The sequence below is a fragment of the Quercus lobata genome, chromosome 4 (assembly GCF_001633185.2).
Source record: "Quercus lobata isolate SW786 chromosome 4, ValleyOak3.0 Primary Assembly, whole genome shotgun sequence".
In the NCBI taxonomy this organism is placed as follows: Eukaryota; Viridiplantae; Streptophyta; class Magnoliopsida; order Fagales; family Fagaceae; genus Quercus; species Quercus lobata.
Window position 1 is genome coordinate 23,977,146 of NC_044907.1, and position 72,089 is coordinate 24,049,234.

The window sequence follows — 72,089 nt, forward strand, 5'->3', positions numbered from 1 at the left end:
GCCCTATAGCGGCGTTTTCCTGCAAAATTTTTTTATAAGTCCCATAACAGGTTCAAGGGGCCCTATAGTGGCGTTTTTAAGCCCTATAGTGACGTTTTTGGGCCCTATAGCGGCGTTTTCCTGCAAAATTTTTTTATAACTCCCCATAACAGGTTCAAGGGGCCCTATAGTGGCGTTTTTTAAGCCCTATAGTGACGTTTTCGGGCCCTATAGCGGCGTTTTCGAAAAAAGTGGTATTTCCCTAATTATTTCCGAAACAGTGCTCTGTTACTAAATATTTCAAAAATTAATGCTAATGGGCCATTTTGGCCGTTTTACTGTTAGTTGCGTATAGTGACTTTAGTTTTTAGATTAGTTGTTTAATAATTAATGAGTTTTTTTTTTTGTATTTTTTATGTGTGTATTCAGGTATGGACAAATTATTTTGTTTAAAATTTTTTAAAAGGTTAAGTTGGTTGTTTTAGATAAAATTAGCTTTACTATTGGTAATTTTTGTTGTTGAATAATTTTTTTGGGTTTGTTTATTTTGCTTTAGATTTTAGATCTGGACTTTAAAAAGAGGAAAATGCTAGAATTACAAACTTTTTTTCACAAATTATTAATGTAGTAAGTAGTTATTAATAAGTAAAAATGCGATTTAAGTGATGAGCCTAAATGCAAACCAATAAAAGTTTACTACCACAATAATTTGTAAAAATATTATAGAAAATTTTGTGGTTAGAGTAGTATTCCTAAAGAATCAATGATAATATTAAGGGGGGGCAAAGTGTGATTTTATAGAACAAAATTACTAAAATTGGTGACTATGTATATATTAATTAAAAAGAAAACAAAAATTTGGGAGGGGGGCGATTAAGTCTCCCTTCGTCCCTGCTGTGGGCTCCACCAAAAAATGAAAAAATTGAGTAATAAAAATGAGATATACTGGTTTGAGTTATGAACCAAACAAAAATTTTCAGTTTTGAGTTTTTTGTTGAAATAGAGTTTTGAGATATGAGTAATGAGAATAAGCGATGAGTTTTGAGTATTGTTTTTGAGTTTTGAGATAGTCTCAAACCAAACACCCTCTTAGGAACTTGACAAATAGCAACAACGTAACACTACAACACCTAGGAAAACTACAAGTACGTAACCTTGTAACCCTATTAAAACTAAAAATTATAAATGGATGATTGGGTAAAGAAAACCAAATTACAGGTTAAGCTTGTTTGCAGCTTCCTTAAAATGATGACAGGGCTTTTGTACTTTTTTTTTTTTTTTTGGATAATCACAAGGCTTTTGTAAATAAATTCTTTCCCATTTATCTTTCTCTATCTCTGAATTCTCTGTTTCACTCACTACCTACCTATTGTTCAAGTTTGCATGATATTTAGATTGTATGAGGTCAAACGAAAACCAAACATTTTGCATAATGTTCTGAACGAGTGAGACCAAAACATTCCTAAGCTCTTTAAATGTTGGAAATGAAAGTAATTGACCATGGATTAAAAATCAAATGCAATGGCATCAAGAGAAGAAAGAGAAGAACATGAAGTTTCCTATAGGTGAATTAGAATAAAAAAAAAAAAAAACTTGTAATACACTTCCAATAATTGCCTCTTCTTATCCCCCCCCCCCCCCTCCCCCTCTTTTTTTAAATATTAGCTACTAGTTCGAGTCTGTCCATTTTGAATGTCATTCCAAAATTGGGCAAGCATTGATGGGGAAAAAAAAAAAAGAAGAAGCATTTCTCAGTTCATCCCCTCCACTGCTGGTGGTAACATTCCATTCTTGCCTGCTCTCTACTCACCTTTGTAATTGATCTCCTAAATCTGTAACACTAAACCATGAAAATTGGCAAACTAAATTCCATACCATAAAACATAAGGCTAGAAATATTGGTCAACTACCTAGCTCACCTTAATTTCATGTGCCACCGTATAATATGAATTACTCAGGAATTGGTCATGATACACTTCCTTCCTGCCATATAAACTAATACAGGAGTTTCCTATGTAGCGTTTTCTAAAATGTGCATCCATGAGTGAAAATTTGCTCCATCACAAAATGTACTTCCCCAACTCCGATGTTTGGTTGAAATAAGGCCAAAAGAGAACTAAATATTCAGCATGAGGCTTTTATGGATGGAGAAAATAATAGGTAATTATCGAGACAAGCCTTACAGTAGAAGAGTTCATAATCTAACTGACAAAGCCAAGGTATTTCGTCGCTTCTTCTTGCCTGATGATTACCTCATGTACTTCACACACTTTCATTTAATAAAATACTTCAAACTCTAAGACAAGAAACAAGAATATAATATTACTTTTTAAATTGATAACTAGCACGTACCTAGCCATTTAACTTTAAAACTTGAGAACTAACAAAAACATTGTGAATCTTTGAAGGCCCCTCTCTTTCTCCTCTATAGTAGTATTACTCAGAATTGTTGTATCCAATGTACAAGGCTCCTTCCATGCCAACTACACATTATTTGGACGGAGAGCATTTGCCATTGCACCAAGGTCTAACTTCTAGTATTACTAGTAGAATGGAGAAATAATAATTTAAACAAGAATAAAGGACTATATACAAATGTTACTAGCATCTTTGAAGTCATAACAGATCTTTCTAAAAAAACCCAACGATATGATGTTAAGATTGAATGAGGCCAAAGAGTAAGAAATATTTTGCATGGTGTCAAGACTGAATGAGAGCAAAATATTCTTAGGGCATTAATAGGTTGAAAACAATAATTTGACCTCTGGTTTAAAGAAAGCCAACAAATATTTAGCACGAGATTATTATAGATGGACAAAACAGTAAGAAATTAAAATCATCTCTTTGCCAAAGATAAATAAGAGTGCATGGAAATACCTAGGAATAAAAGAGAACATAAGAAACAAAAAATATACATATATAATTTATAACTTCGTTATATTAGTGGAAATTTCATATTTCTTTCAAAATTGGACAGCATTTTCTGCATCACTTACAAAAGCAAAATAAAATGAGATGCAGGAATGGTATTAAGTTTAGACAAAAGAAAATCCTCAAATAAAACAAAGTAAAATAGAAATATTAAATGGCAAGGCCATATGCCAATAATAAAAGATTCAGTAGCATTTGGTCTGGGTTCTTTAAAAAAAAGAAAAAAAAAATCCCCCACATCTAGAGAGTTTACGATTTCTTCTACACACCCGAAACAAAACCATATGAGCTATTTAATATTAGTATATACGTAGCAAAAATCAAGAAAATGAGTGAGACAAATATAAATATTAAACCGTAAATGAATTAGAAAAAAGGTAGGCGTTGAAATTTTATTTATTTATTTATTTATACAAAAATGATTGAAATTTGGTGATACAATAATTTGATTAGACTATCCAAAATTCTAATATTTTATTTTAAAATTATTTGTGGATTTTAATTGAACCTTATCAAGCAAGCAACCGCATCATGGCCTGCTACTTAGGCATATACACAACAACAAATCACCCTAAGAGCAATCACACCAGTTGTTGCACAATACAAAAAGTATAGTCAATTTTATATATTTTTCTTCAAAAACACTCCATAGTTCTTCTAAATCATTATAGATTTACATTTTTGGCTACAGTAACTGTGTAAATAGACACGGTTACTGTAGCTTTACATCATAATATTTTATTAATTTCACAAATTCACTCTTTTTTTTCTCTCACTTCTCTATCTACAAAACCAATTCAAACTTCTGTGCTCTCCCATCATTTTCTTCTTCCTATGATACACACAAGCAAAGAGAGAGAGAGAGAGAGAGAGAGGAGAGAGAGAGAGAGAGAGAGAGAGAGAGAGAGAAGAGAGAGAGAGAGAGAGAGAGAGAGAGAGAGAGAGAGAGAGAGAGAGAGAGCTATTGTGAACAAATATATATATATATATATATATATATATAAAGACTAATGCTAATACTCTTATTCCAATTTATAATTTTTTGGTAAATTCATCAATCTACATTGTTAGTAAATTTTTCTAACAAACTAGCTCTTAGTAGCCGTTACTGCCCTAAAAATTAAACAAACAAACAAACTTAACCAATTACTACAATTTAACAACTATTTTAATGATACACGTGACCAGCTCGTGCTCTTTAACATACAGCGTGCTCCTTCAACAAAACGGTGCGTTGTGTTTAACGAAGCATTGCGTTCGTAACGAACAGAACCAAAACGTGGCGTTTGATAATATTTTGTACGTGAAAGCTAGAGTGGCATGCATGTCATGCAGGAATTTGTGAATGAAGTCTTGGAGACCATTGAGGTTGATGGAATAAAGGATGCCTTGGTAGGCATTAATGGTCTATCAAGTGAGCAGCGCAAGAGGCTTACAATTAATAGCTGTGGAGCTTGTTGCCAACCCGACTATTATCTTCATGGTTGAACCAACAACAGGTTTGGATACAAGACCAGCTGCAATAACTGTTATGCGAGCTGTGAAGAATGTGGCTGGTACAGGAAGAACAATTGAGTCATTTGATGAGGTAAAAAAAAAATTTGTTAAGGTAAGTAAACTTGTAAAACCAGGAAGCTGTTACATTGTCCTAGGAATAGGATTTTTCTTAGTCTTAGAAATACATGCATTTGTACTGAGGAAATAAATAAAGGCATAGGAGTTTTTTAGATTTGACTGAAATGGAGAAAATAAAGGCCTACTTCCCATGTATGAAACCCTAGTGTTGGATAATAAGCAACAGTTTTCTTGTTATCAAATCTAGAAGAGTTACTTATCTCATGCCTTTTTGGCTAATGCAGCTAATCTACATATATAATAATAATATAATCTATATATATATAATTGCAGAAGCTGAGAGAAAATGAATACCTAGAATTAAGGAGATAATGACAAATAGGAAAAGTCCCTACTTAAAATTCAGACATGTGTAACTTTAAAAAGCGATACATTATATTGTTTTCAAAATATTAACACCGTTTGGCTGTACCTTTTTATATTAACAAAAAAAAAAAAAAAACCTGTTAAAAGAAAAAAAAAAACGCAGAAATTTTAAATATCTGCCTATCTCTCAGACTACTTAACATTTTCTCTTTCTTAAAAAAAAAAAAAAAAAAAAAAAAAAAAAAAAAAAAACCCTGCCAATATTGCGATACAGAGAAAGAGAAAGGGAAAAAGGGGAAAAACCTACTCTCTGCACATCAGTCTTCTTAACTTTTTTTCTCTCTAAAAAAAACCCTAGCCATACTACGATAGAGGCGATCTTTTCACATCAAACTCCGCTACGAGAAAAGAAAAAAAAAGAAAGACTTGCGCCACAGTGGAGATTCGATTGATCATCGCTATCCCCTTTTGAGTTTTCCAGGTACGTTCTTCTCTCTCTCCCTCTCCCTCTCCTTCTCTCTATGATTTTTTGTTGTTTTGATTCGGTTTTGAAACTTCTCTGTGATTTCGGGATAAGTTTCTCCTGTTTCCGTCAATTTATGGAATATTCTAGATCTGTTTAGCGATTAAAACCCTATCGATCTTCTCTTCAGACTCTGCGAACCAGTGGATATTCGCACGGCCGGCCACTGCCATACCCTGCCGGACTTAAAGCATCACAATCGGCATCCGTCAAAGCTAAATACGATCAAACGCCCCATAGGTTTTGAGATACGGAGTTAGAGATTGGCGCTATTTTGACGAAAGGTATGCATCATTTTTGTTTGTTCATTCTACCTTTTTTGAGTGCTTTGTTGTGAAAATTGGACGAAATATATGCATTAATTCTCTGTGTTCATTTTTCCCCTTTTGGTGCTTTGTTGTGAAGATTGATTGTTCAAATTTCTGCAGGAATTTTCCTGCATAATTTCGTTTAAGAACTATTGTTCGATAAATCTGTTTGCTGTGATTGATGTATGTGATATATTAATTCAAGTTTCAGATACTGTGGCTTGCCATATATATAATTTTATATGGGTACAAACTTGATTCGTAAAACCTAAGGTGTTTGGGTTATAATTGATTTTGTTTTGTGGATTTGGTGTGAGATTCAATTCTGATGTATATTTGTGTTGTTGGTTAGATTGAATTGTAAGAGTTTGAAATCTGAAAGTGTAATGTATTTTTGTTGTTGTAACTTTATGGTTGCTGGTAGGTGAATTTTCATTTATAAAAAAATGAATGTAATTACTATTAAATTGATAGAAATTGTTTGTAATTCATTTAGTAGATCATGTTTGGTTGGAGCACACCTCTTTTTCTTTGAGTTTCATACTGTAGAATACTTACAAAGATTGTATGTGCAGCAGCCAATGTGGCATGACCACAAAACTGAAGCTGCAAAGGGGGTATCAAACATTTGATTGAAATTAAAATTGTTTGTTCAATGTTGTTCAAGATTATATTTCCTAAGAACTGAATCTGTTTTCACCAAAATGTATAAATATTGTCTAAATTTGTTGGATTCTTTTTCATATGCAAAGTTTATGGTTCTTTGTTTTGATGTATTAATGTTTTTGCTTCCTAATTGTTTAATTGTACATTTGTTAGTAGAATAGTGACTATATTTATCTGTATGCTCATGGAATTAATTTGAAGCACTAAATACATACTAAAATTTAGAAGTTGGCAATTACAATTTACCTTAGGTTATTGGCTGTTTCTGTTATTTTGAATGGGTGTAAATATATACTAAGTTTACTTATTCATAAAAGTCACTGGTAATATGACATTGAACTATTATGTTTTATTTACAAAATATAATGTAAATTTTGCTTTAAGTTTTACTGTTTGATGTGCTTTAAATATTTATTTATATATATCCTTGGCTAATGGAAGCCAAATTCTTTACCATCATCATATTGGAAATAGGCAATAGCTTATTAAAAAGTAAAACAATCTTTCAAATTTTTTACAACTCAAACCATATTACAATGTTTGCATCCGCTTCTTTTATAGTCTCTCTTCATCTTTCTTTGCAATTAATTTTGGCTTATTTGTTTTTGTGAAATTTGACTATTCAGTGTAGCTCAATGATTACATTATGTTGGTTTTGAAGGATTTGAATTTCTATTTGTGATGATTATGTAATCATTAATTTCAGTTCTTATTTCACATCTTCATCGCTTTTTTTGGTTATTTGTTTGGTGTGTGTCTATCTTTCATCTTTCTCTTCTGTCAATTTAAAAAACCTTCTTACCCTTTCATTTTTTGTTGAAATTTAGATTCGCTGAGTTTTTCCTGTCAAGTACTAATAATTCATAAATATGCCAAATTTTCGAGGGCCTCATTTACATTGTTGCTTCTCAGTAATTTTGTATTTTCAATGACTTTTTTTCCCTCATGTGCTAATGTAGATCTATCATCTCTGCTCTGGCTTATAAGACAGTTGGTAGCTATTCAAGAAGAGCTACTTGATTAAATATAAAGGTCAGGCCAGCCTAATTTTCCTTTGTTTCTTTTTTTTTTTAAATTTGTATCTCTTTATCATTTGTTAATGTTTGATTAAAAAAAACTTTAAACAAAAACAGTTTAAAAAAAGATGGGTTTTAGTATTTTTCTTTGAATTCTTTGGTCTCAAAATATCATCATTACTTCTTTTTTTTTTTTTTAATAGCACTGGGAGTATCGCCATATTGAAAATAGATGTGTTTAGGAAAGGCCTAGGAGAAAATAGAACTATGACAAATTTAGAAAATACAGCTACTGATTGGATAATCAAGTTTCAAGAAAGAATAATATCATCAAAAAAATTTAGTGTAAAGTGTGTGCTCAATACTTGATATATTCTTTTTGTTAACATTTAGAGTAATGTTTGGGTGTGCTTTTGTTTTAAATGGTTAGCAGAGATTGATGGGGTAGATGGCAATGGCAAGGCCAACATTAGATTTTTTTTTGAATCGTTTTAACTTTTATTCAGTTTTAAAATCAATTTGACTTCTAAAGTAAATTTGTAAAGTCAATTCAACATTAGATATTTGGCTTTTAGTTTGACTATTATTGGTTTCTAAAGTCAATTTGTATTTTAAGAGTGTGATATGCTCCCAAGAATTTGTGAATTTGTGAATTTGACTATTATTGGTTGAATTATGGGTTACTTTGCAAAGCCAGCCATTTCAAAGTGAACAATTTGCAATCTTAATGGCTATTCTGGCATTTTGCAGAACAGGGGGTGTAGAAATAGGTATGTAACATTTAGTTTCCTTTATCTAATTCTTTATTGTTAGCTCACCAAAAACGTAAATATACTTTCAAACCATTAACATTGAAACATCTCAGACTTTTATTTTGTTGCTTTGTTGAGAAACTTTAATAGGCAGAACAGTCATAATTGATTTTTTTACTCCCTAAAGAAATATCTTCTAAGAGTGGGCCACAACTTTACTTGCAATGTTAAGGCTGATTAGTGTTTTAGTGTCTTAGCTATGTCCGAGTCGATTGAGATGGCTCTATTAGAATCATACACTAGCATAAGTGGTTTACAAGAGATTTGAGAGGCAGATGAACTCTCTGCAATGAACTATATGAAAACTTTGACATCAAGCCTCCTAAGGTGTTTCTTTCCCTCCTTTTATCTCTAATTTACAATAGAAAGGCATTTTCATACAAATTTATGTCACGGCCTTCATCATTTAGTACATATTCAAACTCCTCTGAGTAAATATTTAACGTTGAATTGATTATAATTAGTTTCTTTTTTTTATATAAATTTTGTAGATTTATTTTTAGTTTCAACTAAATTAATGACTTTTCTATGCAGATTTGCAATCTTCCTATCTCCTCTCACATTGTTTTGCCAATAGCAATCCACTATTAGTTTTTTTGCTCTCTTTGATTTTTTTTATTTTTATTTCTTTCAGTAAATTTGTAATTATTTTTGGCTAATCTGAAGTTTGTTTGGCTATGCATTTGATCTGAGCTTGATATGGTTTTTCATGTGATTAGGTTTCAATCAAATGAGAAACCAGTTAGTGAGATGTAATGACTTGTCTAACCATGCAAAGCCTCTTTTAACAACTTGGTGTAGGATTGCATCTAAAGGAAAAATCGAAAATGGTTGCTCTTGATGTTGTTAATAAGGAAGCTGTTGATCTGGCATGTTCTTTTAAAAATTATACTCTGTTATCATAGTTTACTTATTATTTAAAAGAAAAAAAAAGCTTTATAGTTAGATGATGTTGCTAATTGCTTTGAAGAATGGTCTATTGGAGAATAGAAGTACATACGTGATGTGATTTGAACAGAGTAACGTTTAAAATTTTTAGGGGATATTGGATACTATATGCTTAAATATACTAAATTATTTAGGTTTGAATGTATGTAGTAGAAGTATGAGAACTAAGTTTATGTTGGTTGTTAGAGCCATTTCTTGGGTTCTTCTTTTACAGATTTACGCATTTCTCTACCAGATACGATGGTTTGGTATTTTGCAAGAAGAGATACCGAATCATATTGAAAGGTTTAGGTTAGCCTGACTTTCCTTTTGTCTCTCTCTTTTTTTTGGGTTACGTTTTTTTCATTTGATGTCTTTGGGTTTGAATTAGTTTTTTCCTTGCACAATATAGTCAGAATTGTTCTTGAAGTATTTGGTTTCAATTAAATTTTTTTTCTTCAGTATATTGACCTGTAAAAGTATTGTTTGTCTTATTTTTCTTAAAGTTTGGAACTTCACTTTTTAATTCCTTTGTACCTTTTCCTTTGTCTTGGTATTTTAAAAGTTTATATGTTTTCATTATAGATAAAAGTCTATGTTACAAAAAAACTATAACGAAAGCAGTTGATGAAGAAGAAATTAGTAAGCATGTATTTATATATTTTTTTTGTGTCTTAGTAAATGGGTAACATTTGTTCAACGGGATTTGGATCTGAATTTAACTTGGTAGCTGTTCCTAATTGATAAACTCTCTTTTGAGTCCAGATTGTTTGATTAAAATTTCCGAAGGACCAAAAAAAATTTTTGTTACTGGCCAAAACTTGCAGATCATCCAATCCTATTTCTTAAGATATGTGGATCAGTTTTTGGGTATTTTACTATTCAGTGCAGCTCAATGATTACATTATGTTGGTTTTGAAGGATTTGAATTTCTATTTGTGATGATTATGTAATCATTAATTTCAGTTCTTATTTCACATCCTCAACGTTATGTTTTGTTATTTGAAATTGAATTAAAATCCGGACATCTATTCTCTTTCATTCAATGTTTTGGCCTCAAGTTATATTCTTTAATTATTTACACATAATATTTAACAATGCTTTTACTTGATTCTTATTTAGAATAGCATTTTGTTATTTCCTATTGGCTTTACTTTTATATATGGTTGTTAGAGCCATTTCTTGGGTTCTTCGTTTATCTCACTTTTCTTTTCTGATTGTCTTTACGTTTAGTAAGATGGATGGTTTAAGAACAGAATGTTTGAGGAGTAAAATTATTTTGTAATTTTTAGTAAGTAAAATTTTTTATTTTTAATGTTAATTACTGAGTTTTTAATGTAAATTTTATTGTTATTTCCTTATTGATATATGTCTTTAATTTACTAGAATGCTTATAAGTCTTTGTTTCTTTTAATTTTTGTACTGCTCAGACTATTACACTCAGTTTATTGGGAGGCTTTTTAAAATGTTGTTGTTAGCTTTATTTATTTTGTTTACCTATTTATTTTTATTGTGTGTCATTCATATTGTTTGACAAAGGAGCTGAGAAAATTATTTCTAAAACTGCAAAAGAACTTGCAGAGATGCAAGAAGAGGTAATTTCATATATAAATGTTAGTCCTATATATTTATTTTCTGAAAACTGAAGTTTTAATACTTTCTTACCAATGTTGCATGTATATTTATATATATATTGTTAATAGAATGATACTTTGTTTATACAGATGTTGAAATTAGAGGAGAATACTTTACCAAAAGAGATTCAAAAAATAATTGGCAATGAATATTTGTTCCAACTGCATCTTGATGAATATAATTTGAAGTATGGAAAAGAAAATTACACGGTCTCAAAAATTTTGGAGATGGAAGTTTTACATAAGCAAAAAGACTCAAGTAAAGTTGAAGAACATCAGGTGATTGAAACATACTTACTTCAACCTGCTTACTATATGATTCAAACATTAGTCTACACATAATCTACTTTACATATCTAACTGATACATAACAATGCAAATTATTGCAGGAAACAATGGAGGAAATTGGAAGAAAATCAAGGAAGGACAAGTACATAGCCAATCAAAAAATAGAAATAGGAGAAACATCTGTTCAAAGACCTGAAAGAATGCCGCTCCAAATGCTTCAAAAATGTCAAAAAAGTACTAAGCAAATTGCTACAAAGAAGAAAAAAAACTGAACTCTATTGTATATACTACCTTACTCTAGGAATCTTTATGTATTTCATAGTATTGTTAATTATTATTTTTTTGCCTTTAGAAGAGTAAACTGAATGTACTGACTAAAGCTGACAAATTAGAACAACGTTACTATAAAATGTAATTATATTTCACAATTTGGTATGTTAGACACTGTGATGGCCCAAAATGGTTGATTTCAAAGTGTATAAGCTGAATGAAGAATGTAGACAACAGGATTTGCTTTATTAAAATAAATAGATTTTCCCCTATTGTTCTGTTATTGTAAAGTAAAAAGTTATGTGTGTCAATATAGTGTATGTAATTGTACTATGGCTGTTTGGATCAGTTATATATCTGCTTGAATACATCAAAATTTCCCTTATAATGTCAATTGTGCTATTTTTCCTTCTAAATTGCTTAATAGAACACTATGGAGTTTTACCTAAGAAATATAAAAAATTAAATCATTTCTCTTTCCATTTCTTTTCCTCTCTTCCTTTTTATTTTAAAAGAAATATAAAGATATCTAATTCTTACAACTTTATTACTTCTAATGAAACCATTTTTATAGCTATACACAGTAGAGTTGTAATGACTAAGAGTCTTAACAATGTATAATATATATTTAAAGCAATTACCTATATTTTCTTCTACTTATGAGATTTTAAATGATCCCGCGCATCGCGCGGGTTAAACACTAGTAATAATAATAAATGCAACTGAGAGAAACTCAAATTAAAATTCTAAATTAGAGTTTCAATTTTATGCCATGTGTCTACATTTAGATGGGAATTACATCATAATTATCCTTTCAATTATTCAATTAGAATCTAAAATTGGAGTTCAATTTTGCTCCAAAGGGCTAAATGTATGTGAGCCATTCTCATTAAAACCACTTCTATGTATCAGATCAAGTGAGTTATTGTGCTAATTAAGTTTTTTTTCTTGATTTTGTTATCAAACGTGAAAACTAAATAGGCTATTTTTATACCCGATGAAATCATTGATTTCACAAGAGATAGGGGGAGGGACAGAGTCGCAAGGCATTGTGAAGGAGAGATTGAGGACCGCCACCATGTCTGACCATCTCCCACCTTCAACCGCCTCTTACCACCAATATATACTGCCTGCACCACTACCGGTACAGGCATCTTTAAACAATAAAAATTGGTATCATTTCAATTTCCTTCTCTAAATTGTATTTAGTTTTCAATTTCAATTCTCTTCTTCTTCTTCTTCTTATTTCAATTTCATTCTCTGAATTGTATTTAGATTTTTTTTTTTTTTTTTTATCATTTGTTTTTTAATTCCTTTTGATTTTGGTGTCATTTTTTTCTTCTTCAAATTTTCGTATCTACTGGTTTGGGTGTCAATGTTAAATTTATGGTTTGATAAATACTCCAAACTGGGTTGAGTATTGCACGCCAACTATTTATTTTGTATTGCCCTTTTCTTATTATAACTATGATTGTTGTTTGGAATGTAAAATTGTATGTTATTTTATTTTTCTATTTGTCTATAGGGCACAAAAACAAGGCACCCCATACATATAGCAGAACTCTTGCAAAGGTCTATTTTTACCCTCTTTCGTACATGCAGATTTTGTGTTTGGCAGCAAATTGCCAACTTAAAGCATCCATATTATTAAAATATAGGGAGGAACAACACTAATGTGAAACAACGAAACAAGTTGGCCGCTTTGGATTTCGTTCATTGTTTTCTTAAAAAATTATGAATAGGATTCTATATGAAGTGTTATTATTTACAGTTATTTAACTGTTCAGCTTAATTTTTGTATTTTACTTTATGCATTTAATTCCTAAACCACATTCCTCTCCAAAAAAAAAAAAAAAAAAAAAAAAAAAATTCTAAACCACATATTGTTAATTCAATTACATCAGTTGGATACATCTCATGGAATATCGGATCATTCTCCACTTATTTATTTGGGTGAATTGAAGTGTCCTCTACATGTTTGACTAAATGCTTGGTCATTAGGTCTTGCTTAAGATGTATTGATTTCATAGTGGTTATAGCCTCCTGTCTCACAATTGTTTTTCCAAATTAACTTTCTTAGTTGGTCATGTTACGGGCATAGTTCAATTAAGTCATATCATATGAAATATGAGGCTCTAGTCTCAATTATTTATCAAGTTCTCTAATGTTACTTCTTTTATGAATGTGTAGTAAGTGGTTAAATTTTAGGATTAAATAAAAAATGATAACTGTCATAAATAAATTTAAAAAAAAAAAAAAAAAAAAAAAAAAAAGCACCAATTGAAAATGTCAGCCTTTTACCGTAAAAAATAAAATAAAAGGGTGTAGTTGTTAAATTTTAAATTTAAGCACTTTTTAACTTTTGTTTCGGATTTGTAGTACATGGCTAAATTTTAGGATTAAAACACTACATTTTAAATTAAAAAAAAAAAAAAAAAAAAAAAAAAAAAAAAAAAACATCTACAACAACACCCAAACAAAAACAAACGTGGATCTTGGATGCTTTTCATTTAACAAAAATAAAAGAGAAAAAAAAAATACTAACACAAAAAAATGGCAACCTTTTATAGTAACAAAAATAAATAAAAAAGATTAAAATTTTGTACTTTGTTTTTTTATGGATGTGTAGTAAGTTGCTAAATGTTAGGATTAAAGATAAGTACTAATAACTAGCTCACGCGCGTGCTTAGAGGCTCTTCTATTTTTTTGGGGAAAAAGTTAATAATTTATATCTATTATAATTTGGGATTATTACATTTTTCAATCACAAAAAAATCTAGGGGTGTGATGATTATTATGCATTTGCAGGTGAAATAATTTTTCATCACACTCCTAGATTTTTTTGTGAATGAAAAATGTAATAATCTCAAATTATAATATATGCAAATTATTAACTTTTTCCCCAAAAATTAGAAGAGCCTCTGAGTACGTGCGTGAGTGCGTGCTCAGAGGCTAGTATATATATGCTGATAGTTGTTTCCCTTATGTTAACATTTTTTTTTTTTTTTAAATTTTTTATAATAGCGACTAAAAGGACCCAACATGGACATCCTAGAAAAATATTTCCGACCTTGCTGTCATAAAGATAGACTCGGTTTATATGTTGTGTTTTGGATTATAGGGCTTTCTTCTGATACTGATGAAGTTATTCTAAAGGATGCTTTTGGACAATGTAGTGAGATAATTGAAGGTATTGTAGTAGATTACTTAGGTTTTGTAACTTATACTTTTTGGTTTAGATAACCTTAGATTTACTTGAGGGTATTATGTTATCATATTTGGCAATTAAAATTATATGTGACCACATTAGTGGGAGATCAAAAGGGTATGGGTTTGAACAATTCACTTCTAAAACTATGTGACCACAACTCTAAAAGAAATGGAAGATCAGTTAAATTTACTGTGGCGTGATAAGAAATAGCTCTATTAAGCGCCTAATGGATGACCACATATGTATGTACTTTTTTTTTCCTTACAAAGAGCTCTGTTAAGCGCCTAATCTTAAATAAAAATAATGAGAATAACTAAACTTATGTTCAATCTCTTCAGGTGTGGGTGGCAGTGTCTGTTATGCACACAAGCGAGAAAATTAACAACTTGGATCTTGGGTACAATCATTTTCTCTTTGCATGCACTTAACTAATCAGATAGAACAGTTATGAAAATCACAATTTCCTCTTATTCCATTGTCTAATTTTTGTTGTTTGTGCGTTTAATTCCTGATTTTTTTTTTTTTTTTTTTTTTTGGGAATAATCCTTAATAGGTTGTTATTGTTGCACTAAAGTATGAAACAACCTAGGCACAATTTGACAACTTGGCCACCAGGTAATGCCTTAGGCCGTGTAATATCTAACATTATCATTTTTTTTTTTTCATTTGCACTTTCCTCTATAATAGTAAATTGAAAAATTAAATGAGTTTGCCCTTGTCTTCCTTGGCTCCCTCATCTTCTCAATTGGCAAAAGATAATGATTCTGCATTATTCACCTCAGTTTTAAATCTACACTTTTAAATTTAGCTTTCTATTAAGCACTATTCACCTCAATTTGGATGTTATACTTATTTCTCATTTTCTTCAATGTCCTTGCAGTGAAGTAATTATTGCTCCTTTTTTTTTCCTATAATCCAGGTGCTCCTAGAACTCTTTTTGGTCTAAATTTCTACACAAATCTACCAATCAGGTATTTCAAGACTTCATTTGCATATTCTTCCTTTTTGGTCTAAATTTTTATAACTATTACATGAACCATGTATGATATAGAAAATGCTTTGCCCGATTGTGGAGCTTGGGTGATTTAGATATTGTCAAAAAGGCAATTAAAAGGCTTGAGATGTTTGTTATGAGAACTAACAAACAATCCAAATACCATCTAGAGTCACAAAACTAACAAACCAAATAACACTGACCATAAAACATCTTTATGTTCTTTAAGTGTCAACTTAAGAATGGAAAATTCTGATGATAACTTGATAAGCCTAGGAAATTAAATTATGAGAATAAGCAAAAATAAAAAATAAAAATAAAATCACAATAGACTATTTAGGCAGCACACTAGGAAGGTCTAATTGCACTAGAATGAGGCCAGTAATAAACTTTTGAATTGTACTCCACCTTACTTTTGACAATTTAACCTTCCATTATTGTATTGATAATTGCAATTGGGATAACCAATTTTTTATCAGTAATATAATTTAATGTGAATTGTTGCATTGTAGATCCAAAAGGTATCCCAAATGCCTAAAAGTTGCTGCGGATGGGACAAAGAGAAAGCTCATGGCGTTTAGGAAAAAAGAAAACATTATTGGGAATTTTTAGTTTAAATTATTTGGTTTATGACATTGTCTATAACTATTTTTTGTGGTTTATTACATTGTCAAGAACTATTTTGTGTATTTTATGATAACTGAATATTGAAAAGGTAAACTGAAAAATCAACATATTCATATTAGTTTAATGGATTTGTCACATGACCTATGAGCAAGGTTTCAGTAAGTTCAAGTTCACTAATAAGCTTGTGTAATATTTGATAGAGAGTGCATCCTTTATTACTGGTCTTGGTATACTAAACTTTGGCTGAAACAAAAAGACTTAGTTTATGCAGCACAACAAAGGTTCACTATTATACACTTGAAAAAAATTGATGATTATTGAATTTTTTTTATGGGTGATTATTAAAGCTTAATTTTGCTCACCAAAGGCCTTAGATGTAGTCAACTAATTTTGATCATTTCACTTTCCTAACTTTTTGTATATTTTTTTACATACTGATTGTAAGTGAACTTGCTTAAATTGCATGACATATGTTCAAAATATTTTTCATTGCATACAAAAATTGATAGAAATTCAGTTGGATCTCAATTAGTTTAACCAACTAATAACCGCTTATTTTTTTTACCCTATCCCTTCAACCTTGACGTTTACGAAATTTAATTGTCTACATATTATTGGATGAAAATGGTCTTAGTCAATGGATTATGAAATTATAGAGAATGTTTAGATCCTTTAGAGCATCCACAACAATGGAGCTAAAAAATTAGCTTTTTAGCTCCACAAAAGTTATTTTATCTATTTTACCTACATACATGCTGCAGCAGTGGATCTATTTTAGCTTTTAACACAATAAATAATATAAACATCACAATAAAATAATATATCCATTACAATAAAATAATATATCTACTACAATAAAATAATATATCCTATACAATAAACAACAATTACAACCACCTTCAACTGCCACCGTTGCCGCTGCCACCGCTGCCACCGCCACCACTGCCACTAATTCATCCAAAATAAAAAAATAAAAAAATTCACTGACCCGACAACACCATTTTTCACCACAAAATAACACCATAAATGATGACACAAACCCAGAAAAATTAAGCCAAAACAACGAACACCCAAATGAAAAAATTCACTAATTCATCAAAAAAAAAAAAAAAGATGAAAAAATTCATTGACCTGAAGTGGATTGGTTGGGACGGCAAGGTCTGAGGCGGTCTGAGAGAGATGGCGGCTAGGACGGCTCAGTCTGAAGCGATCGACGGTTGGGATGGCGGTGGGTCGAGCTTTGGCTGAGACGGCGTTGGTCAACTTGAGAGATGGTGAGAGTGAACTTGAGAGTTTCAGAGAGGTGAGAGCTTGAGAGAAATTTCTCAGATTGGAGCTTGAGAGTGATGAGAGAGAGGATGGTGAGATGAAGAATAAAAGAATGAAAAAAAATAAGCAACCCAATATTATTTTAATCCAGAGTGTTGAATAAATTTTTTTTTTAGATGACTGCTACAGTGCACATCTATAGATAGATGTGTACTATAGTAGTTCAGCTAAAAATTATTGTTATGCCTCCATTTTTGCATGACCCTTTTTGGTATTTTGGTGGAGCTAAAATAGTATTATAGCTATTTAGCTCTACTACTACAAATGCTCTTAGGATGTCAACCGATTAATAGCTAAAAAAAGGTAAAATAATAATAATTAAATTTTATGTACGGATTTAATCTTTTGAAGGATTGAGAAGAATTATCAAAGAAACAAGATAATGAAATTACACTATTCTTTTCATTATGCCAATTATCTGTCATGGTCTTTGTTAAAGGTGATTTATGATGAGGTTCAAATTATCTTTCTGAATTTAAAGCTTCCAATTTTTCTAGGAGGTCCAAAAAACTATCATTTTTTTCTTTCTACTGTAATAGATCTTTCAATATTTTATAAAGATTCTAATTTTTTATTAATTATGTCTAAAAAACTATTATTGTGTCTATTAATCTGTCGGTTGGTTTTATCTTCTATTAATGTACTCCAATTATTTGTACTATTATTATAGTTATAATTATAATTATCTATATCATTATCAGAATAAGAATTTGTTTCATAATCTATATTACTATTTAACCAATCATTGTCTATGTCTCTTATGCTATAACCTTCATCATAATCTATATTATCATAGTCCATATTTCAAATTAGTGTGTGCCTAATCTACGTGTGAACAAACAAACAGATGATGAGCTGATAAACATATTTATTTTATTTCCAAGCAATTAATAATTACTGGCATATTTAAATAGTAATTAAATAATATTAATTAATTTTTTTATTTAAAATCTATTTTTTTTATATATTATATGATTCAATAAATTAGTATTACTAAAATATAAATTAGTTAATATAATATATATCAAATTATTAATTAGTAGGCTAAATTGCAAAGTACACCCCTAACGTTTGGGGGTGATTGGATTTTACACCCCAACGTTTCAGAACTTTGATTTGACACCTTAACGTTTGGTTCCGTTAGCAAATCACACCCCCGGTTAGATTTTGCTGTCAACTGCCAACTCATCTTGCTGATGTGTTTTTTTTTTTTTTTGCCAAATAAGCTCAAAACGACACAGTTGCAATGGAGATGATGTGATGACTTGGCACCTGCTAAACGCACCGTATTGCCCAAAGAAAAAACAAACAGAAACTCTAAAAATCCTAAATCTAAACACACGAACCATCTCTGAGCTCTCTAACCCACGAACCATCCCTTAGCTCAACAATCCATGAAACCCAACCCTCCCTTCCCAACCCTTATGAACCCAAACCACCAATCGGCTCTGACCGCATGACCCAACCCTCCCTTCCTAACCCTTAGGAACCCAAACCACCCATCGGCTCTGCAACTGGCTCCTTGCATCGTGAACCCAGACGGAGTAAGTTCATCGATGGCTCCAGGTCAGCTCCAAGGCGGTAGCAGCGGCGGCGACGGGTACAGCCAAAAATTCTCTATGGCTCTCTTTCTCTCTCTCTCTTTTTGGATTTTTGTTTCCATTGCTGGATTGGAAGTTTGGGTTTTTTTTTGTTGGGTTTGCTGGAGCTTTTGTTGTTTGGGTTTGTTGAGGTTTTTGTTCAATTTTTTTTGTTTGGGATTTCGTTGCTGGATGCACAGAATGTTTGGGGCTTTTGTTAATTTTTTTTGGGTGATGGATTTGTTGCTAGAACTCTCTATGTGTGTGTGATTTAAACTGATTTACTTTGCTATTGGAACTTTGAGTGTGTTTATGGGTTTTGTAGCACTTTGATACTGTTTTTTCCCATGTATTGGGATCCCATTATGTTTGATGGATCACTGAGAGAATAGGGGCTGAATTATACTATCTTATATGTATCTGTATTTGCAGTCAATTTTGAAGTCTATTTTCATTGCAAAAGAATGATAATTTTTTGTTCAAATGGACAGTAATTTCAAATGGGCAGTAATTTCTAATGCAGAAGCAAAAGCCAGTGCCTATCAAAATGCTGAAGATGAAATTTGAGGAGAAGTAATTTTCTTACTTGAGGTTAAGGAAAAAGAAAGAGCACTATGGGAAAAAGAAAGAGCAGAGAAGTGAATTGAAGTGAAGTGAATTGAATGTGGTGTTTAGGTATACATAATATTCTTGGAATTGAAGTGAATTGAAGCCTTGGAATTGGAATGAAAGGCACAATTTTGATTTTGTTGTATTATTATTATTAACTTCAGAAATTATAAGCAAGTTTTTCCCTTCTCATATTGATTTCATTGTATTTTAAGCAACTGTCACTCACGTTCATTGCATATTTTTGAAGTGTACAAATTAGAGCCTTAAAGTGCAGCTTAATCCTAACTAGTTCAGCATTATAAGCATCCCTTTTTCCTTACTGTTTTGATACACCTCTCACTTTAAGGTTCAAAAAGGAGCATACAGTTAACTGCTCCAAGTCTTTTTCAGCAACACAAGCATTGGTCTCCTGGTATTCTCCTCACAGGCAGCATTTTACACAAACATTTGACCTTCCAAACCCGTGAGCCTTAATGTTAACACTGATGCTAGTGAATCTTCCAACTTCATATCAAAACTCTTAACAGTATCCCTATTCTCAAAACTCTTTAACAGTATCAAAATTCTTATCAAACCACTAACCATTAATACTCCCTAAGGTAAAAGAAAGAACAGTACTGATCAGACCACTGTACATAAGATCTTCACCCCCTAGCCAGAACCAACATAAAAATAATCAAAAGTTCCAGAGTTCCATAAAAATAATCAAATGTTAATCATTCTTCAATAACAAACAATACAATCACAGTCATTACCTAACACATTGCCAAAACCTGATATATTCAATATATGACCAAAATACTAATAATTCTTCCATAACAGCTAGCAGTTGTTCTCATAAAGTTTCTGCAAATTATTGACCAACGCAAAATAGTATCACAAACTTCCTCTTGTCCTCATAAACTTCCTCTTGTCCTCTTTTGGTCTTCCAGGCTGTACTAGCATCTTCGGAGGTAGAATCTTATCACTGGCTTCCTTTGACCAAAACTCCTCACCATTGGTAGGCTGGATAAGATGTGAGTAAGTTCTAAGGTAAGTCTCAACCTTGTAGTAGTGAGCACATAATTTTCTGCCTTTTCTTTCTTGTAAGCAATTGCTGAAACCTCATGCTTACAAGGGATGCCTGTTAAATCCCATCTATAGCAAGCACATGTATGCTTATCCAGATCAACTACAAACTGCTTTCCCTTACAATGCACTTCAAACTTTGATCCACCAGACCATGTGGATGTGTAATCCCTAGTTGCTTCCTTGTTAACTTCTAATTTATCTTGAATCCTAGGACAAATTGGGCCAGACTTCTTCAACATTGTATCCCTATTTCTTGGGATCCTTTTCATAAGATACCTCCTAATCATCTCACACATAGTCAATATGGACTTATCTCTAGCATTGATTATCTTGGAATTAAATGACTCACAAAGGTTGTTCAATAACATGTCACACTTAGGCCAAGTACTAAAAGCATGTCTACTCCAATGTGCACAGTCAATACCCATCAAATGCCCATAAGCATTGACATCTACATTTCTCATCATCTCCATCTTTGCCTCAAACCCAGATCTAGTGGTCTCTCTTGCTGCTGCCCACATTAAATCCTTCAATAGTTTACCCTTGTGCTCCTTCTTGAAGTTGGCATATAAATGCCTAACACAGAACCTTGTATGTGCTTCAGGAGCAACTGTTGCAAGAGCAGGAAGTAAGCCCTACATTAAAAAAAAAAAAGGTTATTACGTAGATATTAAATAATTTGAACACTAAATTTAAATTTAAACAATGAATCCAACATTAAACTTACACAAAAAAGAAACACATACCTTCTGTTGGTCAGAAGTAAAGGTCTAGCCACGTTCCCTCACAGGACCAATATCAGCTAACAACAACTCTAGAAACCATTACCAATTGTCCTTGGTCTCACCCTCACAAACAGCAAATGCTATTGGGTACATCCCATCATTCCCATCAATCCCAACAGCTGCCAATAGTTGCCCCTTCAAAAACCCTCTTAAATGACAAGCGTCAAGACTAATAATTGGCCTACATTCCTCCAGAAATCCGATTCTACAAGCAGCTAGGCACACATACATTCTCTTGAAGTGCAGTGTGGGTGTGTGTAGATTAATTTTGGCTGTAGTGCCTGGATTAGAAACCCTTAACTCTTCACAATAATCTCTAGCTCTTTCAAACTGATAGGCAAACCTTCCTTTAAGCATTTCCAATGCAATCTGCCTAGCCCTAAAGGCTTTGTCTAGGGAAATGTCTACTTGAAACTGATTTTTTATACCTTCCTTTATTTCAACACTTTTGATGTTAGGTCTTCTTCTAAACACCTCTAACCATGCAACTGCAATCCACCTTGTAGAAACCATCCTACTATGAAAGGCCCTAGAACATGTATGTTTTTCCCGATAGGTTTTCACAAGCAAAGAGTTTTCTTCACGGTCCCATGAAGCATAAATATACCACTCACAATTCTCACATTTGTAACTCACCTTGCGAGACTCATTCTTAACAATTAACAATGGATATCCATGCTTGATTCTATAAGACTGCACAGCCTTCTTAAACTCCTTGTGGTCACTAAACAACATCCCTTTCTCAAAAACGGGGTCGGGCATATCCACCTCAACTCTAAATTCAATATACTTGGGATGCTCTTCATCATCCTCAGAGTTGACAGGTGTGCACAAAACATCAGAGTGCCCATAATCACTTTCCCTACTTTTTATATTATGCTCCTCATCACTAAAGCAAGTGGGTACCCAATTTGATGTGTTCTGCTTATTAGGGTTTATGTTCGATTGGTCATAGGCAGTGGTTTGGACAATGTGAATGGATGGAGCAATGTAAGTGGATGGGTTAATGGGGGAGGATGGTTTTTCATATCTATCAAATTCACTGTCACCTACCAAATCAGCATAGTCCTCATCAAAAAAATTGTCATCTACTCCAACTCCCTCATCAACTTCTTTATGAAACTCATGCTCATCATCACCTTAATTACCTTTATCCTCATCAACTACATGCTCCACATATATGTGTATCAACCTTTCAGGTGCAAATTCTAACCAGTCACGTAAAACCCTAACATCATCATCTTTTTTCAATGGAAATAGGCCATTATGAAGTTCCATATGAGGAATTCGGTAAAAAAATTCTGCTACATTCGTAATACCAAGATCTTTGGCATACTTAGGCATATCAAAAACAGCAAAAGTGTCAGGATCAACATCTGAGACCCTTGATTCAATTCCTCTAGCATATTCAACATATGTATCACTATGTGTAATGAATACCCCTCCATGATGTAGTGACATATTAAATGTTTGATCCATATTCAAAGCCCTGCACACACATATAAATGCATTACTAAAATATTACATTTAATTAATAAATTATTAAAATATAATTCACATACATGTGCGGACAAGAGCTATAAAGTAGAACACATGGACCACTCAGTTGGACCACAATCATTCCACTTAGTCAATTTACCAAGTAAATATATGCATTATTTTACACCATTCAATACACACAACTCATCATCACAGGTTGACCCACCAAAATTAAATATCAATAAAGTAAATAGTTTCATACAAAACACAACCAAATATATCATAAACCATTGACAAAATTCTGTGCATCCAGTTTCAAGTAATAAAGTAACCGGTTTCAAGTATCAATACAGTATATATCAATAAAGTATCCAGTTTCACTTTCAAGTAACCTAATCACTCTGTGCATCCAACAACGAAATCTCAAACAAAAAAAATGGAACAAAAACCTCAACAAACCCAAACAACAAAAGCCCCAGCAAACCCAACAAAAAAAAAAAACCCAAACTTCCAATCTAGCAATGGAAACAAAAATCCAAAAAGAGAGAGAGAGAAAGAGAGCCATAGAGAATTTTTGGTTGTACCCGTCGTCGCCGCTGCTACCGCCTTGGAGTTGACCTGGAGCCATCGATGAACTTACTCCGTCTGGGTTCACGATGCAAGGAGCCGGTTGCAGAGTCGATGGGTGGTCTGGGTTCATAAGGGTTAGGAAGGGAGGGTTGGGTTTATGCGGTCAGAGCTGATGGGTGGTCTGGGTTCATAAGGGTTAGGAAGGGAGAAGGGAGGGTTGGGTTCATGCGGTCAGAGCCGATTGGTGGTCTGGGTTCATAAGGGTTAGGAAGGGAGGGTTAGGTTTCATGGATTGCTGAGCTAAGGGATGGTTCGTGGGTTAGAGAGCTCAGAGATGGTTCGTGTGTTTAGATTTAGGATTTTTAGAGTTTCTGTTTGTTTTTTCTTTGGGCAATACGGTGCGTTTAGCAGGTGCCAAGTCATCACATCATCTCCATTGCAACTGTGTCGTTTTGAGCTTATTTGGCAAAAAAAAAAAAAAACACATCAGCAAGATGAGTTGGCAGTTGACAGCAAAATCTAACCGGGGGTGTGATTTGCTAACGGAACCAAACGTTAGGGTGTCAAATCAAAGTTCTGAAACGTTGGGGTGTAAAATCCAATCACCCCCAAACGTTAGGGGTGTACTTTGCAATTTAGCCTAACTAGTAGCTAACCCGTGCGATGCACGGGAAAGTTCTTAGAAATGTTAAATATTTTTTTAATCAAATTAAATGCATTTTTTGTTGGGTTGAGAGAAATTTAACTTAAATGGACATTTTCACTTTGGATTTTAAGGAATAACTCACACAAAAAGGAATATACAAATTTCATTAGGATTTGAGCTGGTCAACCAAGGTAGGTATGTATTTCCAATTAAAGCAATCCAACATATTTTTATCAAAGCACCCATCTACCAGCAGAGAATCAAACAATGAGGTAACAGAAATCCACACATCAGTAATCAAACCTAGTCTTCAAAAATACAATCAAGTCAGTTCACCCCATCATCACACCACATTTTTCATATAGCAAAAATATGCACCCATGAATATAAGTTATAAAATAGAAATACATGACTTAATGACACATTGAATAGCAAGATGCAGCTTAGTGACCATGGACCATCATCAAATAGTTTATGTCAATTCATTTATTCTATTATTCCAATACATGTACAATAGTTCTCTTGTAGGCCTTTTGTCAAATACCTAACAGATATAGCCAAGAAATAGAACTTGATTGATGTTCAGGTGCTGAAATAGAGGAACTTAAAAAAAAAAAAAAATAGAACAATGTAATATAGAAATTAAAAACTTATTGACATATTAGGATGAAAGATATATTAAAAAAAGAAGAAAGAAAGAAAGCAAAGAACAAAAAAAATTACATATATTTATTTTGATTGATGGTATAATGACTTAAAAATGAATGAAAATATGTAATTTAATTCAAAGTAAAATTGAATCGATCATTCCCCTAATTATGTCGTGCAAACCTAATCCCTAAATATTCCTGATTCTTCGTAATCACATTAACATCCACTCATTTTCTTCCAAGTGAAGGAACACATTACACAACTCTCTACAGTCTCCAATATGGAGTATAAATGGATTGTACCATTTACATTATTGGCATTTATATTAGTGCTAGTGAATTGTGACAAACCTTCGTTCGATGGAAAAAACCTTCCTTATGGTTTTCGACTTCCATATGTTCGGAATTCTTGTCCTAGCTGCAACACAAAGAAAAGTCGATGCTATATATTGATGAAGGAAGGCGAAGGAATATGCTGCAACGGGAATGTTAGTCAGAACATCCAGAATACCCAGTTTGACCGTATGAGTCTGTATGATCGTGCTAGGAAAACTTATAAGCATATCACTGACTCCAACCAAATGTGCAACAACCAATTATACATAATTCAAAATACAAAACCAAGCAAAATGCATCATAAAAAGGTGAAAAAATTATTACTCAGAAAGGCTATTTTGTGGATGGCCTACTCATATGTCTCATAAGTCCCTGCTTCATTGACTTCCACACTAAACTAACATTTTTTAAAATCATCGAATCAAATAAAGTGTTATATCTTCTAGAGTAACAGGGGAACCTTTCATTTCTACATGAGCAATAAATTTGAAGGAAGCTGTAATATCAGTCTATAATGGAAGTGGCACATTGCCTCATAATCATCATCTATTACATAGTGTGCATACCCACACTGTTTGTCTAATACCCATAGTATGTTGACTACTTGTTGTTGGATACATTATCAGAAAATTTTAAATTGGGGATCAAGCACTTCATACAGATTTACTTTTGAGTTTTTAGGAAAAAAAAAAGAAGAAGAAATAATTAGTAAAAATTATGATATGTGATATGGTCCACCTTTGGAAGGCAGAGAAGTACCACATTGGCTGTAAAGGCCATTGAATTGGACGCTAGAGTTGTAATTGTTAAAGATAGTGCTTGGGCTGGTGCTCATGTCAGTGGAATTTTCATTCCTTCTCTCTTTGTTTTGGGATTGGAGAATTTCAAAGCAAGTGTAAATTTGATGAACATAGATGCAAAATGAGCAGTACAAATAACATATGAATCCAACAGGAGCTACAATTAGAAATGAAGTCCTACTTGCTGTGGAAATCATTTATGATTCAAGACTTAGCTTGTTAGATAAACCCCTAAACCCTTTAATTTACAAAAGTAAAGCAAGCTAAAGAGTAAAAATTAAATTTAAAGCATAAGTTTGAGCAGTACATGCAATTTTTGGATTTTATATAGCAAATACTTCTGGTATAATACTTCAAAATCCAAATAGAGCCATGGTATTGCATATATAGTTTAGATTAAACTTAAATAAACCAATAATGATATAAAAAAGACTACCACAGATACACATAGTCTACTCCAACCCTGCCCCAAACAAAAAATCTACAGGGCATTCCCAGCACAATTAGAAACATAAAATAAACTTAAAAGCTCAAGTAACCAACACCCAATCGTGCATAAATTACAATAAGAATTCAGAGATTGACAGCCATACATGAACCTAGATAAGAATTCACAAAATTAAATCCAAAATAATCTGAATAGAAAATCAGAATTATAAAGAGAGCAATAAAAATTCAGAATTATAAACTAAAAAAATACCACTGACAATATACTAAAAAAAATACCATAACCTTATACTAAAAAAAATTCAGAAATTTAGAATAGAGGCAAACGAATACCATACCTTTGACCTTGATTTGAATGGAGGAAAAGACTGAAGAGAAAGGCAATAAAAAAGCATAAATTAAACAGGAATATTAGATCTAAATAAAAGTGAATGGAAGAACAAAAATTAAGAATGAAACCTATAAATTGAACAGCCGTGAAAAAAAGAAAAAGAAAATAGTTATAGAGTCCTAATTAAATTTGTATATTAGTTACCTTTGTGGACCAGTTTCGACGGGCTGGGTTGGGTGTGATGGTGTATCGCCGACTAGGCTGGGCTGGGTGTGATGGTGTATCGCCGACCAACATAATTGAGGTTGCATGTGGTGGTTTGTTGATGGGCATGCATTTTGGAGGAAGGAGAAGTGGTCTTTGCCGTGGGTCTGAGGAAGGAGATCTCTATTGGTTTGTGGGTATGGCCGTATGGTGGGTGTGGTGGGTTTTGATTGAGGAATCTGTGGGTATGGTGTCTTTGGATGCTTTGCTATGGGTCTGAGGAAGGAGATCTCCATTGGTTTGCCGTGGGTTTGAGCGTTGGGGGAGCTGGTAGAGGAGGAGCGTTGGGGGAGATGGCAGAAGGAGCTTAAGGTTTGCATTTTAGAGAAAGAGAAGGCAAGCCGTTTATCGGGTTTGTTTTTAGAAAATTTTTATTTTGCATTTATTTTTTATTTTTAGTTTTAGAAAAAGAAAATTTATTTTAATATTGTGCTGACGTGGAAATTTGTGGGAGTTTCAAAAGTTTTGGTTTTATATATATATATATATATATATTAATTAGTATAATAACTTATAATAATTAATAAAGTAAAAGCTTGCATTAAAAAATAATAATAATTTAAGTAGGTATACATTGGGTGTGGCCCGTGTGGGTGGTTAGGGAGTTTGTAGCTGTGTTGGTGGGGGCCTAAAATTGTTTTCTACTTTTTTTAGATTATAAAATATTATATACTCAACAACTGCATTGTGCCTGTGCAGTGCTAAGTTCTGTCATTTTATCAAGTGTCAAACTTTGTACAGTGTGCAGTGTCACTGTACAGTGGCATCAGTGCTGTGGAGTGTGAGCAGGTTGTGCAAGTGTGAGAGCAAACTCAGCGTGTTATCCTTGTCCTGTTAATCAAGTAGATTAAAATATATAACTTAAAATGAATGACTGATGAGGAAAAGATCAAGAATTAAGACTCAGCGTGTTGTCCTTGTCTTTTTTTTTTTTGTCTCAAAGTCAGAGAGGAAGGTTAGGGAGAAAGGAGATAAGAATAGCTAACATGGGGCCATTGGATTGGATCATTAGAGATTGCATGGGGATAATGTTTAACAATAATTTAATTTATTTTCAAAGAAAAGAATAATTTAATTTAAAAGGAAACATTCTGGGTTTTTCTAGTTCTACCATTCTCTATTTTACACGCTCTCTTTTTCAAGTTTCATCTCTCCCTGTGTCAAATCCCTAGCTCCTGCCTCTGTCTTCCTGTCGCCGTAGCCCTGCTTCTCTCAAATTACTGGGCCTAGACTTGCTTCTTTGTAAAGCCGCCTCTAATCTGCTTTGATCTTGTGCGATTTGATGGTCGATGTACTGATTGTGATGCATGCAGTGATGTTCGGAACTGGGAGGAGGAGTGGTGGTGGTGCCGTTTGGTGATTATTTCTTTTCTTTCTCTCTTTCTTTCAATCTTAGATCTGGGTCTCATCTTTCTATCTCTTTCATCTCAGATTCGAATCTCATCTTTCTCTCTCTTTCATCTCAGATCCGAATCTCATCTCTTCTTTCGGTCTTAGATTTGGGTTTGTAGTGATTTGGTGCTATTTGGTTTCAATCTCAGATTTGGATTTGTGGAATTTTTGGTGTTAATTGATTTCACTAGTTTTGGATTGTGGTTGTGACTTGTGAGCAGTGTTCTTTAGGTTTGGGTTTTATTTCTGCTGTGTTGTTCTTCAAACCTGAAATCACCCGACGACTCCGACCGCTCAACCATTGCTGAAATGAAGACACAACATAATGATGTTTGGGGCCTTCCTCTCATCCTAGAAAAGTTGCGAGATACAGAATGTTCTCTTCTCCGTGAAACAAGATTCTTCGACTCAAACACACTTCTTCATGTTGCAGCAAGCTTAGGCCATGATCAGATTGTAGAAGCGATCCTCTCGAAACAACAGTGCCAAGAACTTTTAACGGCAAAGAACTCCACTGGCGACCTTCCTCTTCATGTAGCTGTGAATGCTAGGCATCTGCCTATAGTTCAGCAGTTGCTCAAGTCGTCTTACCAGTGCCAAGAACTTTTAACGGCAAAGAACTCCAGTGGCGACCTTCCTCTTCATGTAGCTGTGAATGCTGAGGATCTGCCTATGGTTCAACTGTTGCTCATGTCGTCTGACCGGCGCCAAGAACTTTTAACGGCAAAGAACTCCAATGGCGACCTTCCTCTTCATCTAGCTGTGAATGCTAGGCATCAGTATATGGTTGAACAGTTGCTCAAGTCTTCTGACCAGTGCCAAGAACTTTTAACGGCAAAGAACTCCAATGGCGACCTTCCTCTTCATCTAGCTGTGAATGTTGGGCATCTGCATATAGTTCAACAGTTGGTCAAGTCGTCTTACCAGTGCCAAGAACTCTTAATGGCACAAAACTCCAATGTCGACGTGGCTTGTAAACTACTAAAGGAGAAAAATGAAGAGGGGATAACTCCTCTGGACCTGGCCTTGATTAAAAAAAAGACACTTTTGGAATACAAGTACCATCAGGTGGCCGAGTTTTTAATTGAGACAGGTCGCAAAGCTGAAAATGGGGAGCTTATGGAATTCGAGTCTGAATCTTGTAAGTCACCACCCGGATATAAGGCTTGTTTGGCTCTGTTATTTAAATAATAATTTTTAGTATTAAACGTCACGATATATATTTTTACAACACTTTTTTATTTATACGAATTTTATAACACTTAAATAACGATACTAAAATTTTTTTATCAGACGGCCAAGCACGCTGATATTTTTGGTTTTTAATTTGCAAAATGGACATAATTTCCTACTTCACTTAGCCAAACACTAATTTTTTTTTCAATTTCAATGTCTTTTATTAATTATATACTGGGTAAACTTTATGATCAGGTTATCTTATTTTGTTAGTTGAATGAATGGTATGTGCAATACAATGAAATTTCGATCTCTTGATAACAGGAAGAATTTTACCTTTCATACAATTTACATGTTGCTTGGTTTTAATGGTTCCAGATGATCTTGCAATCAGGGGGTCCACCATAAGCATCTCGAGTGTGCCCAAAATATATTTTTTATTTGAAAAAAAAATATATGCATAATTATTTTTAAACTTGTTTTATCTAAATATTGAATACCATTAATTGATAATCATAAAAATTTGAATTTAATAATAATAGGGAAATGTTATGTTTATAATATTTTTATAATAATTTTTTTAAAAATTTCAAATAATAAATTTTTACTAGTTTTGAATTAGACCACTACAGACTTCATTTCTTTTATCCATCAACAATAATTTGTCACCTAGAATCTGAAAAATTTCAACCAGATTTCAAAATTGATCTGAGTGACGCTGAAATGAAACCAGATTCCCAACATAAGGGGGATAAAGGAGGAAAGGGAATTGCTCTTAGTGACGCTAAAATGAGGAATGCTTCTTGGAACTCAATCAAACCTAAGCTGGAGAGATTTCCCCAGAAGTCAGAAGACAAAGTTACAAGTATGGATCCTGAATTGTATAAGGTTGTAAAGAGTAAGGATATTCATTTCATCAGAAATAAAGCTGAAGATACGGAACATCCTGCTCTCTCGGACAAAACCCCCGAATTAAATACAATCCTTCATCTTGCTGCTGCAAGCTCAGACAATAAACAATTTGTAGGAGAAATCCTAGAAATCGAACTATGCAGACAATTTGTCACGGAAAAGAACTCCAATGGCGACCTTCCTCTTCATGTAGCTGCAAGTGCTGGGAATATGCAAATGGTGGAACTCTTAGCTGCAAGTGTACCACAAATGGAGAAAAATATGGAGGAGAATACTCCTTTGCACCTAGCCTTGATAAAAAAATTCCAAGTGGGTGCTAATTTGGCTTTGAAAGCCGAGTACAATAAGGTGGCCAAGTTCTTGGTTGAGAATTGTCCAGAGGTGTCCTTTTATCCAAATAGGGAACGCAAGTCTCCTCTCTATTTGGCGGCAGAAGGAGGAGATGAAGAGCTCATGAGGCACATGATAACTACCAATTGCCTGCCATATGGCAAATCAATTGTTCACGCTGCCATTTATTATCTCATGACAACTACCAACCTGCCATATGGCAAATCAATTGCTCACGCTGCCATTTATGGTTCCTTTACTGCGAGAAAAAAAGGTAATTTTCAATTTCAGGGTATCTCAATTGTCAAATCACTTACTTCTGTTTTCCTTTCCCCTTCATTGTGTCTCCTACAAGTAAACATTGATCAGGTCATCTGGGTGTGAACATTTATGGTTCCTATACAAATGGGAAAATAGGTAATTATCAATTTTACGGTATGTCAATACACATACTTCCTTTTCTTTTACCCATCAATGTGTTTCAATACATATACAAGTAAACATTGATTAAGTACTATTTGCATGTGGTTCCTAGCTATACGCCCATACCATGAGGAAAATCTGTAATTTTCAATTTCAGGGTATCTTATTACACATTTTGTTAATGGATGTCCTTAGCGCATTAGTTAATGAGTTATTTTAAAAAATATATATTATTACTTTCATGGAAGTTATAAAAGATTGTGAAAAAAAAAACTAGTTGATTTTTTATTTTCCCATAGCAAGTTTCTAAAAATGTTTCTTAAATCAATGCCTTTAGTTTACATTAATTTTTTCCTTATTTTTTTAACCCACTATACACACCATTTGTGGTTCCTATACCATGAGGAAAATACGTAATTTTCAATTTCAAGATGTCTCACTACACGTCTTTTTTATTTTCCCTTCAATGTGTTTCAATACATATGGTCACATACAAGTGAACATTGACTAGATCATTTGTGTGGGTTTTTATTGGGCTTACCTTGTGCGATGCACCCTTGTGTGGGATCCCTAATCCTCCCTATCCCTGCTCTAATTGTGAAAGGGACATTAAATGCTTAAGCCTGAGGGTTTGAACCCAATTATGTTATATTGATTCCCCATCTCCTTAATTTATTTATTTATTTTTCCATATATATGATACTTTCACGCATACGTGTATATCTAACGATCTCCCTCTTACTTGTAAGTCATAAAAAATTATAGGACCATAACTTATTACACAAACTTTTCCATAACTCTATTATGTGGTTGGCTATAAGCGGTGGAAATTTTTTTTCCTACGTATAAAAGTGACAGAGAGCCAGTCATATGTTGTGGTATTAGAATTATTGTTGAGTCATTGCCTCTTAATGGGCCTTGAGACCCCCCCCCCCCCCTTTATGGGCCCTAAAAATCTCTTCCTCCAAACCATGAAGGAATGTTGTTTTAGTTAGTATATTCAATGTTACTAATTTTGTTTTGATCCAGCTAAAATAGTCAAAATATCTTGTATCAACATGCAATCTAGTACAGTAATACCACTCGTACCACTTCAAATCAAATTCTAGCCAATTTTGGAAAATTTTAGCCGATAACAGATTTTGACTCAAAAAAAAAAAAAAAAAAAAATCCTACCTCCTTCTTTTGGTTTCGGTCCACTGCCTCTCCTTTATTATTTGGAGTAAGTCTTAACGGTACTCCTGGAGTACAAAGAACGGTACTCCTTCCTCTCACATTCAGAGTAAAGTCCACTCATTAAATTTTGTTGGAGATATTACACAAAGTAATAATGGAAGAACAAGATTAATATAAAAGATAAACAGAAAATAGATAACTTGGAGGTACTATATCGTTTTCCTTAAACAATATTTGCCCCCTACATTTTTATTGCTAAAGGATTATTGCAAATTTATCTCTAGGATACAACCAAGATATTGGGTTCTACGGATAGCAATTCTAGAGAATGACCATAGGATTTTTTGTGTTTCTTGTGTTTCACCTTTTGAACATAAGCCTCTATTTATACCTATAAAGTTATGTTTCATGAAAAGGCATGTATGGAGAGTTAATTATTTTTCAAGTGAACATAAGTTTCTATTTATACCCATAAGATTATGTTTCATGAAAAGACACATATAGAAAGTTAGTTATTTTTTAATAAAACGGTTAACAAAAATTAAAACCTCTTCAACCTTTCTGAACAGTCACGAGAAAATTCTGCAGAAAATTTCATAGAGTTCAGATTTTCGAATTTTTATTTAGAAAATTCCAAAACTTGAATTTTCACTTTATGAAATCATATTCTTCAAACTCAAACATCATTATTACAACCTATCTTTATTTATACCTATATATACAACAAATTCATGGTAGAGTTTATCATAAATGTGAGATGAGAGAATACCATTTTTTCGTACTCCAAGAGTATTTAAAAATTTTCCTATTATTTGTTTGTCAACGTGTTGTATTGTACTCTTCCTTGAATGCTCTGTCCTCCACTTGTATTTTAACTTATAATTTTTTTTTTCTTTGTTTTGTTTTTGTGAGCCCCACGTAATTCTCCTTCCTTCGACGCTCTTTTGTTTTGTCCACTTGTGTTTTAAAATTAAAATTTTTTCTTTGCATTTTTTTGTTTTTGTGAGCCCCACGTAACCTACAATAAAAAGGAAAGCTTTCGGCCTCTTAAAACTTTTTCAATGTTTCATATTCAAAAAAAAAAAGAAAGAAAAAAAAACCCTCTTTCAATGTTTCACCATCACTTACTCACATTAAGATCTAGATTTGTCTTTTATTTAGTTATTATTATTAATCTTATTATATTCTACAAATAGTTGAACCGATACTTGTTATTATTATTGAACTGATATTTGGGCTTAAAGAAATATGTACTTATAACTTTAAAATCCTTAATGATTTATTTTATGAGTTATTTTTATATGAATACTATATATATATATATATATATATATAAATAATAGCTGCAACCTCGAAATAGAACGTTGAAATAGGCTAATAAAGAAACATTCTATTCCAATAAACAAACCAAAATGAGTTCGAAGTGTTATTCAAAACATTGAGTATATTTGAGAATGGTGAAAAAGAAAATCACCGATCCATTTTGGTAGGCCGTTTCACCCATTAAACTATTTATGAAAGAATAATGAGGGAGTTAAAAGAGAAGAAACAAAAATCCATTGACTAGTGTAGGAACTGGGGTTAAAGTTACAATATTGGGCAATGGGCACATGGGCTTTCAAGTTACCAGCCAACGGAATCTAAATCATACTGGAGACGGTTTTGATTTAGCTAAGGAAATAAAACATTTTAGTATCGATTAATGTGAGTGTACAGTTTTGGGATTATTGCTAAATTTTATATATATATATACACACACTACAGCCCCTGTTTCTTATTATTCATTATCTTGATCAGTTTTTTTTTTTTTTTCCTTGGATTAAGATTAATATGTTGACATTCTAAAAAATAAAAATAAAAAATTGAAGAAAAAACTTAAGTGACGACGAGGCCCGGTAGAAAGTGGGAATTGAATAAAAAATTAACCAATTTATCATGGAAAGATATATTCAGGGGGAGTACAATTGTCTCATCTTCCTAGCTCATTGTTGACTGATTATATCGTATTTCAATTGTTATTGTTTGTGTTCCAGATATGTTAGATACTGTTTTGGAAAGCCTGCCAAATGATATCCTCACAGTGAAAGACGATGAAGGGATGACTCCTCTTACCTATGCAGCATCAATAGGTTATCTTAGTGGTATTAAAAGCTTACTAAGAAAAACTACAATACCTTGTGTATATGGGGAACATTCGCGCTATTATCCCATTCATATAGCAACCAGGAAAGGTCATATTAAGGTAGTTAAAATGTTTCTTGATGAATATCCAGATATGATTGAGTTACTCACTGCCGAGGGTCAAAACATGTTGCACGTAGCTGCTATGTATGGGAAAGCCAAAGTGTTAGCTTATATGCTAAAAAGGCATGATCTTAAAGTTGAAATGCTTATCAATAATAAAGACCAAAATGGAAACACCCCTTTACATTTGGCCGCCATGAGATGGCATCCTATGGTTGTTAGCATGTTGACATGGGACAAAAGAGTTGATTTAAAGGCTTTGAATAATGAAGGTGAGAGAGCGCTTGACATTGCATTGAACTGCAGTGGGGAGAATCCCTCATTTCGAGAGGTATGTGAACATTGAAAGCCTGATACAATTGAAAATCCTGTCAATTGATTTAAACCCCCCTTTTGTAGTAGAAAGTTTTGTTCCAAACAATATATATATATATATCATAGTTATATATGATCTCACCACTAGAATTAATCCAAATGTACCTTTGTTATATATATATGGTAATAATTTTTTGTTTAATTAATATTTTGAAATTCTACAGTTAAATTACAATTTTAAATTTTTTCTTCTTTTTTCTATGATCATCTTAATATTTTGTGTGTAGTATGGATAGTCTATTCTACGATTCATGCTTGTGTGCAATGGAGACACTTTTTTTTTTTTTTTTTTTTTTTTTTTTTTAAATATAAATCATTTTTAGAGAAATTTCTCTAAAAAAGGTCATGACAAAATTAACAAGGTCATGACAAAATTTCTCTCATTTACCATGCAGCGATTGACATGGGAAGCCTTGAGATACGTCAGTGGCCCACGAGCTTCTCCTCGATGCGTTAGTGGGGAGAACCCGCAATGTTCAAAGTTTGGGATGACTCTAAGCACAGACAAATACAAGGACAGGACCGGGACTCTCTTATTGGTCGCAACCCTTGTGGCCACTGTAACTTTTGCTGCGGCTTTCACCATGCCAGGTGGCTACAAGGAGTCTGGAGGTATGGCAAAATTCCTAGAAAAGCCCATGTTCCTCGTATTTGTAATTAGCAACTCCATAGCTATGTATAGTGCCCTTACTGCTGTTGTTACTCTCATTTGGGCCCATTTAGATGATTTGAACCTTTTCATTGCTGCCTATCAGTTCAGTGTGCCATTTTTGGGACTAGCTATAACAATGGTCTCCTTAGCATTCATGGCAGGTAATTACCTAGTATTGAGAGACCACAATTGGCTTGCCTATCTAGTTTTGAGCATTGGCTCATTTTTCCTCTTCACTCTCTCGATCATATTTTTTCCACTTTGTTTACCAAATTCCTCACCCCATCCTATCATTCGTTACATCCTCCGCTACCCATTTCACCTTCTGATTAAGTTTACTGGGTGTGACACTGATGATAGGGAAGAAGAGTAGTCTCCTCTACATATGTTGTCTTGATACGGACCTTGCATTGGACATGCATGCAGAGATGGAGAACATTAATTTATGTTAAGTTGGTCGTTAGTTTAGTCTGTTAAAATTTGCAGAAACTCTTTAAATAAAAATGTTCAAATATCATGTCTAAGGAGGTTGGGTTTCCTCGAAAAGCCCAGTATTGTATTTATCTTGAAATTCTGTTGTTGCTCTTATATACAACTATGGTGTATTTAGTCTGCCATTGTCATACTGTTTGGCACATTGATATGACGTATGTTTTGGTTACAAATGTTAAGGACTCACTATATTAACAACTCTATAGATGTTGTACGTTATGGTTACTGTAAGGAAATTTAGAATCTTGGTTGAAACTACATCAATATTAATCAACTTGTTACATTAATCAGTTATATGTACTCAGAATGATTTTTAGGTTAATTCTCACGAAGCAACTGCCATATGAAAAATAATAAACAACCAAACAAATAATACAACATATGGTGATGCAGGAAAAACCAATGGAAAAACTATTCCAAAATAAAAACAATTGTGAGGGCTTAATCACCAACCCCAAAGCAAAACAAATCCACTATATAAAATTGAAGTTTATAAATAGAACAATCATTTTCTAATTTACTACCTCATATAGAATTGTGTGTGCGAACTCTATTGAACCCAGTCACAACTCCAGGTACCTACTTGAAGATTTTCTCAATAGCAGCAGTACTGGGATAAAGGCTTTCTGTGGCTTCTTTTGATATCACCAACAAGATGTGACTTGAAGAATATTTCTGCTGAACTCATGGGTCACTTGATGGAGGCTAAGATCTTCTCCAGGAAAAGTTTAGAGTTTTTGCCTCTACAATCTTCCTATTTTTTGTGCTCAATGAGCCTTTATATAGGCTCTTTATTAGGTTTATTAGAAAATCACAAGTACAACTGATATAATAGAAAATATTCGGAATCTGAAATCATCGATCGATTGTGGAGGAGTATAGAAGGTGTTGCTGTCTTTGCCTTGGACTTACAGAAAAAAAGCTCCATAACAAAATCAACAATAGGGAAGTTACAAAATTTAGCCTAATCTACCAATTTTACCAAAATAAAAAAAGCCCAACCCTTACAAATTTTTGAAACCAAACTATTTTGTGAATTTAAATTTTCAATCCTTCCATTAAATTCCCAAAAAACAAAAAAGAAAAAAAGAGAGAGAGAGATGCTAAACTGCGGTACAACCTGACGACAGATTGAGCATACTTGTCACGCCCCAAACCCAAAATGGTTCAAAGCATGCAAAACAAACCTTCAAGAGAAATTGTAAGAGACTTTTGTTTTCTTCTTTTTATATGATAAAATAAATAAACATATTGATCTCTCCACAATATAAGTCAAAACTCTATAACACATATACAAATAATATGAACTACAAATCATGTGCCTCCAAAATTTACACAAATATTCCAAACAACAAACGATTTAACATAAAACTCCATTATTCTAAAAAATATGTAACTCCAACATAATTCTTGGGCTAACAAGACTCAAGAGAGCCCAACTTCTAATAGAATTAACTACTACTTCCTTAAAAACAACCAAATCGAATCACCAACCAATAATAATGTTAGTCTCCCAATTCAACATAAAACATCAATCACCTCCAATAAGATAAGTTCCATTCCCAAGGTGTAGCTAATTTATCTGTAAAACTGTTGGAGAGTGGAATGAGCTAAAACCTAGTAAATAGCATAATTAATAGGGGTGGGGGAAATGCAAGTATAATAATAATAAGCATCTTACAAAACATGTTATACTTTGGAAATTTCAATTTGCTTTCTAACAAATCTATTTTAGTAATGGCATGACAAAAATGCTTGAAACAACATAACACAAAGCTTCTTCAAAATATCTCAATGTGAAACAACATAAGTATATATTTATCAAAATATCTCAATATGAAACTACATACTATGCCTACGGGTATATCGGTGGTTCCTTTGTCACTATTCACTTCAACTGTAGATCGAGGCCTTGAGCTAGTAGCTGAAGATTCAGCAAGCTCAGGTTGGTTAAACACGCTGAAATCCTCTTCAGGAATAGTAGAAACTGGATCTCAGGCGGTTTCTTCTCGCTCCTCCTCTGACGGAATAACCTCTTCCTCGGCTTGAAGAATTTCAGGTACGTTGATTTGAACTAGTTGAGGATCCTTATTCTTAATCATGTACTTGGGTGGCTGGAAACTGAAGGAGATAGGAGTGTACCCGAGGACAATGTGGACAGCTCATAACTGGTCGTCCTTGTGCAAGAAGATCCTAGACTTCAGAATTTTGTTCAGATCTTCTTGGTTCACTAAATTAAGGTTCGGGGCAGTGAATAGCTTGTCTACAGCAAAAGAAAAGAGAAGTCAAGAGTGAGTAAAAGGCTAGAAGATAAATAATAAATAAATGGACGATCAGAAAGTCCTTGTCCATGCCCTTGTTGGATTCAGGAAGGCAGGAGATCAGCCTGACCGAGGGAACCTTGGTTTTAAAGTAATATCCCATGCCCTTGAGGTTTTGGCAATTATACACCAAATTTACATTGTGATGGTCGTGATGGGTAAAATTAACTCCCATTTTATGGTTTAACATGTCTACACTACCTTGTATCCTAAATTGGGAGAGCACTGAGTTGGATAGAGCCTATAGAAAATTAAAAAATCCCTTGTGACTTTACCCATGGGGATTTGCATCCCGCCTTCTATAAAGGCAATCATAGTTATAACCACGGCATCCTTTGGTCTTTTGGTATGCCATTCCCCTAAGTGGCAGTGTTCTATTTCTACCCTAGTAGGAATGTTAAATATGACTTTAAAAGCTTGCATCTTCTTGGGTGTGTCAACTAATCTAAGAAATCTACCAATTTCACTAAGAAAGGTAATAAAGAAAAAAAGAAGAAGAAAGAACTCTAAGAGCTGCGTAAAAACTAGAAGACACTTACAAAGTTAGAGAGTGGGGCACCTCAGACCATTTTTTTGAAAGATTGAAGGTTGAGAAAAATGGGAAAAAGGGTCCCCCCCCCCCCCCACTACAACTCTTATATAGGGAGAAAAGATGAGCAAGAAAACTCTTGCTCAAAACCCCATAAAAGATCTCCACAATTGGATCTTCATCGCACTGTAGAACGTAGGAGACAGAATGTCGTACTAAGTAATAAATGGAGCGTTGCGAATGCCGAAGTGTCAGGGACGTGCGCAGAGCAAGCGAAAAGACACACCACGTGTGAACACTCCTAAAATGTGTGAGAATTGCTAAATGTAATCAAAACCCCATCTTCTCTGAAACGGGAATGAGTGGAGTTTTGAGGGGCTATTATGGGAGTAAATGATCCAAGCTCATTTTTGGGCCATGGGCTCTGTCTGAGGATGAATAAAGAGCCATATATGCGTGAACCAAAATCTAACACGTGGATAAGAGGTCTGAGGAGAAAGGGTGAATCGGTCCACTGACCGAGGATCCCAAGGAGTAAAGATAACTCGAGAATACTTTAAGTAACTACCCACACTGGAAAGTAAAGCTTCAGGGAAGACAATAGAGTCGTGGAAGCAATCAAATGAGGAAATATCTGAAAAGGTGACTACCACCTCCACATCTAATGCACTGCACCAACTGAACTGGCCTCATTTATGAGGAAAAAACACCTAAACAGTGACTTCATAGCTCATAGCCCTCTCTACCACCTTCAAAGGGGTCCTGATAGGACAAGCATCCAAATAGATTCCCTAAATCATACAGGTGGAGGGCTAAGATGCAACGAAGGGGACTATATAAGGAAAAGATCCCCACATAAATAGGGGATAGACATCTGATACAAAGAGAGAGAGAAAGAGAGAGTGTGTGTGGCAAATAATATAGAATCTCATTGTAAAAGCAACCACGTTGATCTTTAATGAACAACTCCTCCTTGGACTTGCCCGAGGAAGATTTTTATACTAAATTTGCGTCTCTTGCACTTATGTTAATATTGCTAGCCCAATTATTCTTAAGTCTGTACTTGCTTTGCATTGTATTTGGCTCATAAAACCCATTCTCTTACAAGTTTATTATTTTGGACTTGTTGTACTAAGTCATACTATTTTAAGTGGGCTTGGACCATGATTCTAGTCCTTACCATTATTATTATTATTATTATGGAAGCAACCAAATAAGTTTTAGTAAAATAATGCGAGAATTTTTAGTCTATCATCATGATGTTAGTGGTGGGCTCAAATGAGAACTAGTAAGAATTCGTCATATCAACAATTTGTAAAAATTTTGTAAAATAGTTTGTAATTGTAGCATTACTCTAATCTTCAAAAATAGAGAAATGCTATGTTTACGACATTTTCACAACAAATCATAAAAAGCAGGTTGTCATTGGTTGCTAATTGCTATTAATGAGCAAAAAAGTAATTTAAGTGATGAGTTCAAGTTAAAATTAGTAACAACTTACTACTTAGAATTTATTATAAACGTAGCACTTCTCTAAATAAATAAGGTTCCAACGTTTACCCATACCATAAAAGAAAAAGAAAAATTATTATATTGTTGTGACGTAAATCACGTTAAGTTTTCTTTTTCAAATTAACACTTTAATAGCTTAGAATTTTTCTTTCTTTCAATGTTTTCCTTTTAGATTATTTCATCTTAGAGTACTCCCTTTCTCAACCTTAATTTTTTTTTTTTTAGATCTTTCTCAACCTTAATTTACATAATATCACCTAATTTTTAAATCTCGACCTATTCTTAATTTCTTACATTTTCTATTTTTTTTAAGAGAAGTGCTCTAACTACAATATTTTTACACTATTTTCACAATAAATTATATTTGGTAAGTTATTATTAGTTTTAATTTAAATTCACAACTTGAATTATTTTTTGCCCACCTGTAACAGTCAATAACAACCTGTCACTTAGGATTTGTTGTGAAAATATTGTGAGCATAGTTTTTTTTTTTTTTTTTTAAATAAATAGAAGGTCGAATATTCTTATGTTCTCTGATCAAGAAATTTATTGTTGAAGTATGTTTTTGTTCATTCATTTTTCATTTTCATAAAACATTTTCTTTTTCAATATTTTCTTCATTTATATATCTTGAATTAAATATAGTTTCATAAATTCCAAATAATAAGTCTAGAGAAAATCAATGAAATTATGGAAACAGCTTCACACTTCTCGATAGATTCTCGATAGCTTCTTCGATCCACCGAGCCAATTTTCTGAGCTCTCTGTCTACTCGATAGCTTCGCGACAGATTCTCAATCCATCGAGGTTATTTTTGCTGTTGACAGATCCTAGATAGCACCTCAACAGATTCATTTCTATCGAGATTTAGTGTTCGACAAATCTTGATAGATACCTTAATCCATCGAGCTGTGTTTTATATTTATAGTTGAGGCACAATTTTAGATTCACTTTTCTCATTCTCTCTTGACAGATTTCACTACTCTCTCGCCCCAAACACTCAAATCTCTCTACCCACGTGATTTTTGGCCTAAATCAAGCCTCAATCACTTGGTAAGTGTTCTTAAACCCTCTTTTTACATGCATTCATGCATTTTTGACCTAGGTTTTGGGGTTTTTGAAAATTTTTGGAGTTTTTGAGATTTTTTGTGAAACTTTTGGGTTAGGTGTTGTTGTTTTAATGTTATATGCTCATGCATTGCATTCTCATTGCATTATAACAATGTTTCATGCATTTTAGATATGTGATTGATTTTTGTTGATTGTGTGCTGGAAGGTTTGGATTGGATTCTACCCATGATGCATTTACATTTTGCATGTCACATATTCATGCATTTTTCATGCATATGTCTTTTCCTTTCATTCCTATTTCTAGTTTGTGATGTGTTCTGTTCTCTCTCTCTCTTGGATAGACTATGCTATGGCACCTAAAGCGCGTAAATCCACTTTGGCTCAAAATCCTCTTCTAGGTTCCGGGTCTTCTTCCTCTGATCTCATCCCTCCCCTCTAAGTTTGGTTCCATGATGAGAAGGCTCGAAAGGACTTCTCAGAGAACTTCCACAAATGTGGCGTTTATCCGGAATGCCAAGTTATCCTGTTGGATTCTCCTTGTTGTTATTCGGACCTGGGGTTGGGAATCTCTTCTTGAGAGACCCTTGAGATGTCCCACTGTTTTTATACAGAAGTTTTACTCTAATATACATGGTATCGATTCCTCTGTACCTCAGTTTGCTACTACATTCCGAAGTACACATATCGTAGTTACCCCATATCTTATATCTGAGGTACTACACATTTTGAGGGTAGCGCATCCTAACTACCCCAGCTGTTAGCATCTTCGGACTATGTCCAAAGACAAGCTTCTCTCTCACTTCTGTGAGACTCCTTCCACATGGGGTGGTAAGCTAAACACCCTATGCTCGAGCTTTTGCCAAAGGCCCGAGGTTCCTTAACATGGTGATGACTTTTACTCTTACTTCGTTGTCTCACTATAACTCCATTACTGAGCCTCATGCTTGCTTGCTTTTGTCTCTTTTTGAGGACCTCTTTATTGACTTCCCTTTTCACTTCATCACATCTATTCTAAATGTGTAGATACAGCTACACGTGATAAGCTCATCTTTCCTTTGACTATCACACGGATCCTCTGACACTTCTCCATCCCCATTCCTGGCTCTCCTTACTTCACCATCATGGGTGCCATCAGCGTCGGTTCTGTTCGGCGAAGCGAGGCCCAGCTTCAACCGAAGCAGCCACGGACGGAGACGATTGATCCTGCTACTTCTATTGTTCCTTTCTCTTCTTCGGTAGTTGGTGTGACCCTGGAGGCCATCATGGCATAGCCTTAGCAGATGGAGGCTGACTTTGGTGGTTGTCTTGACTATCTCACCGATGAGATGTGTCAGATAAACACCTGAGTCGGTCACATCGCCCGTCGATATGCTTGCTTTGGTGGTTTCACTCCTTCTCCATCTCATTCTCTAGAGGCTTCAGCGGATGATGATGATGCTGGTGATGCTAGCTCTTCTAGTGATGACGAGTTGACGACCTCTCAGTGACTTGTCCTTTGTCATTCGTGACAAAAAAGGAGAGTAGTTTTGGGTTGAGAGTAGTCTTGTATGTAGGGGAGAGTTAGTATATGACTCTTTTTTGACAGGGGAAGTGTTTATACTTTTTGAGGAATGTAGTGAGATTCTTATGTACTTTTCTTTTCTTTATACATTAGCCTCTTCTATACCGGTCTTGTGACCATTATTTATGACATACATTGTATTCTATTTTTCATATATATGATGATGTATGTTTTTCTTCACCTGTCTCTACATGTGTTGTTTCTTTTCTCTCTATATACACATGTGTCTTTATGTATGCAATTTTTATTTCTGTTTCACACATGATGCCTTGATGAGTTTTGTTTAAGTGCTTCGGAAAGATAGGTTGTGAAAGTCTACCATGCCATGAACTCTCTTCTTGCAAAGTTTTTCAAGAGTTTATGTTAGGGTTAGATTTATTTTGTAATTCAACAAGTGGTTATGAGTTTAGTAATTTAAGACTTCTCTCATGATTATTTGTCTTATTGTGGTTTTGTCACAGATTGCTAAAGGGAGAGATTGTTAGGGACATATTTATGTAATTGGTTAATCCTTTGACAAAACACACTTTACTTGTAATTGGATAGATCTAGAATGTGTTTAGTACTTCAAAAAACAAGTGTTGAAGTTAAGTATTGAAGCCATGCACGTCTGACCAAGAAACAAGTGAAGTGTGGTCATTAAAGCTCGACAGAAGTTTTAATAGGATCCTTTCTATCGAGAATTACAGTTGAGGCTCGACAGAAACTCGACACAAGCTGTATCTATCAAGAATTACGAAATCAAGTTTTCCAAATCTGATTACACGCATATCCATGAGTATTTGTGTAGGGTTTCTTTTCTCACAACCATAGACATATATAAGAATTATTTTAAGAGCTGTCACAAGGATGTAAGGTGATGTAAAAGAATATACATGCATATTGTGACCGAAGACAGAAATTGCTCTAGTTCATCATTCTCTCTGCAGAAGCTACTGCGTCTTTATGCCAAGGGTTTTGTGATCAAGGAGTTTCCTAATCTTCATTGTTGATGAACTGAAGAACTTTGCAACCAACATTTTCCTCAAGTTGGTGTGTTAGTCACGTACTGGGATTTGTGCATCATTAGTTAGTCACGTACTGGGATTCGTGTATTGAATAGAGAGATTGCCGCTATAATACAAGTCTAATTGGGTATTGGGGTAAGGGTTCAACTGTAGATTGGTATTAGATACTAGGATTCCTTATACTTGTAACCACTTGTGATTGATAATAGTAGATTCTCGGGAGTGGTGACCTTAAATTCACCCGGTGGGGTTTTGCCTCGGTGGTTTTCCTCATTTGTAAACAAATCAACTGTGTCAAATTTATTTTCCTCTACATTTAGTTATTTGGTGATTTGTTTGTGCTACCACGCCATTGCATGTAATTGAATTGCACGTAATTTGACTAATTAATTAACTTGGGTAATTAATTAATTTGCAAAGGGGTTAATTCATTTTAACCAACAAACTTTTTTACAAAGCCCATCTATTTCTAATCCCTTACTGCCATCCCCATTCTTTTGAACCAAAGCTCGGAGGGTTTTCCTTTTCGCTTGAATTTTTTGAGGATAGTAGCTAACATTTATTCATCTAGTTAAACCAGCTTCGCATTCTTTTAGACCTTCAACTAGCACAATAGTTGATTGTATACTTGAGAAAATTTTCCATATATCCTTGATAACTTCCTTGCATTTTTCATTCTTAGTCAATAAGCTTTTGTCACGCTCCAAACCCAAAGGGTCCAAAGCATGAGAAATACAATCCAAAGGTACCTGTATATTTTTCTTTTTTGACAAATCAATCCAAATAGTCCATACCAAGTACCAACATCAAGAATATTCATAATAATTTCATTAAATATACTCCCAAAATAAGTCAAAGCTCTATATGCACGATAATTACAAGGATCATTAGCCACAAACAAATGAAGGTCTAAATAAATATAATTACACATCATCAGCTTATCCCATCAATGGGAATAAAGTCATCACCACTACTATTAGATACAAAAGTATGAGTCAAGCTTTCTCTAAGTTGTACAACATCTAAAGATCACCATTATAAAAGTCTAGCCTCAATCAGTAGTTAGTCTAACTACTGCTGGCCACAAAAACTTTCAAAATGATTGTTGCCTACTTTGAAAAAGTTTGTGAAAGGATGGGATGAGATAGAGCCCAGTAAGTAGCATAATTAATGGGGGTGGAGGAAATGTAAGTCTCATAATAATGAGCATTTCAGAAAACCTGCTACAATTTGGGAATTTTCATTTAATTTATGCAAAATCAACTTCATTAACAATATGAAAAGAATGATAGAAATGATGTAACACCAAACTTCCCAAAATAACTATGAAACTACATATTAGTCAATGTGAACCATAAAATACCCAATACCATTTTAAAACTAGAAACCTCACCTAAGGCCACATGACAAGGTCGTCACACAAATGGGGTCATCACACAAATGGGTCGTTACATAGACGGGGTCATCACATAGACGTCATCACAAAGACGGGGCAATTACCAATATCACGGAACAATGGCAAAACCACATCAAAACCTCACAAGTTAATGTATTTAAAATACACAGTTCACTCCCAAGTAGTTTCATAAAATATTGCAATAATCAAATATCCACAATATTCTCAAAGTCGTCAAAACCATTTCTTGTCATAAATATTTTGCGTAAATTTCCCAAAATCTATTCCCATGAATTTTATAAAAGATGCTTATCTTCTCCATGCTAACAAATCATGCATTTCCCCATATGCATTACCAAATATGATGCCCTTTTCACAAATAATCACATACATTAAAGTTACAGCATAAAACTTCCTAGGAAAATATAGTTTCCATAAACAATTTTCCAAAATGTGCTTAACCCAAAAACAATTCTTTATGCAACATGTTTATTTTCCAAAAATCCCATTAAAAATCTACTTCCCTCACAGCCCACAAAAGCCTAATTCTCCAAACTCCAAAGGAGATTAGCTAGAATCTAAACAATATCAAGCAAACCTATCACAAAAAGCATAAAGCTTGGAATTGTATCTAGCTACAAATTAGGAATTGCCAAATAACCAATTAATTAGGCAAGCCTAGTATTTAAACTCACAAGTAATGTATTCCACTTCCAAAATTTCTCAACAATTTAATTCACAACGCATAGACTCCAATTTACACTCATAAATCATTCAAGGTATTATCTCTAACATCAAAACCTCGACACCTCATAAGTACTTGCCACAAGATTTATACCACATCAACAAGAGACCCATGATACTAAAAATCATAATATCCTCCGAGACAAAAAATTTGAATCTTTAACTAACTCCAAATAATCAATAAAAATTACATTCACCATCTATTTCACATTAAAAAGTCAAAACCCCAAAATCTTCACCACTTAGATAGTCGCCATTGTAAAAACAATAAATCCACTCATCAAATAAATCTACTAAGACAAAACCCATACATATAAGCACATGAATATCAGTTCCAAAACTCATAAATCATATGAGTATCATTATCAAAACTTAGATAAAGAAAGCCTCTAGCAAAAGCATATAAACCCCCCAAAAATATTAGAAATTTTTATCTCATATAATAGAGATGAGTGAGCCTTAGTTTTTTTCTATAGAGTTTTCCAGTAAACCTTGTTGGAAAAATGGTGGAGGTGGCTATGAGATGAGCACCGATAAGAAGGTGAAAAGAGAGAGGTAGAGGGTAGTGTATGTTGTGTTTGTGTGAAAGGAAAAAGAAAAAAGAAGGACCTTTAGTTGGCTGGCCAAGAGAATGAGGGAGTGAAATGTGCAGTAGGTAGTGAGTGGTGTAGGTGGGGCATGTGTGAGCCTTAAAAAATCTGACCCCCCCCCCCCCCCCCCCCTTTTTTTTTGAAAGAGGTGAGACGTTACAACTTTGAAGTGGAATCTTATTTTCCTATATATAGGTGGATTTTGTTTGGTCTATCAAGAAAATGGCACAATGGTCAGAAGTCAACAAAAACTTTAGAGTTTCGGTAATGCTCTATTCAGTCCACTGTAGCTAACTCTATCTAATCTTAGCTGGATTCTTCCCCTCCCCGATCATTGGTTGCACCAAGTAAAATATTGCCCTTTAAACCCCATGTCTTGGCACCCACAGATATTTATAGCCTCCCTAAAGCCCTCCATTTGTTGCTAGGATCTTTCGGGACCTCCTGTTTTCTCTATTGTCGATAAAATTTCATTGAAGTCTCTCAAACATATCCGTGGCATTTATTATTGGGATATGAGATTCTAAAGCAAATTCCACGATCCTCTCCTCAAGCATGTTTCTGGATTTCCATAGAAATATATTAATCAAAGGGATATTTCCCCTCAGAAAATAGGTAGTTTTTTCTACATCATTGCCCTATAGAAATATATAAAGACATTACCTAATCTAAAAACTTAAACCTATAGATATAGCTCTAATAATGTTATATTAATTTCTCATTTTACTTTTTCTTTTTATAATCTTTTAATAAGTTATGAAGATAGTAAGTTGTAATTGGAACATATATTCACATTGATTCAAAATAACCTATTTTTACAATTAATGTACTAGAAACAATATACAATTTCAACAAATATAAGGAAAGTAGTGCAAAAAAAATTTATGTCACTATACTTTTATGGTATAAATATTTTCATGAACATAAATTACAAAATCTTCACAACGAAATGTTGCAAGGAAAATAGTGTTACTTCCTCCTCTCACATGATGGACCTCATTATAAATTTGATTAGTGAAACTTATTATTATATGAGAGAAGGAAATACCACATAGATAGATCAATGTAATCATTAAGCACTAAATGAAAGCAAAGAAACCGGGAAAGTGGGTTTTATGGCTATGAAATTAGATATGAGTAAGGCCTATGATAGGGTGGAGTTGGTTTTTCTTAAGAAAATTATGGACAGGATGGGCTTTCATAAAAAATGGAGAGGATGGGTTTATGAGTGTATTTAGTTTTGTCTCCTTTTCTATATTGGTAAATGGGGAACCAAGGGGTCATATTTTTCCATCAAAGGGTTTGAGACAAGGGGACCCTTTATCCCCATATTTATCTCTTTTATGCTCTGAGGGGTTAAATGGGTTGATTCAAAATGCTATAAATGATGGGAAGACTCAAGGATTTTCTCCTTCTAGGGGAGGTCCAAAAATTTCTCACTTATGTTTTGCAGATTATAGCCTTCTATTTGTCCGGCAAGAGCAAAGGAGGTAGTAACTATCCAAACCATTTTGAAGGTGTATGAAAAAGCATTAGGTCAACAAATAAATGCAGATAAGACTACTTTATTCTTTCAAAAATCTGTTGGAGAGGAAACAAACTTTTGGCCATATATGGCAAACTTAGTTTGAATGAAAAGAAAAAAACAAAACAAAAAAACAACAAAACAAAACAAAAAAACGAAGAAAAAGAAAAGAAAAGATAGAATCAGCGTGACATATTACAACATTAAAAATAATAATAAATAAATGGCAAAGGTAGCTAATTCCATTCATATGAAATTTTGGTTACAATTAAAAACTCAAATAATCTACAAAATAATTATCAAATGAATTATAAAAAACTTTCTAGTCCTTGTTTTACTATGTAACTAAGGTTGATTTTTTTTTTTTTTTTTTTTTTAAGGTTGAATTTATTCAACCATCTAATTGGCTTTATGCCATGCCAAATTTGCTTGTAATTCAGCATTTAGTAACCCTGTATTTAGGTGGGTTTGATGTAAGGGTAGTGAGTGAGATAGAGTGAAGATTGCTCAAGAGTGTGCAAGAAAACAGAGACTCGCGGTTGGGACTCGCGGGTGACTCGCGACTGCAAGCCGCCGACGCAGCACACGTGCCAAACATGCTGGAAGATGAACAGTTATGCTAGCTGGAGCACTACAGGACAAAACAGGACAACTGGCCATACGGTTAACTCGCGACTGGATCTCGCGACTTAGTCAAGCCGCGAGGTCAAGCCGCGAGCCACCCCTGTTTTGTAAAAACCTGACGTTTCACATTCCTCTCCCACTCCAGTATAAATACCCCTATTACCCACGATTGAAAGAGAGCTTCCAGAGAGAATTTTGAGAGAGAAACCCTAAAGAAAAACCAGATTGTTTCACCCACAATCTATACCTTAGAGTCTCTTTAAATTCCTCAACTCTCTTCCTCTCCATTGTCAAATCCTTGAGAGGCATTATACCAAACCTGATTCTCACCATCATCATCACTGTGAGACAGCTGTTTGGATTTCTGGGAAACAGTTAGGAAGGAACCAATCTTCATTGGTTGATACTACGGTCTAGTAGTGGAATCCGGGAAGCTAGAAAAGAAAAAGGTTCAGCGCAACTTCGTTGGAGCAAGAAGTTTGGAAGGCTTAGGTGCACTGAGTAGATTAGGCTTGGAGGTCTATTGCTGTCCATGTATCCCAACTGTATTTTCTAGTGGATTGTTTACTGTTTGGAGGGCGGCGGAGAGGTTTTACGCCGAGGGCTTCGGTTTCCTCTTCGATAACACATCGCGTGTTGTCTTTGTATTTGCATCTTCCTTCCTCTCTATCTTTGCCTTTTTACTATCTGCTGTGGATTTTATTTTGTGTTGGCTTAGATAGATTTTAACCAATTTTATATTATAGCATATGTTAAGTTTCCGCACGCTAGTTGTTTGACATATTGCTTAAATTGGCTAAATTGTAATTTGGAGGTCTAAACGTTCAAGGGTGTTTTTACACGTTTTTGAACTTTCATTTTTAATATAAGAAAAACTAAGATTGATTCTTAAGACCTATATATGACTTAAAAATATAGTCTATTGTTCAAAATCTGCCAAGAGTGATAAGAAAAAGCATAATTTCCCGACTAGAGTAGCCAAGTTTTGCTAAGGCATTAAAAAGGTTAAATTTCAATGATGAATAATGTTAGAGTCTTCAAATGAAACTCTTTATCAAATACCTACAACCATTGATAGTGGAAAATGGTGGTTAAAATACTATTTTCTTAAGCCTCAACAGTGTAGCAGCTAGTCACTTGGTTCTCGTCCACCATTTCCTTTCTTATCCTACTGAGTGAAGATGACTTATTGCCTATGTAAAAACAATATAAAAAAATAATTAGAAAAGCCATCTTCAAGCCTCGAGAGATTATCCCAAGCTAAATCATCATAAGACAAAGCAACATTCATGAACATAAATTACAAAATCTTCACAACCAAATGTTGCAGGGAAAATAGTGTTACTTCCTTTTCTCACATAAATGATGGACCTCATTATAAATTTGATTAGTGAAACTTATTATTATATGAGAGTAGGAAATATCATATAGATAGATCAATGTAATCTCTAAGTACTAAATGAAAACAAAGAAAACTGGGAAAGTGGGTTTTATGGCTATGAAATTAGATATGATTAAGGTCTATGATAGGGTGGAGTGGGTTTTTCTTATGAAAATTATGGAGAGAGGTGCACAGCAGTGGAAAAATCCCTCGTCGTCAAAACTGGTTGCCACCTGAACTAGGTGAGTTTAAAGCAAACTTCGATGGTGCGATGTTCAGTGAGAATGATGAAACTGGGGTTGGTGTTGTGATTAGAGACGCCATGGGGCAGATTATAGCAGCTTTGGCAGAAAATATTCAAAAACCATTTAGTGTAGAGTGCTTGGAGATGGTTGCAGCTAGATGGGCAGTGCTCTTTGCAACGGAAATTGGCCTTCAACAATGCCACTTTGAAGGTGACTCAGAAACTGGAATAAAGGTCTTCAAAATGGTGACATGTTTTCTAAAGACACTTTAATTTTTGTAACCTTCCTTAGGAGTTTTTCGTCTCTCGTATTATTAGGCAAGACAATACGGTTGCTCATGCTTTAACCCAAAGAGCAAGGCTTTCTTTTCTTTTGATAGTTTGAATGGAATATGTTCCATTTGATGGAGACGTATTTGTTTCAGCAGATTATTCAGTTTCTTAATTAATATCCGTGGACTTGGTCTTGTTTCTCAAAAAAAAAAAAAAATTAATTAATTACTCATGGTGCAGCGTAATTAACAATCAACTGCAAATTCAATAAGCATTGTTCAAGAGTGCACCGCTAGAGAGCTTAATTAATAGCGATTGATTGGATGATGGAAGGGTACATGCCTCTTTTTCAAAATACACAAACAATGATGACTTCCAAGGTCATTAACACAAGATTTTTGCTCGTACAATTGTTATTGCCCTCTATGCATTTGCAGTAGTCAATATCTGTGGTGGTAATAAAAACCCATCTTAAGTAACTTAGACGTATAATCAAAAGCAACATGCATATTATTGACACAAAAGGAAAATGAAACGTAAACCCATATATGGCAGTAATTAATAAAGCTCATCTTTAGGTAATTTAGACGTATAATCAAAAGCAATGGCATGAATATTATTGATATGGAAGGAAAATGAAAGGTATTTCCAAAAATAATGTAAAAACACAAAGACAAGGGCTAACTATAAACTATATTGGTTGAAGTTTCTTATAATTGTTAATATATAAAATACAAATTAACTCAATATATGCCTAATGTGGAACTCAATATGCATCTACCTAGAACGCACTCAATCAACATGTAACCCAATCAAATCTTTGGTGGGTGAAATAAAACAATACCTTGGCAACCTTCTTTGAGATATGGGTTCCTATGGTAACCATCCATGCATGCACAAGCAAAAGCAAAGTACGTACCCATACATGTTTTCGGGATCCTCACATGTACTATACCTCTGCATGCGTAATTCTTTGTGTTTACAACATATTTACATGTGTCACGTATGGTTCCTTTGAGAAGGGTGTGATACCACCACCTATGAGGCCCGAGGAGTGGTAAACAGATATATCTACGGTTTAAATCATTTCATTCTCAAGCAACTTCCCACCTTATTTTTCTTTGAAAATAGTGTTGCAAAGGTGTCCCATGCTACCCTTGGTGTGTTTGCACACCTGCCTGATGTACTCCAACATCTCTTCCTCAACACTTGTCTTAATTGCAAACATAGCATTCCCAGTTTTAATCTTCCACTTCCAAAATGCTTCAACATTCTTAGGAGGTGTGGTTTCGCCACCAACCACAATCTCCCACGTATCTTGTCCTTGCAAGTATAACTCCATGCAAGTCGACCACGTGTTGTGATTCTGGTTGTTGAGCCTCCTAATGCTACCAATAACTTGGAGGTCCACCATCACGGTTTGGCAAAATCTCTCACACAAATAAGTAAGGTTATTCCTAGATCACAAGCTTCACAATTCCAGATTGTATACGAGCAAAATGAGCACCTCCAAATATACTCATAGACAGCACAAACACAGTCTTTGATCTCCTTGTTCTGATACCTGCAGATTGTTGAACTAATTGAAGCTCTGATACTAAATTCCTGAACAAAAAGAGCACAACATGAAACAGAACAAACAACCTTTTATTTCAAAATAATGATAACACGCTTGTACATAGACACAATCTACATTCACTTAGACACACACGCCAACTTATAGACTTAATGGACACCACTCCACCATACACACTTCACTTTTGTAAGACACATGGACACTCTTAACAAAGGCTTGGTGATTATGCTAATATACACATGTGGGAACTCCTTGGCTTCTATTTATACTTGCTGGAGGTCATTCAAGTAATCGACATTATTGAAGCTCCTAGCTGGCTTAATTTATTTTCTATCAGTTTCTACAAGTTGTCAATTTCTGTACTTCTCCCCTTTTCTTATTTCTTTCTCAAGGCAGCTTCCAGAACTCTAGTCAAATTGTGGCTGAAATTTAATTGTCTAGGGGAGGTTCTAGAGGAAGTACGAGAAGTGTTTTGAAGATATTTCTGGAGTGAGCAAGACAGAGAAAACCCTACTATATTCTTCATGGAAAACCTAAAAAGAAGTGTTCTTATGGAAAACTTAGCCAATGATCTACCTATTGGGACTGTATTCTTCAAATGCAGAATACTCACGGTTAAATTGGATCCAATAACTTCTTATCCTATCCTACAACTTCAGGATGGGAGGGCTATTAAAGCCAACGCATAAATCTAAATTAACTTATTTAGCTTGACCATATTTGTTGAATGGCATTCAAAAGTAATTGCATGTGTTGGTAAATCATGTATGGAAAACCAACCTTTTTTTTTTAGTTACAATATACTCTCAATCCTATAGGTCGAACCATTTTCTTTTAGACCTCCAAACACTTCTACCTATTGGGACTGTATTCTTCAAATGCAGAATACTCACGGTTAAATTGAATCCAATAACTTCTTATCCTATCCTACAACTTCAAGATGGGAGGGCTATTAAAGCCAACACATAAATCTAAATTAACTTATTTAGCTTGATCATGTTTGTTGAATGGCATTCAAAAGTAATTGCATGTGTTGGTAAATCATTTATGGAAAACTTTTTTTTTTTTTTTAGTTACAATATACTATCAATCTTATAGGTTGAACCATTTTCTCTTAGACCTCCAAACACTTAGTCCATGAGAATTGCCAATTAAGCTACAAAGCTTTTGGCTATATATGGCAAACTTAGTTTGATTGAAAAAGAAAAGAAAAAAGAGAGAGAAAAAAATGAAGAAAAAGAAAGAAAATATAGAATCAGCAGGACATATTACAACATTAAAAAGAATAATAAATAAATGGCAAAGGTAGCTAATCCCATTCATATGGAATTTTGGTTACAATTAAAAACTCAAATAATCTACAAAATAATTATCAAATGAATTATAAAAAACTTTCTATCATTGTTTTACTATGTAACTAAGGTTGATTATATATATATATATATATATAAAAGAAAAACTAAGATTGACTCTTAAAACCTATAAATAACTTAAAGATATAATCTATTGTTCAAAATCTGCCAAGAGTGATAAGAAAAGGCATAATTTCCTGACTGGAGTAGCCGAGTTTTGCTAAGGCATTAAAAAGGTTAAATTTCAATAATGAATAATGTTAGTGTCTTCAAATGAAACTCTTTATCAAATACTTACAACCATTGACAAGGAAAAATGGTGGTTAAAATACTATTTTCTTAAGCCTCAATAGTGCGGCAGCTAGTCACTTGGTTCTCGTCCACCATTTCCTTTCTTATCCTGCTGAATGAAGATGACTTATTGCCTATGTAAAAACAATATAAAAATAATAATTAGAAAAGCCATCTTCAAGCCTCTAGATGATTATCCCAAGCTAAATCGTCATAAGACAAAGCTACATTGGAATTGAAACTCAATCTTCCTCTGGTTCATTCTCTACATATCTGAAACAATAAATAGCACAAATTAGGAAAAACATTTCATGTCTTCTTCAATTTATATATTGTCTCTATTTGTTTTTGAAGAAAAGGGGGAAAATCTCATTACATAAATGAAATCTATTTCTCATGACATTGATGGTAACAAAGAATTATTAAAGGAAAACTTAGATACATGAAAAACAATATATGTCTAATAATTGTATTGTATCTAAATAATAGAGTTGTACAATATGTGGTTAATACAAAATGGAACAAGGATTTAAATGGGTAAGATGCAGTCAGTTAAATACTTTCAAAGTAGTCAAATATAGAACATATAAAAAGAAAACAAAATGCATATGCTCTGTAATTTTATTTTTTTCAAAGTAATCATATAATGGTTTGTAATTGACCTTGAAATCAAGTCAAAAGATTGCAATGGAAAACTTGTAGGAAGGGGCAGATGGGCAAAAATCAAAGACCAGATTTCCAAAAGATAACTTGCCACATCTATGATAGTAAGTATATTAGTATAATGACAGTAGGCTTTATGAATTCTTTTTTCCCAATTACCAAGGTAACTTAGCAAAGGATAAACATGAAGAACAAAAAGAATCTTAAGAGATTACTAACTTAGGATTCCATGCTAGAAAGTTGCAAAGAAAATGCACATCAAATCATGTAAATTCAAGGGAAAAGGAACATCTAGTTCGTACTTACAATAAACTGAACTTATAGTTCTTGGTAGTGTAAATTTTGCCCATGTGGTAATTTATAAGCCTCTCTCTCTTTCTCACGTTAGACACACAATTGCCCCTAATATGGAGTTTTCAAGACCTTATAATGCTAAAATGTGAGATAAGGCAGGATCAATATTATCTTAATAAGACCTTAAAAAATAAAATTTGTGTTAGTAAGTATTGCATTGAAAGAGATCTCATATAAATATCTCAAATAAGAGGATTAAACAACTCCACTTTAAATTTGTAATCTAATTTCATATAGGCCAGCTATTTAATACCAAGATAAGGTCATCAATTTCCTAAAAAAAAGAAAAAAGAAAAAAGAAAAGAAAAGGTCATCAAAACTGCTGAATGTTTAAAAATAACTTTGTCTAATTGGGCCTTATAGAGTTAAAACATTGAAAATAATGAATAAATAATTGTTGCAAAGAAGAGCCCAATTTATTGCTTCTCTCGATCACACGCACGAAGTTGGGCTGAGTCATGCTTGACCCGGTCTGTTACTAAATAATACTGCCTGAGCTCCATTCATTCTTAAATACGACAAAGCACATCCGGCCCAATTGGATCCCAAACCTCTTTCAATTTAAGCAAAAACAAACGAGCCCACATCAAATTAGAGGTCGAATTGGGCTTTTTGTTATGAATAATGCTAAATAAAATCAAACTTGGGCCAACGAAGTTCATAGTTGTATCCCGTTGGTTACAGAAGCTTTGGGCTTTTGGGAATTACAACTAGCTGAAGAGGAGCAGCTCTAGCTAGTCATGGTGGAAGGTGATACCAAGGTATGCTTTGATTTTTTCATACTCTTACTATACAACGTACAACTCGAAATTCTCCAATTGAAGTTGAAGTAGAGCTTACTGGCTTTTTGAAGCGAAATGGAGCGCTCAACAATTATTATGCATTTATACTCAATTTGGCAATGAAACACGCAGTTTTAGTATTGCCCGATTAGCCAAACCAACTAGATTTGTGTTACTCATGTATGCGCGACAATTTTGCAATAATCTTTTTTTTTTTTTTTTAATATGAAAGGAATTAAAATTTTATAAAGCCTAATTTAGGAGGGGGGAAACAGTAAAAGGAATTTATTTGCAATGACAGTTTATTTTAAAGTTTAAACTAATGCTCTGAGACAAACGTTCAGAATTGACTATTAAATACTTCAAATTGTACTTGGTTTTTATTGTCTAATCCAGGGAAGGAAATGCCCAATTCCAAAACTATTGCAGTCGAGTCCAAACTTCATTAAACCCAACTCAAGCTAAGCCCAGAATAAAAATATACTATCAGCCCATTCTAAACTCAAAAATAAATTCATAAAATAGAACCCAAGCCCAAACCCAAAGTCGAATTTAAAAACCAATGACAAAGCCCATTCAAAACTTTCCATATCTATTTCTATTATCTATTTATTATACTGTATTTTATTTATTTATTGAGCTAAGAGCTAAGAGCTGTAGGAACAGTAATTTTGGTTTATCGAACCAAAACAGTTCAGAAAAACTAATTAATCTAAACTCATAATTTGTTCATAAAATTAATCTGAAACATGGAACTTTTTAAGCATTCAAATATTATTCTTTGAACTATGGTCTTCCTACTGAGTTATATGAGTACATATTTGTATTGCTGTGACTCAATTTTTAAATGAGCTTAATTTTATATAGATTTTCATTTTCTTTTTATCTCCTGTAAAATATATAACAATTGGTGTCAATGGAATTTTATGTTTATGTACAGATATGATCTGATAATCTTTAAGATTCACAGGGTTATTGTTATTGGTTGGACACTGGACTTCTTACTAAAGAGTTGTGTATTTGCTCATTAACAAATCAATTCTGCAAATTATATGACGATTATAGGATTTTTACCATGCATTGGCCTTACCTTCACATTCAACAATGCCAAGCACAGTTTTGCCTTACAGACTTGCAGGGCTGTATTCTTTTTATTGCTGTGAGTTTACAATGGTAAACGCATTGCGCTTTTGTTATTAATAAAACTTTTATTACTTATTAAAAAATATATATATATATCCAGAAAATGTCCAAAAGTCATTATTAATTTTTATTTTGAACAATGGATAGCTATCCGAATTTCTAGATCCACTCCAACATGCCATAGATAAATTTTCAAATGGCTGAATTGATAAATTGGTCTAGAAAGTATAGGTATTTATATAGCTTAATAAAAGGCATGTTACAAGTAATTACGCGTGCATCATCATGAAATCATAAACTCATAGAAACTGTGAAGTTTCTTTGAGTTTTACCATCAAGCTATAGCAATTCCTATATTTAATAACATGCTGTTCGTAGTTGCTGAATTTTTGCCCAATAAAATTTCTCTTGCACCCCCCCCCCCCCCTCTTAAACAAAATGTTTGACCCACTTAAACAAAAAGAAAAATCTTATAAAAATTTTACAAATAAAAAATCCCAGAAAAACAAATTAGAAACCTAACAACAAAGTCACCAATAAAAAAAGCTAAATAAAATCGAGTACATTCAGCCAATTTATCAAAACCATCAGCCTAGCCCTTAAAAAATTTATAACAAAACCTATATGATCTCAAATCATTCCATCAAATCCCCTCACCACCCCCCCCCTCCCCCAAAAAAAAAAAACCCCAACCTAGAGAGAGACTCTAGTACTAAGACATGAGGCAAAGTGAGTGAATACTGAGATCAAAATGCAACAGCACTGAATGACGCGTCAGTACCAGATCTGCTTCTGAGATAGACCAAAACTGCACCATCAAGTTATTTCCCTCTCTCTACCTCATCTTAGCTAAGGCAAAGGTAGAGCATCCTCTCTCTCTCTCTCTCTCTCTCTCTCTTCTTTCTCCTCAAACCCACCCCTCTCCTCTCTCTCATTCGACTCCACCTCTGTTTTTCTCTCCACCAACAAGAGGATCACGGCCAAAGGATCATGACTAACTGGAAAAAAAATACTTTCTCTCCTTAAAAGGATCAACGCCTCTCTCTCATCCTCCTCCTTTGTTCTTCTCAAAAACCCCAACCACTACCACATGCTACGCCTTTCCCATCCCACACCCACCTCTTCGCCACCTAGGACCACCGATTCTACCACCCATCTTTTTATGGCTTCGATTTTTTTTAGGTTTCTTACCATATCCCTCTGTATTTGATATTATTTTGGTTTGTTTTGTGTGATATATTTGGATGATTTAATTTTGGTTTTTTGTTGCTATGATAATTAAATTTCCTGTTTGTAATTTTCATAAAATTACCATTTTGGCTAGCTTGAGTTCTTGCTGTGATATATTTGTAATTTTTTTTAAAAATATTTCCTAGGCTCTTAGCTAGCTTGAGTTTGTGCAAGTAGGTTCTGTTTTAAGGTTGTGTTGGGTTTGGTAATTAAGATGTTCTCGTGCATAAATTTTTGTCGTATAGGTATTTAGCCATCTTGTTATACTTATTGTAATCAATTGGAGTGTTAAGAACCTTAGGAATGGTAATTTTCAGGTATATACTGTATCAAGAAAAAAGGGAATTCCCTTTTCATCCATTTGGCAAAAATTGCACCCAAAGGACAAAATTCCTTCATTGGTGACATGTAGTAAAAGTATGGACCATGGGTGAAATTGTCTTCTTGTGATTTAAAGCTGCATTTCACGGGGGACTAATGGTTGCTATCCTCTTTGTTCACAGATAGAATAAATATTTATTACTCTAATAGATCAATGACTCATGTTACATATATGATTACATGTTGGATGTTAATATGGTAGAAAATTGGTTCTTTAAATTGCACATACAACAAGTAATTATTGTATCCTTGTTAAAACTTGTCATATTGACATTATTATAGCATAATTAGTTACTTTTCACCTAACTTTTGTTAATGACTATTGTAATATGTGACCATTATTTGTGAGCATTGTAATGATGATGTTTACTCCATGGTGTTAAATTATTGCAGGCAATCTTGGTCCTTCCAATTCTTTGCCCCTGCTTACATGGGCAACAAGGTTAAAAATTGCTCAAGGAACTAGTACGGGTTTAATGTACATCCATGAGTTCAACCCCTGAAAATATGTTCATGGCAACAAGGTTATAGACATAGCATTGCTGACTAAGGTGTATGTAAAGAAGCAAGTTGTTGCAGCATTTCATATTGTGCTAAATTGCATTGAATTTGATCCAGAGATGTGACCTAGGATAAGAAAATTGTTAGAGAGTCTTGATTGTATAAAATCATAGAGAAGAAAGTAAAGAACTTTGTAGAATTTTGGTTCTTCTTGTTGATTTTTTATGTTGAAGGTGTTTGGTTTATTAGCAGTCCATGGTCAGAGGGGGATTTGGATGTATATTTTCCTGAAAATATTTTTGTGAGCCAATGTGTTGATATATGGAGAATGTACAGGGAGTTAGTTCCAAACACTACTTCTAGTAGGGTTGCAATGAATGTGTATCAACCTAACCAATGTGTGTAATTAATGTTTCAGGATATTTGATCCCTTCCTTGATCTTACTGATATTTTTAGTGTCAATATTCATCAAGCTAACGAGTTTACTTTCGTTTATATACAGAAAACATTTATCGATGTTGTCACCAATCACCATAGCTCTGTTGAGTTTGATTTCCTGAAGATTATTTTTCTTATAAAAGAGTATTTTCAACAAATCTATTACTAAATTTAAACTTCCTAAATTTAAATTTCCATCCACATCACTATATTGCATTCATTAGTTTCATTTCCTATACACTATATTGCATTCATCCTAAACACTATATAGCATTCATTAGTTTCATTTCTTGAAGAGTATTTTTCTTATAAAAGAGAGCCAGATAAAAGGAAAATTTCAACAAATCTATTGCTAAACTTAAGCTTCTTGAATTTAAATTTCCATCCACATCACTATATTGCATTCATCTAAAGCTACCTTTATTTAAATATGCAAATACATAGATACAAAAATATAGAAATGAACTTTTCCATTGCATATGAAAATATCCATCCGTTGCAATTATAATTGGTACCTAACTAGAAGCTTACTCAAACATGCACATATAGGACCTAAGATTTTTAAGTAGCTTCATTTGTTACAAAATATGTTTAAAAAGATTCTATAAGCTCAAATGTGCTGTCCAAGAAATTTGTCCAAATTTTCAGATATGCTCCTTAAAAATCTGTCAAAGTTAGGTGTGTTGTTCAAAAAATACTATCCAAGTTCTGTCTACTAGCTATTATAACTATGCAATATGTTGTCCAACAATTGTGCAAAAAATAAGGAAAGCAGCCAATATAGTCTTTTTCAAAGGTAATCAATATCAGGATCTACTGAAACTTGCAAAATATGTCACCAAATATGAATCAGTAAATGGAAAAAAAAAAAAATATATATATATATATATATGTTTAAGTTACATGAAAATTCATAACAACTACGCACACCTAACTCAAGCCATATAACCCAACGTGATCTTATCCAATCAAAAATCTACAATCAAAAGATTCCTACATATGACATGTAAATAAATCAATATTTCATTTTCTATGCTAATGAAAGTAACTGGCTAGTAGGATATTAGACAAAATTTATAAGTAATAGTAGTTGATGGTGAACTAAGAATTGAGCCAACCCCAAGCTCGTCCATAAGAGTCGTCCAGGTCAAGAAAACAAGAATGAGCATTCTTTATAGAATGGTTGTCCATGCACTTGAGGGTCGTCCATCAAAGAAAACGCTTGGACAACCCCCAAACATTTGGGGAAATTCCAAGTGAGTTTTTCTAAAAGAGTTAATGAATTGGACCACGCGTTTCTATTCCAAGGCATGAGTAAAAATCGAGGTTCATTGCTACAACTTCTTACTAAGTACTTAACTTCCAATAACGGTTATGGAAGATAAGATCGAATGGTCTAACTTCCATAGTGGTTGTGGAAGTTAACCTTGAACCTTTTGACCTCCTCAAAAATAAGGGAAGTTACTAGACAAGTGACCACTTCAAGTGTACACTATATAAACACTCATTTACATCAAATGAAGGTAAGTTTTCTAAAAATTCCTAAAATGTTGGAACTCCAGAATTCAAGAGAGAAACTAACTTAAGCATTGGAGGATTCTTAGCCTGTCCTTTTCAGTCACCTTTGATCGTGTGTATTCCTTTTCAATTTTTCCAAGCAATTACTTAACCATTGAAACTTGAAACCTTCAGTCTACTGATTTTTCTTTGCATCATCAGTTAGCGCCGTATGTGGGGAATAGATTTTGTGTTTTTCAATTTATCTTTCTTCAACAAAAGACTGCATGGTTCGAACAAGATTAAGGGCCACTAGCCCAGGCCACCAAGAGAGTAAGGATGTGTCTAGTAATCCCCACCATGATTGTCAGTCAGCACCTATCACGCAATCGCTATCCGTCCAACACATACAGTCCATGGTAGCCACCATGGTGGAGTTAACCCGTCAAAACCAAGAGTTGACTAGGGAGATTAGCCTAAGGAGGCAACACCATGAAAGATATGCAGAAGGGCAGGCCTAAAGTTAAGCAAATAGAGGAGAAAATGCTGAGCCCGAGAACCAGTCAAGGGGTACCACTTCACGGAGGGTGCCACACTTGGAGAAGGAGATGGATCAGATGAGGAAGGATATGGACAAGATGAGGGAGAACATGCGAAGGGCAAATCTCGTAGATGACTTAGTTCATTGAACAGACTCTCCTTTCACGACTTCCATCAATAGTCACCCCTTGCCTCCCAAGTTTAAAATGCCTTCCTTGGATTCATATGATGGAACGTGTAACCTGTGTGATCATATTGCAACCTTCAAGACTACAGTGTAACTTCAAGGGGTTCTAGATGAGATTATGTGTAGGGTCTTCCCCACAACCCTTAAAGGACCAGCACGAGTATGGTTTAGCAAGATACCTCCAAATACTATAAGTTCTTTTGAAGAATTGAGTAAATTGTTTGTCAACAACTTTATTGGAGGGCAAAAGTATAAGTGTTCCTCATCCAGCCTGTTAACCATAAAGCAAGGGGAAAATGAAAGCTTGCAATCCTTCATTACTCATTTCAACAGGGAAGCCCTAACGGTAGATGAGATGGACGACAAGTTGTTATTGGCAGCCTTCCATAATGGAGTAAACTTTGATATGTTCATCCATAAGCTTTAAGAGCAAGAGCCTCAGAGCAAGAGCCTCAAACCATGGCTGAACTCATCCATTCGGGCCAAAACTTCATAAATGCAGAAGTTCCAATTATAGCTAAGAAGAGGAAGAGAGTTGAGCGAATAGAGGTAGATCTCCTGTGCTATCTTGAGCAGGGTCCTTGTCCAAAGAAGGCACAGACAGGAGAAAAGAAAGATAGAGATAACAAGAAGGCAAGTTCCATGACACAAAGTCAACAATACATGCCCTTGAACATGCCGCTTGAACAAGTGCTTATATAAATCAAGGGTGATCCTTCCTTGAAATGGCTAGAAAAGATGAAGGGAGATCCCAACAAGCGCAATAGGAACAAGTATTGCCGCTTCCACAGAGATCATGGACATGACATGGATGAGTGTTTTAATTTAAAGCAGCAGATAAAGAATCTTATCAGGCAAGGAAAATTGAGAAATTTTCTTGGACAAGATCACAAGGATGAGAAGTTGAAGGGAAAACTAGAAGAGTCGTCATGATCCCCGCTTGGAGAAATAAGAGTTATCATAGGAGGCACCTCAATAGGACAATCTTCCAAGTTAAGGAAGACATACTTGAAGGTAGTGCAAAACGTCCAACTTTCTAGAAGATCCCCAAGGACGGCCTTTACATTCATGGACAAAGATGCTGAAAGGATTCACCACCCGCATGTCGATGCGATTGTCATCACTTTGCTTATTGTTGATTATACGACCAGAAGAGTGTTGGTGGACAATGGAAGTTCAGTGGACATCTTATATTACCCTGCTTTCCAACAAATGAGACTTGGATGAGATCAACTTTGTCCAGTAAATTCACCCTTGGTAGGATTTGGAGGGATGAAAGTGTAGCCTGTGGGTGCCATTACGTTACTTGGGTGCCATTACATTACTTGTGGTGGTGGGAACATATCCACAGCAAATAACCAAGGAAGTGAATTTCCTTGTAGTAGATTATTCATCCTCTTATAACACCATCATTGGAAGACCAACTTTAAACAGTTGGAAGGCAGTAACATCTACCTACCACCTATCAGTCAAATTCCCTACAGAGTATGGAATAGGGCAAGTGCAAGGAGATCAGTTAACAGCAAAAAAGTGTTATTTGGCCATGTTGGCTATGGACGAGCACATTCAGACAATGAGCATTGAGGAGAGGAGAGTTGTTACAAAGCCCACCAAAATGCTGGAAGACATTCCTTTGGATGAGAATAACCTTGAGAAGTATACAAGGGTTGGAGCAAGCATGGAAAAGAAGATGAAGCAAGACCTTGTCTAGAAGAGTATTGATGTGTTTGCATGGAGTCATGAAGACATGCGAGGTATCGACCCTAGTGTCATCACCCATCGTCTCCAAGCCCGTGCGTTAGAAGAAAAGAGTATTTGCTCCTGAACGAGGTAATGCCATTAAAGAAGAAGTTCAAAAGTTAACTACAACAAAATTTATTTGGGAAGTTTATTACTTAGACTGGTTGGTTAATGTGGTGATGGTCAAGAAGGCTAATGGAAAATGGAGGATGTCCATGGAATTCACCGATCTGAACAAGGCTTTCCCCAAGGATAGCTATCTGTTACCGCATATTAATCAGTTGGTGGACTCAACTGTAGGTCATAAGCTGCTAAGTTTTATGGATGCCTTCTCAAGTTACAATCAAATAAGGATGGATGAGGTGGATCAAGGGAAGAAATCCTTTGTTACCAGTCAAGGCCTGTTTTACTATAAGGTGATGCCTTTTAGTTTGAAGAACTCGGGGGCAACTTATCAAAGACTGTTTAGCCATATGTTTCATCCACAAATTGGACAGAATGTGGAAGTTTATGTAGATGATATGCTAGTAAAGAGTTTGGACGAGGAGAAGCATTTGGACTACCATCAAGAGACCTTTGATATGCTTAGGCAATATAACATGAAGTTGAATTCGAGCAACTGCGCTTTTGGAGTTTCATCGGGAAAATTCCTTGGGTTCATTATTTCACATAGGAGAATTGAAGCAAATCCTGATAAGATTCAAGCAATACTAGATATAAAGCCACCAAGGAGTATCAAAGAAGTCCAATCTCTCATTAGGCGAGTTGCTGCCCTTAACAGGTTTGTCTTTAAAGCTACTGACAAGTGTTTACCATTTTTAAGGTTCTTAAGAAGGCATTTGAATAGACGGACAAATGTCAGAAGGCTTTCCAAGACCTCAAGACCTACCTCACTATAGCTCCTCTACTAAGCCCGTCCATACTTGGTGGAGAATTATATTTGTACTTAGTGATGTCCCCGTATGCGGTGAGCTTAGCGTTGATTAGAGAAGAAGGAAAGATACAGAAGCCGGTCTACTATACAAGCCGAATGCTGAGAGGGGCGGAAGGACGATATCCCATGATGGAAAAGCTAACCTTTGCTTTGGTTAAAGCTTTTAGGAAGTTAAGGCATTATTTTTCAGGCTCATGTTATTAATGTCTTGACAGATCATCCATTAAAGAAGGCAATGAACAAGTTGGAGGCCGCAAGATGACTAATCCAATGGGCCATAGAACTTAGCGAGTTTGATGTCAAGTCCCAACCAAGAAGAGCGATAAAAGCACAAGTATTGGCAGATTTTATTGCAGAGTTCACTCCGAGTCAAGAAGAGATAGATAAGGTGGACAAAGCTCAGAAATGGGTCGTCAATGCGGATGGCTCATCCACATTGTATGCAGGAGGGATTGGAGTTGTACTAGAATCCCCGGAAGGAGATAATTTGAAATACTCAGCTCGTCTACAATACAAAACCACCAACAATGAAGCTGAATATGAAGGTCTCCTCAAATGATTGGAATTGGCTAAGTCCCTTGGGACGGAGTCAATAGTCGTCCAAAGAGATTCTCAGTTGATTATCAATCAAATGAATGGAAAGTGTGAAGCCAAAGAAGAACAGATGAAGAAGTATCTCAACAAGGTAAAGCAACTTGTCAAGAAATTTAAAGAAACCAGTTTTGTTCAACTCCCAAGGGAGGAAAACATGGAAGTAGATGCTTTGGCAAAAACAGCTTCAGCAGGGGGAGCTAAGAATTGAGCCAACTCCAAGCTCGTCCATAAGAGTCATCCAAGTCAAGAAATCAAGAATAGGCATTCTTTATAGAATGGTCGTCCATGCACTTGAGGGTTGTCAATCAAAGAAAACACTTGGACAACCCCCAGACACTTGGGGAAATTCCAAATGAGTTTCTCTAAAAGAGTTAATGAATTGGACCACGTGTTCCTATTTCGAGGCATGAGTAAAAATCGAGGTTTATTGCTACAACTTCTTACTAAGTACTTAACTTCCAATAATGGTTATGGAAGATAAGATTGAATAGTCTAACTTCCATAGCGGTTGTGGAAGTTAACCTTGAACCTTTTGACCTCCTCAAAAATAGGTGAAGTTACTAGATAAGTAACTGTTTCAAGTGTACACTATATAAACACTCATTTACATAAAATGAAGGTAAGTTTTCGAACAATTCCTAAAAAGTTGGAACTCCAGAATTCAAGGCAAAAACTAACTTAAGCATTGGAGGGTTCTTGGCTAGTCCTCCTCGGTCACCTTTGATCGTATGTTTTCCTTTTCAGGTTTTCCAAGCAATTACTTAGCCATTGAAACCTAAAGCATTCAGTCCACTAATTTTTCTTCACATCATCAGTAGTAATTGGTTTGTAGGATATAACCAAAGAAATTTATATGCATACCTGATTCAGATCCTATAACCTAACAACATTGCCTTGTCCAACCAAATTACTACAACTAAAATATTCATGTATATGACATTTAAATAAATTTATGTGTCACTTTTTAATAGTAGTAATTGTTTAATAGGATATTAGACAAAATATGTAATTAGTAGCATCATACCTAAGTTATGTTGTCTACTAATTGTGATGATTGTTCAACATTACTATGCTCTTTGTGAGAATTAATATTAACTAAGGAATCAACCTATGTGGGAAAAAAAAAAAAAACAATTGTCACATAAATCAAATTTATGAATCTACAAATTCATATTCTGTACTGGAATGTAAATGAACTTACTCTATTTAGGCCATCACATGATTGAACTTGTCTTGCTTCACTAGTCTTTTTGGGTTGAGCCTTCTTACTTCGAGATTTATTTATTTATTTATTTCTTCCTTTCTAATGGACTTTCAACATTTCTCATTTCTTGCAAATGCTTCAATAATTTGTCAAAACATTTATCAACATGTTCATATATCATCTCTCTCTCTCTGTTGCAAGTGTGTTAATTTGAAGACATTTGTGACTCAAATGTGAGAAACACTTTCCCATTGACTCTTGAGCACTACCTTTAACATCAGTGTCACGATAATACTTGATAGAATCAACCTATGCATCTTGTGTCCATCTTTTCAATATATAAAGGTTGGAATTCTCTTAACATTTTTCTTGTCAATAACTTTCAAAGCATGGGAACATAGAATTCCCAAAAAGCTAAACTTCATCTAGCTGCATTGGATTGTAGTTGTTGAGGATTTATATTTGACTAAGTGCTCTTGAGTTCTGTTCCGATATTTCACTATGTATTCTGTAATAGAATCAGATATACTCGCCTTCTAAATATTACAATCCACAATCTTCACATATTCATCTTGAAACATTTTGAATGTTTCTGGAGTGTACAACTCTACAACATCTCTTGACATCTCGAAATCAACTAGTAAAATTGGTGTTGTTTGCCTCATTTTGAATGAAAGCTCGAAAATGTATTAAAAATACAAGAGCTATTTAGACCCCCAAATTAAAGTTACAATTCGATAGATTTTATACTAACTTAATTCTAAGTGGGGAATACTGTAAATGCGAGCGGGTAAACAAACAAGCTACTCTAACACATATTCATATAATCACAACAGTAAACTGAAATGTAAAAGAGTAGGGAAGAAGAATGCAAACACAGATAACATGCCGATGTGTTATTGAAGAGGAAACCAAAGAACTCAACGAAAAACCTCTCCGTCGTCCTCTAAGCGGTAATCGATCCATGAGACAATTAGTTAGGATACATGGGTTAGTAAGAGACCTTCCAAGCCTAATCTACTCGATGTAACTAAGCCCTCCAAGCTCCTACTTCAACAAGGCTTCTCGGAACCATGTCTTGTCTAGCTCTCTGGATCCTGCAATCCACTCGATTGCATCTGCCAAGCCTCACAGGCTTCTTTTGGCAATTCCCTAAAGCTTCCCAAGCTCCAAAACACTCTCTGCACTCTGAATAGGTGTGGGTTGTGTTTGGGTACAAATCTCCTCTTAAGGTATGACAATGGGAGAGGGATGGAGAAAAGGCTATAATGATTTCTCACTAAGGATTATTAGCTCTCTCTCAAAAAGATGGGTGCGTGTGTTGTAGAAAACCTACCTAGGTTTTTTCTCTCTGAATGGCCTTCTATACATTTGTGGGTAATGAGGGTATATAGTATATGGGTGAAGGGTAAGGAAGTCACATACAAAAATCTTCCAGGCAAAATGTTTCGCAACTGTCTCGCAGGAATGCCTTACCCACGAGACACTCGCGAAAACCATAGCCTGACACGACTCTTCAACTTCCAGTTATGTACTCCTCACATGGCTCTTTCGCGGCTTAGCTTCTCACGAGCTTCTCGCGAAATCCACTGATTCTTCATTTAAGTTTGAGTCTTCACCAACTTAATACTAAACCCAATACAATAAAATCCCACAAAGTACAAGGATATAAATTAAAGCAATTACAACACTTTTTATCTTGCAATAAAGGCAACATAAAACATAGTTGTAAATCACAACTTTACATTGAACTTTGCTTGTAGTTCTTGACTTTGCTTATTAGACAATACCTTAGAATAATGTCCAAAAAATTGTAAAAGACCATGTTTTCGCTTCAAGTATTTCTTCAACACATCGTTCATTGACTCATTGTGTTGAGTGCTTTTCATATCAACAGTGAACATATGTTGACCATATACCATAGTCCATTTCTCTTTCACATTAGACATTTCACGTAACCATGGATTGTTAGTAAGACCATATGTCTCAAGCATGTTATTCAAAGCAACTATCCATTCATCTTCATCTTCAAAATCATACACACAATTACTAAGATCATTTCGAAATTGGCTTGATGCATTAAATACATGATGTAGACGCTTAGAAGCATTCTAATAAATCTGCCACACATATAGACAGTGATTTGATTTAGGAAACACATCTTCTATTGCACTAACCATTGTAGCAAATTGATCTGTAAATATAGTTCTTGGTTATTTCCCTAACATTGCACTCAAAAAAGTTTCAAACAACCACTTGAATGACATTATAGTTTTATCATAAAGTGAAGTTGCACCAAAGATAATTGATTGTTTATGATGATTAACCCTAATGAATGGAGGAATTTGTTTGATAAGTGGTGTCAAAACATATAACATCCCAAAAGTGTCTATAATCAACTATAGATCTAGAATCAGCCTAAAAAATATTCAGAATTTGATTATCATCATTAAGTTGTATACAATAAAAATAAGGTGGATCTTCTAATTGCATCTTTTTAAAGTAATCCATCAACGCACGACCATCTCCTCTTGGAATTTACATCATTTTGTAGTCAACATTCAAAAACCCAAGATTTTCATAACCACCAACTTGCATGCCCGACAAATCTATGGTTTGTTTTATTGATACCCTAGATTTTTCTGCATCATCTATAAAACCTTGTTAGGCAGGTGTAATTTTTCCATTTGATCTTAACATATGTTTCATTGGAGAAGGATCAAACTCATGATCATGTTGTTTGTGAAAAGAACAATTTCTAACATACCATCCTTTTAAAGTTGACAAGTCATTTGTACTAAACAACCAATTCATTAAATTGGGTGATGGAAAGATACCTGTTCATGACATTTGTCAATAACTCGTTCACCTTGTTTTGAACAACAAAATGTTCTCCTCTTAACATGACCAACACTTCCTTGCCTTTTTATAATGTTTCCTTACACTGAAGTCCATTTTGTGAGCATATTGTTTGTAAAACTCATGCATTATCATAACAATCAAATTTCATTCCAATCGTTGGTTCCTTAATTTCCTTATTGTGTTTACATGGGGTGTTTGGACTTCCATCAATAGGTTCTACTTGGGCTTCTTCCTAAATCCAAAAACCAATAAAAAGCAATAGTGTTAGGAATATTCAATATAAAAAATAATATTCAATTTTTATTTATTTATTAAACACAACAAAGAAACCATAGTTGCTTATAGTCTTATAAACAGTTACGATGAACAACAACAAAAATATTCAAAACTCAAAATACCTAAAAATCCTATTCACCATAAATTATACTCAAACTCCCTAAAAATAAGTATTAAATAAATCCTTGCCACCAACAATAAATACCCACTCAAAACCAACAAAACCATTAGCTCTTAAGCTATAGAACTTAACTATGGTAATAATGATAGGACAAATATTCAAACATCAAATATAATGCAATTTGAGAAACAAATTTAAGAAAATAATTATCTTATTTACCATGTTTATTTTTTCAATTACAATAAATTTAATGAAAATTAGACCTGAAAAAATTGAGAGCTATTGCCTTTGTCACTGTTAAGGAGAATGCTGAGAAATGATGGAGTGGTAGGAGTGGTGGTCCTTGGTGGTGAACATATGGGTGTGGGATGGGAATGGCGAAGAGAGAGAAGGTTGTTAGGAGTGGCATCACACACAAAGAATCCTTCAAAATTCTTGGTGTTGTTTGGTGCTTGAGAATCATTAGAGAATACCTAAAATCTCCAAGTTGCCTTGGATTGACCAAAAAGATTTGGTTTTGCAATTGGAGTATTAAGTCACAACACTTCATAAAATGCTGGCTATAGCAGTATTTTTTTTTTTTTTTTTTAGTGGTTCTTTCAAAAAATACTGCTATAGGTATTAAAATGCTACTATAACCAATTAAAATAAAAATCGCCTATAGTAGCGTTTTAGAAATGTTGCTATAGATTTGGATCTATAGTGATGCTTTCCAAATTGCTACTATAGACCTAGATGGACCTATATTAATGGTTCTACATCAACATTTTGTACTGTTGCTATAGCCCAGATGGACCTATAGCAGCATTTGCATGATTTGTAGCGATGTTTTTCAAACGCCGCTATAGCCCTTGTATTTTGTAGTGCAAATCCAAGCCAAAGACTATAAAGGAGAAAATATTAGAGGAATTTGTTATTAGTAGGACCTGGCAACTCATGTACATAGTCATTACATAATTTGGAGGATTTAGGAAGTGATATGTATTATGTAATACAACTATTCTTGATTAGTGGATCATTTGTGCTAGAGGCCAAAAGAGTTTTTTCTGCCAATTTCTCAAGTTTTTATCTTCGAAAACACTTTGATGTCCTACTATAGTTATATGTGTTTTGCTGCTGTATTTTATATGTATGATATTGTCAATTGGCTAGTTATTTAAAAAATAGGGCCTAATTCTCTACTTAGATTGAAATTAACAGTTTGGGTTCTAATCTAGTTTTGTATGATTCAGCTTTGCTACCATGTGAAAGTCTGAATGATTGTGTAGAGATAAGGACACGTTCCAAGCGGAGGAGGCCTAAGCGGTAGTGCAAGCAGAGGAGTAGTTGGTGTTGTGTTTGGAGTTGTTTATGGAGGCATAAACAATGGCATTGGAGGAGGCCTAGGTGGTGGTGCAAGAGAAGGCGTAGTTGGTGCTGTGCTTGGAGTTGTTGGTAGAGGCGCAAACGGTAGCATTGAATAAGTGGTGGTGCAAGCAAAGGAGTAGTTGGTGTTGTGCTTGGAGTTATTAGTGGAGGCGCAAATGGTGGCATCAGAAGAGGCCCAGACAGTGGTGCAAGTGGAGGTGTAGCAGGTGCAATGCTAGGAATTTTTGGTGGAGGCGCAAATGGTGGCATCGAAAGAGGCCCAGGCGGAGGTGCAAGCGGAGGCATAGTGCCTAAAGTTGTTGGGGGAGGTGTAAACTACGGCATCAGATGAGGCCCAGGAGGTGGTGCAAGTGGAGGAGTAGTTGGTGTTGTTCTTAGAGTTTTTGGTGGAGGCGTAAATAGTGGCATCAAAAGAGGCCTAGGTGGTGGTGCAAGTGGAGGTGTAGTAGGTGCTGGCTTGAAGTTGTTGGTGGAGGCGTAAACGGTAGTGTAGACACTCGATTTTGTACCCATAATTTTATCAAGGAAGATAAGATGGCTAAAGTGACCATTCATATACCTGAAATTCATGATTGTATTACATGCATTAATTCATTCATTGCATATCATAAAAATGATCTTGAGATTCTAAAGGTTGTGACGGTATGCCGGATTTCCAAATTGGACTGTCAGATTGAAGGATATCGCATAATCAATTTTGCACAGTCTACATGCATTTTGTTTTGGTGGAACCAACCACACATGATTAATTTAAATTAATTCTGGTTGGTTAAACAATTAAAATTAAATAAATAATTTTGTGTTTGGTTGTTAGTTAGTGTAAAAAATAGGCTTGCATGCATGGGAATAGAAAGGATAATCAAATAACAACAAAGTTGTGGATAATCAAGACTTTTTGAAGTATATATCTATAAGATAATCATTGTTGAAAAACCTGAATTATCGGAAAAGGAGTTTAATTTTCAGAATATGGATTAAAAACGTGTCTAAGTGCAAGTCTCAGCTAAAAAACCCTAAAAAAAAGGAGTCTCAAATGGACCAAAACTCAAACACGGGTCCAACACCCAAGAGGCCTAT

General features: G+C 34.2%; 3 protein-coding genes and 2 long non-coding RNA genes across 5 annotated transcripts; 4 read left to right on the top strand and 1 right to left on the bottom strand.

Moving 5' to 3' along the window:
- The first annotated feature begins 5,113 nt into the window (after nucleotides 1–5,113).
- Nucleotides 5,114–8,533, top strand: LOC115987353. The gene is made up of 3 exons (XR_004091060.1): nucleotides 5,114–5,332; nucleotides 7,308–7,380; nucleotides 8,304–8,533. It is a non-coding gene; the product is annotated as an uncharacterized LOC115987353 (long non-coding RNA).
- A 2,086-nt stretch (nucleotides 8,534–10,619) lies between these two features.
- Nucleotides 10,620–11,605, top strand: LOC115983279. Its single transcript, XM_031105928.1, has 3 exons — nucleotides 10,620–10,698; nucleotides 10,828–11,016; nucleotides 11,127–11,605. Exons 1-3 carry the CDS (start codon nucleotides 10,687–10,689, stop codon nucleotides 11,295–11,297), a joined length of 372 nt encoding a protein of 123 aa, XP_030961788.1. The 5' UTR covers nucleotides 10,620–10,686; the 3' UTR covers nucleotides 11,298–11,605.
- A 13,525-nt stretch (nucleotides 11,606–25,130) lies between these two features.
- Nucleotides 25,131–27,075, bottom strand: LOC115983240. The gene is made up of 3 exons (XR_004089924.1): nucleotides 26,968–27,075; nucleotides 26,771–26,800; nucleotides 25,131–25,324 (listed from the first exon to the last, which is right to left on the bottom strand). It is a non-coding gene; the product is annotated as an uncharacterized LOC115983240 (long non-coding RNA).
- Nucleotides 27,076–28,143: 1,068 nt separating this feature from the next.
- Nucleotides 28,144–34,886, top strand: LOC115983170 (ankyrin-1-like). Its single transcript, XM_031105805.1, has 4 exons — nucleotides 28,144–29,560; nucleotides 30,290–31,111; nucleotides 34,470–34,678; nucleotides 34,758–34,886. The coding sequence occupies exons 1-4, from the start codon at nucleotides 28,729–28,731 to the stop codon at nucleotides 34,785–34,787; spliced, it is 1,893 nt and encodes a 630-aa protein (XP_030961665.1). The 5' UTR covers nucleotides 28,144–28,728; the 3' UTR covers nucleotides 34,788–34,886.
- On the top strand, nucleotides 34,877–36,405 carry LOC115984877 (protein ACCELERATED CELL DEATH 6-like). The gene is made up of 2 exons (XM_031107873.1): nucleotides 34,877–35,011; nucleotides 35,451–36,405. Exons 1-2 carry the CDS (start codon nucleotides 34,877–34,879, stop codon nucleotides 36,078–36,080), a joined length of 765 nt encoding a protein of 254 aa, XP_030963733.1. The 3' UTR covers nucleotides 36,081–36,405.
- The last annotated feature ends 35,684 nt before the right edge of the window (nucleotides 36,406–72,089 follow it).

Bases quoted from the DNA above. Each gene is read 5' to 3' on its own strand.
- LOC115983170 (XM_031105805.1), top strand. From the start codon at position 28,729: ATGAAGACACAACATAATGATGTTTGGGGCCTTCCTCTCATCCTAGAA. The intron at 29,561-30,289 runs GTAAGTCACCAC...AATTTCAACCAG, and splicing joins GGAATTCGAGTCTGAATCTT to ATTTCAAAATTGATCTGAGT. The intron at 34,679-34,757 runs GTAGTTAAAATG...TGTTGCACGTAG, and splicing joins CCAGGAAAGGTCATATTAAG to CTGCTATGTATGGGAAAGCC.
- LOC115984877 (XM_031107873.1), top strand. From the start codon at position 34,877: ATGAGATGGCATCCTATGGTTGTTAGCATGTTGACATGGGACAAAAGA. The intron at 35,012-35,450 runs GTATGTGAACAT...TTTACCATGCAG, and splicing joins AGAATCCCTCATTTCGAGAG to CGATTGACATGGGAAGCCTT.
- LOC115983279 (XM_031105928.1), top strand. The intron at 11,017-11,126 runs GTGATTGAAACA...AAATTATTGCAG, and splicing joins GTAAAGTTGAAGAACATCAG to GAAACAATGGAGGAAATTGG.